Below are 62,934 nucleotides of genomic sequence, written 5' to 3'. Positions count from 1 at the left end.
AGGGCCTCCGCCAGCAAACCGCGATCCAGGCAGGGTCTCTGCATTTTAGTGGCAGGCAAACTTGATACCTGATTACAAACACCCCAAAGTAAACAAGTTAAATTTCTGTTCAGTTCACATGTTTTCCTTGGTGAAGGCCTCCGTCAGTTATGTTAGGAAACTCCCGTGGGTGCAGACCGACACCGTGACTCCAAACTGTAGCCCACACGGCACAAACCCACAGGGTCCCAAAACCATTCCTGTAAGCTCCGTTCTGTTTCCACATTTGCCTCTTCACGTGTGCTACCTTATGAAGGAAGTCTGTTAAATTAACACCTACTCAAGATTATTACTTTTCCTTAACACCTAAAAAAGGGCTACTGTATTCCGGTAGATTCTATTTTTAGTACTCATAAGAACAGTTTTCGGATAACAGGCTTTAAGTCATCTTATCCTGCTCCCATTTTTAGGAATGAATCCAGTAACATCTCAATTTTAAAGGCCCAGCTAGTGTTCTCAATTTGTTTTAACCTTTGGGGCAAATATAGAGAGGAAAACAATCCTTGGAATAAACACTGGTTTGAGGAAAATGTTCACCTACCTCAGCATTTTGTAGGCGAACGGAGAAAACTATCGACTGCCTGGACCCACCCCTTTCTGGGCTTATTCCTACCAGAAGCCAGACTGGCGGTCTCAGTGTGGGCCGGGCAGGGCAAACTAGGGCTACTCCCAAGGCTATGGCTCCACCCCAGGCCACCTCCCCTTCCCCAGAGGTACCTGCTTCCACCTTGGCTCTCGGATGCTAATGGCACTTCTGGGACAGCTTCTGAGAGAAGCGCGGTCAACACTCGGTGAGCACAGGGCTGGAAGAAGAGGGGTGGATGCACCATCCCTCCTGTTGCAAGGACTGTGCCAGCCTCACAGCTCAGCTCCAAGTCAGTTCATCTCCTGAGACACGGGACAGGGTCAAGGCCAGTAAGGCCTCAGTTTGGACAGGTGGAGAACACAGCAGAAAGAGACACTGAGCTCATTTCCAATCCTGGCTTTTCTATGAACTAGCTGTGTGAGTTCAGACCAGTTACTTAAGCTCTGAGCCCACCTTCCTGTCTATAAAATGAACTAAAACCAGCTCATCCTACTCTCAGGTCACGTATACCTAATTCTCATGCACCTCACTTGTGACTCAACATCCCAACTTTGGCTTCTGGATCTGAACTGAGTTGGCTGGGTATAATATTGTTTCTACCACCCTGGGCTGAGAGTTTCAATGACAGCCAGGCAAACCTGGGCACTGTGCAGCCCCAGGAAGAGAACCCACTCAGAGGCAGGTGGCTGGTAGGCAATCTTTAGCTGGATGGGCGAATAGTATGTAGTAGCTTTCATGCTGGGTAGCAAGTGCTCTGCCTGAGCAAGTACAAAGAAGCATCTTGAACCAAATAATCCAAACAGCTGAAAATAGGCCGAAGGAATCAGCTAGCTTCCTCATGAGGTCATAGGCCAAGGGCAGCTGTAGCTATAAAAAAAAAAAAATCAAGGGGAGTCTCCTCCTAAAGGAACTGGAAAAAAAGCCTAGCAGCACAAGACTGTGCTGGACATGTGCTGTGCATATTCATGCACCTGGCCCGTGCTCTCCCGCCCCAAAGCAGCAGTGATGCCCAGTGAACGACAACACGTGGGCCTCTGGGGCCTGGGGCCCACCCCTCCATCATCTGACTGAACAACAGTTAACAGAACCATCTGGATGAGATGACCCCAGGGGTGTTCAGCTGGAAAGGAACGGAGAAACCACTGGGGAGCCAGGGACAAGGACTCAGGGCTCCGGAACTCATCTCTGCTTTAACCAGAGTAGCTCTGCTCATCATGTGTTAGATTTGGGGCTCCTGCATAAACAAAGAAGTCTGATGAATGTTTCAGCTTCTGATTTAATCCAACCCTTCCAATGACTGGGAAAGAAGCGGGAGTTGCTGCCCATCTGGAAGAGGCTTGACGTTTTCAACTGCTCGGCCAGCACAACTGGATGGACACAGCACACACCGCTGCAACCTCTCTCAGTGAGTCAGCTTACCAGAAAATCTCCAGAACAACTAATAGAAGATATTTCTGCCCACATATTAACAGACAAAAAAATTTTTAAATGTATCCTACTTAAGGTTTCTTATTCACTTAGAAATTGGATTCACTTCTCATTTATTTATGGTTTTAAAACTACACACTATACTGTTACGCTCTTTGTTATAAGCAACGTCCAGAATCTGATACATTTGTAGACTCCATTTACACATTTCTCAAGTCCAGTCACCTTTATGTCTTGCTACCGAACATCTGGCACCTTCTCTCACTTGCCAACATCAACCTAAGGGAGAAAAGCCCCAACCCAAGTAACCTCTAACCCCAGAACACCAACGCATGTCGTGCAAGGCAGCACAGCTGACGGGCCCACGCCTGGATCCACCCTGGTTATCCTGTGACCTAGCGAACTGCCCCTTCAAAGTCCCGGTCCTTCCTCCCAAGTTTGCGTGAGAGGTCGGAGCAACTCTCAGGCTGCGCCTGGAGTCACAGTGAGGAGGAGGAACCATCAGGAGTCAGCTCTGCGCATCAGACTTCGCCCGAGGCTACAGCCCGCCCACGCGTCCCTCGTCAGAGCAGCAGTGGCAGCTGAACTCGGCTTCATAACCCCGGTTCCCCTCTCGCAGGATGGCAGGAACACAATAAAGCAACCTTGATACTTTTTTTTGTGAAATTTATTTTTTCCACATTAAAAGATTTTTTTTGAGGGGAAATATTTTCTTCTTTTTTTTTTTAACCACATGATGATCCTATACAGCTGCCCAGAGTAGGACACCATCGTAAGTCATTAACATGCCATATGAGTTCTGAATAAATAAAAGCTACAAAGCCCAAGTTATATACAAATATCTTAGGCAATAATGTTTACAAACCTATGTACAATAAAACAAATGTAAACAGTAAACGCAGCATGAGAGCAATCAAAGGACGCACAGGGACAGCCACCCCATCTGCCCCCCGGAGCCAGCACCAGCCAGCCCCTGGAATCAGGCCACTCACTCCTTCCTACCCACACTAGAGAGGCCCTCAGAAGACAAAACAAAAAAGCTGTGAAGCCGTCACTTAACTGAAGGACCGGAAATGCCACCACCTCCACCCCTGGTCTGAGGCACCCAGAGGAGGAGACAGCACAGAGGCCCAGCCCTGTTTGTGCCCAGGCCCCGGACGCCCCTGCTCTGGGGGGCAGGTCTACAGCATGACAACTGCTGAAGTCAAATCAGAAGGTGCAGCAAATGTTCCCTAACTCAATGACCTTCCTGACTCTGCCAGCAACAGGCCCAAATTGTGTGGGGCGGGGCTGGGGGACACATGATTGTGAGCACTGCAGACGCTCGGGTGGGAGCTCAGGAGGGCGCATGTTGACCTGATTTGGGAGAGAACTTCTAGAAGATTTGCAGTGTCCTAAATACAACTAAACCCTATCAGTACTGCAGGGTGGAGGCTGAGGCAGGTGTGATGAACGGGTACTTCTGTATCCGGAGACCAAGTAATACACGCATGTATCACTGTGTGACCCACAAAGTGCAATCATGTGAAACCAACGGCACTACGGCGAGAAGAGAAAATAGCCAGTATTGATATCGCGCAGAGTCCTGGGGCCGGGCAGGGCCCAGCAGCCGCCACCGCATGCAGCCCGCCCTCTGCCGGCCCTGGGGAGGCAGACAGAGGGGCGCAGGCCGGGCCCAGGCGCCGAAGGGTGAGGCGTGGGTGTCCTGGGTTGATGGAGGAGGGCAGGAGCCCCCCGGAGGCTGGGCACTCACACACTGAGAGGCAGCATACCCGGTGCCGAGGAGGGGCGTGAGGAGCCCAGACCAGGAGGAGGAGGAGCTGGGTCAAAGCCGTTTACTGCCCTGTGGGGGTGACCAGAGCAGAGAAGGGAAGGGGGAAGAGAGAGAGAGACTGTCATTTAAAAATCACTTGACACGCAGCAAGAAATTCATTTGCTCTCTAACACTGTTTCTCTCCCTGGCCCACAGGAGAATCCTGACGGCCTGAGGGAAGAGTGGCTGCCAAGGAAGCCTCAGTGGGTCAGAGACTTGAGGACTCAGTGGCTGTCCTCGGGGAACAACGCGACTATGGGCTCCGTTCTCGGCAACTCCTCGCCGCCCACTGCAGCCACAACCCTGGCTGTCCCCGCAGAACGGGTCTAAATGTCTGCCGGTGGGGAACTAGCTCAATCAATAATGGTACGACTACATGATTAAATAGGATACAACCATTAAAAACACATTCCAGAGTTCTTCAATAGCATGGAAAAATATTCAGAATGTAATTAATGGTAGGTAGAAAAAGGTTACCAAACTGTCTGTGTTCAATGATGTGAAGAAAAAAATGTAAGTAGCATATATTCCAGATTCCAGACTACGGACAGGCACTGCTATCTATGTAGCTGGGTCTAGAATGTGTGGGGACCCTCACATATACATACACACACACATATATGTACATAAAATCACATATATTGTAGAAGGAAAATTTAACAACGGTTACTTTTCCTCCCTCTGAGGTTGGGGGTAAATTTTGTTTACTACTTTATACTTTTTTATCATCTTCTAAATCTCCTATAACATATATAAATATCTTAATGAAGGGGGAAAGGTAACTTTTTTATGTTGTTAAGCAAGAAAAGCCAGATGGTAGGCTTCTCTGGTGACTGGTGAGCAGCCAGCCCAAGGAGGACCCAGCCACCCAGCCCCGCGAGGCAGAGCGCCCCAGCCCCAGCCCCAGCCCCAGCCCCAGCCCCAGCCGCCTGGCAGCGCAGCCATGGAAGCAGGGAGGGAGTGAGGGCAAGGCCTGGATCCTCTCTCAGGAAGCCACTCCTGCCTTCCCATCCTGAAAAACTTCCTAGGAAATGCTGTCCCACCAGCAGCTGGGGCAACGCACACAACTGCAAAGGGCCACACTGCACCACACCTGCTCACCACTGTCCCCCAGCCACTCCTCAAAGGGGTCTAGAGAGTTGAATACAGACTCATGGAGAGAGTTTCTCTTACCAAAAATGCACACACTTTTCCCCACAAAGGCTAACTTCTGTACACTGAGAGGTGAGTGTAATCTCACGGAGAAACAGGCATGCAAGGAGTTCGACTACTCTGAAGAAACTAACCTCAGAGGATGGACTCTGAGTTTGAAACAAGCCTCCCACACACAGGCCAAGAGCCAACAGGAGGGACTCTGACAGGTAACTTCTCCCTGCCGTACACCGTCCCGCCCCAGTGATGCACAGCCAGGGTTTCCCCTTTTCTTCATGGGGCTGGGGAGGTCGGATACTTGATCCTCATTGCATTTGAAAACTTTAAAGCACCCCTCCCTACACTCCCAAGGCTTATATCTGTGCCTCCTCTGGCTCCTCATGCAGGTTTAGGACTGAGAGCATTTTCAAGTTACGCGGACATTCAGGGAATATGAAGTTCATCCCCATTGTTGTACTGCTAAGAAAACCAAATCAGGAGAAGATCCAGCCATTCACCTGAGTTTGCCTGTGAGTCCACCAATGGGGAATCAGGGCTCATGACCTGCCTCCAGATGTCCAGGCCATCATCCTTTCCCGGGACCCTCCTGGCCCGAGGACACCTGACAGCCCTCAGTGAGCAGGCACTCCGGTGCCCCCAGTGCAGGTCAGCGCCACTGGGAAAAAGAAGCAGTGCGATCGGAACACAGAGGGGAAACAAGAAACCAGGAAAGCCCTCTCTCTGTATGAGTGCAAATGGAAGTTCTGGTTTGCAGGCTGGGTAGAATAGAGAGAGAGAGTAACAATCTGCTAGGTCGCACCCAGCACTTCTTTTGAGTCAAGAAGTGGGAAGTAAGAGACTCAAGGGAGGAGAAAGCTGACCACAGAGGTAGGACTGTCAGTCTGGTGATGTACCTTCAGGGAACTAACTGCCAAGTTATGAAATGGGAGAGAAAACACCTCCATGCTGACCACACAGCAAGAGCGACGGGAGACGTCCCAGTGAACTACACAGGAATGGATGGAAAGAGAACAGGCAGGGATGGAGATAGAGATCTGGGAATCATCTATGCAAAAAAGGTTTCAGACGCTATGAAATTCTGTGGTCTTATCACTTAAATCTAGTTAAAGCATCTGAAAAATAGAGACTCCAGCTGAGAAAAGAAACTAAGGGCAGCTGGAAAATAGCAACAGAAGTAGTAAAAATGGGGAAAGAACCAAGGCTCATGTAGTAGCTAGTCAGGACAACACATCGAACACAACAGAGATAAAGTACGGACACGGAATCCACCAAAGAAGCAAGGTGGAGCACACCTGAGAAGGCAGTAGAGCTAAGCACGAGGGGGCGGGAGCCAACTCAGGAGAACAGGTGGACCACTCCGCGCCCTAGGCTCCCTCGTTAGATGGGTGAATGGAAGACAGCACGCTCCAGCCAGCTGCCGTGCCCACCCCAGACTCTACAAACTGAAATGCACCTTCCTGAAAACTGAAAAGGAAGGCATCTACCATTCCAATGCACTCTGGGAAACAAGAGTGACTGCAGAGGGGAGAGACCCCACACAGCAAGGCTCCATAACCATTAGCTCCTGCTTTGAAATAACAAGACACACCGAGTAACAGGAAGAGCCCCAGTTCCACGAAGACAGTCAAATGTGGTCCCAGGGCCTGCCAGTGAGCCCGACCCCCAGCCCTGACCCCCAGCCTCACCACCACAGCACCTAACCACACACCAAGAGCGCTATCGGGCCTGCTGCACACGAGTGCCCCAGAACCGCCACGACTGACGAGTTTGTTTTGCGCAGCTGAACCAATAGTAACTATATACAGTCAAGTCAAACAGGAACTTGAAAGCTCACATATGGGCTGTAAGTTGGTTACAGCAGAGTCAGCCCCATGCAGTTAGTAAAACCGGTCTGTTAACGTGTCTTCCACCGCACACCATGATTGAAAAAGAACGAAAAAGAACACAGCAAACAAATTCAGTTACCCATGAACAATGTGGGAAATATGACTTTTTCTTGCCTAATAAAAAAAAGGAAAAAAACATTAAATAGCAATACAAATACTATTTTCACAACATGTCCTAAAATTAGTGTATGCCCACCTACCCTCACACAGCCCCCCAAAAATCTAACTGGTTTACAAAATTAGGGTAAGTGATACATAAGGAACTAAATACAAGCTATGGAGAAAAAAAGAATGTTTTGGAGAAAAATAAAGTGCCCACACCACACAAGAATTTGTGTCCTGCCAGGTGAGTGACATTAAGGGCTGTGAGTGGCTGGAAGAAACAGCAACACCTGGGAGGGAGGCCCAGCCAGTCGCATTTTAGGAACTCACAGAGGTGACCACACACTAGATAAAATCCTGATTCCAAGAAGCCTTCACATAACCAGAGCTCACAGATATTTTCAAATCCCATAAAAATATGTAATAATAAGGTTTTTAATTCAGTAAGGTGTCATTGCACCTGCAGATCTGGAGGAAGGTGGGAAGGCGGGGTATGTATGTCTATTCCCACGCATGCACACGCACACAAACTGGCTTTGAGTCACCTTGCCCCAAACGTCGCCCCTGAGTCTCCAGGGGGCTAGGAAAACTAGTGGCATGCCACAGACACACTCCTTGGAAGTGAGAGGGCGGGCAGGCGCGTTCTAGAGCCACGGACTTTAAAATGAAGGGTTTTTCCTCATACTGAAACTAGAGGCCACACATAGTCTAAGAACTGGCATTTCTTCTTTTAAACTGACAGATTTAATAATGGAGCTGGGAGTTGGAATGTTCCCTCTTCCTTTTGAGGCTGGCTGGTAAAAGCCACCATGGTTTTTATCTAGTCAATAGGTCTGTAGGAAGAAGGGCCCGAGGTAAAAAGCCAGGCAGGCCAGAAAGCAAGCAGAATCAAAGTAAAGCAGTGAGGAAGTAAGAACACAGCGAAACCTATAAAAGAGAGTTATCCTCAGGAATATGGCAATTAGACAAATGCAGCTAGAGCAATAGGTTAATATTTGAGTGTGCATATACAATCCATTTATCATGTAAACTAAACACCTGAGCAAAGACCAGCCCACAAAAGCATATTTAATTCTTAATAGAAATAATAGTTAAAAATCTGTACTATTTAAACCAAAACTAAATATCATCTATAACTTTCCATCAGGAAGTATATTTCCAGGTGCAGTTTAGGCAATAAAGCCCACGCCCGCATCTAGGCGCTTCTCAGGGGACGGAAGCGCTCCGCGACAGTGCCCAAGGCTCACGCCTGGTTCCAGGTTACTCTGAATCCCACCGAAAACTGGGCTCACCTCTGGGCAGTCACTGCTCTGGTGCCCTACATCAGGGGTCAAGCAGAAGCCAGTCTCTCATGAAGACAGGAGCAGTGAGCCTGACTGACAATATTATCCCTCCTTCATCAGGACTATTCTAAGGACTTGCTACATGCAAAGCCATCTGCCCAACCAATCCATTTCTGGTCCATACCTATTCTCACATCATAAGGTGCCCAAGGCAAGAAATTGGATTCCAGATAGAAACTAGTAACTACTCTATTGGAGGTCATTACAGGTTGCAGGAAAAAAGAATTAGGTACTGTTTCTAACACTCAGGAAGACTACCCTTAAACTTTCCTTTCCGTATTGTTTGCGGTAAATGGTAGTTTTAGTGCCAAATACCTGTTTATTCCCTTTACTATTATAGTATAAAAATGAGGATCCCTCAAGGTTGCCTAAAACTCCTAAATCTAAATCTGAGCAAAATTAATTTTATACTTACTCCCCCTGGGGGATCCCAATGGTCAGAATAAAGTTCTGATTTATATATTGATGTTTTAAAATGTACTCCTTAATGAAATATGTATACTTCAAGGTTGAATTATCTAAAGGAAGAGAAGCCAGAACACTCCACTCCACAAAAACAGACACAGGAAGCTTTTGAAAGTGGACTGGGTACCAAATCAGGTCCTCCATAAATATGCCACAGTTTTTTGAGGAAAGCAGAACACACAAGCTCCTTTAAGAAACTGTGACAATTTCTAGCGTTGTGTCTGTATTGCTTTCACAGAACAAGAATGAGCAACTTCTATGACTCTAAACAGAGACAAGGGCCCGAAGTCCCAGTGCCTCAGACGCTATTCTAGTAACAGCCACCTTCGGTAACGTGGTCAGCATCCCCAGGTCACAGGTCTAACCAGTTACCTGAGTTAAGGCACATCCATAAAGGAGTATAACCATGCAATGTTTTGTTTTGTTTTTAATTGAGGTAGGATGATATCTACTGACATAAAAAGATACTGGCAATATAAATCATGATAGGCATGTTGTGGAACAATATCTGAAGTATAATCCCATAAATTTTTAAAAGAGTAAAGAAGATTCCTAAAAATATGATTTTACATGCTTAGAAATAACCATAAGGATACAAAAAGTGTGAAAACAAAAAACATTTGTTATTTCATATATTCCTGCTAAAACCAACTAAAATTTGTTTGTATTAAGAATATATCACTGCTAGCCCTGGCTGGTGTAGCTCAGTAGATAGAGCGCAGGCCTGTGAACCAAAGCATCGCTGGTTTGATTCCCAGTCAGGGCACATGCCTGGGTTGCAGGCAATATTCCCAGTATGGGGTATGCTAGAGGCAACCACACACTGATGTTTCACTCCCTCTCTTTCTCCCTCCCTTCCCCATCTCTCTAAAATAAATAAATAAAATCTTTAAAAAAAAGAATGTATCAGTGCTTCAATCTTAGGACACATTTTTAACATCTCAATTCCTCAAAAACCACCTTTACATCATGTAAAAGTTGTATCTCCTACACTATATTTGATCCAGTGGTCTTATATTTTTCTAAAATCTTCAGACGGAAGGTTTGTTGCAGGTTTGCACATATACGTAACTACAGTGTTTTCTTCTACCCTTAACAAACACAGGGAGGCGAAAGTAGGTTTACAGTTGTAGGTGAAAAACAGTTTATTCTTGAATTACTTATTATTGTATTGTTTCCCACACACACAAACAACTATAAACCTACTTTTGCCCCACCCTGTATTTGCTAGGAACGTCTACTAAGCACCTTGAGAACAAGGACTGTGGCAAAGGCATCTGTAAGCCCCAGAGCCCACACTGCTACCTTTTAAGAGTCTGCTTCCTAGGACAGAAGTTTCCGAGTCAGGGTTACCAGGGCAACAGGCTCCATGGGGACTAGAGGACAACAGATTCCCTGTCCCCTGAGACTTGAATGATAACAGGCTTCAGGTAAATTTATCAAACTGTGTTTACCTTTTCAAAGATTGAACAAGCTCACTTAATAAATGTGTAACTTTACCACTCAAAAAAAAAAAAAAGATTTAAAATTCCCAAGACTTACCCTTTGTCGAAGAAAGACGTATGCCCTGATCTAGAGAACTTTGTGCCGTTGCTATTCATCACCCCACAGTTAACATTCCCTGACATATAGGATTTTCGTGATGCTTGGTCCTTTGCAAAATTCCTGCAAGCTGCTAATTTGGATTCTAAAGCCTACAGAGGGAACAAGGAATGATTTGGTTGTCAAAACAGTATCTGCATATAAAAATACGCATTTCAAACCATTTCTATTTCAAGACTCAAACCTTACTCTCTCAGTTGATAATGGTGGCTACTTAAGCCAGAATCAATCACCTTTCTAGTAGGAAAAGGAAATGTTTATGCTGACTCCCTTTCTAATGAGCTCAGAATAGTTTACTTATTCTGAGGGACACAAATATAACCCTCACTCATACAAGAAAACTGCGGCATAAGCAGGCAGAGATGGACCCCACGTCTCCTGACCCCATCCATGGTGCCTTTCCGAGTTGCACACTGTTCCGTTAGTTGGCTAGTTGGGGTAGGGTGCAGGGTGAGCGTGGGTGTGGAAGGAGGCTGTCTGGCGAGCAAACACTAAAAAGAATGCCAAAATATCATTTGAGAATTCTTTAAAGCAGGCAATTCTTCCTATAGCATTTCAGGTTAGTTATTTCTAATGCATTTGAATGGATAAGAGCATTTACAATACCTCATGTGAAGTTAAGAGTTATTCTATTTCTTAGAACACAGTGTAATGTCTAACTGATACCCATTGTCTACAATTAAATAATTCACCTGAAAATGATACCAGGCCTTTAGCACTTACCTCTAAATTGGGTGCCCTTCTTAGCACCTGTCACCACAACACCTGGCCAGTGCCAGGCTCTACACACAGATGACACGAAGAAGACAGGAGTACCTCATCTATTCCATCACACACAGATACCACCAACTTCCCCTTTCCCATAAACAAACTCAAGCTCCTCTCCCTGCCCAAAAAAAAAAAAAGGCAAAAAATAGCCCATTTCTATTATCTGTGACACCAAGGGATTAGGAATAAGATTTAAATAAGCATTATTTCAGCAACTTATTATATGAACACATACACAGTAAAAATTGAGAGCCATAAATTTCCTATGCTCTCAGGACACTCATTCATTCAAACACGTGCTGAGTATCGATTATGTAGCTGGCATATGCTGCATCTGAGACGTCTAAGCACAAGTACTGGGTCTGGCCCTCAAGAGAAAAAAGTGGTATAGAAATCAAGGTTTAGAAGATATCTGCACCAGGTAGTAGGCAAAATCACAGTTGCAAATAAGAAGATGAGGAAATCAAAGACAGAACTCGGAATAAAATCAATAATGAAAGGACAGGCAAATTAAGACCCAACGAGATGGCAGAGGAACGGGCAGGAAGCAGACATGACACAGCATCAGAGGAGCAGAGGAAAGAAAGCATGCCCCACCCCACCCCAAAAAACTGGTGTTGAGTATTTCAAATACAATCGGGACAAAACAGCATCCATTGTGTCTGACAGCACCGAGATCATCAATGAGCAACTTGAGTGGGGAGAGCAGGGACAGAGCCCAGACGAGGAGGTCTGGGGAAGAGCGCATGCTGTCACCAATGCTCACAATAAATGGAAATGCACTTTCAAAAAGCTTGGCTGACAAAGGAAGAAAGGAAACAGGATGATGGCTAAAGAGAGATGGAGGGTAAAAGGAAAGAAGAGCTGCTTTTACTTTTGCTAAGATAAAAAAGTACATAATATGTACTACAGAAATATCACACACAAATATTAACATACATGGAGTAAAAAGCTAAAGGTCCAGCAGACACAAAAATGAGAAGTCTGGAAGGAATGGGATCCAAAGCACAAAAGGAAAAAATTAGCCATGGGCAGGAATGATATTTTTACCACTGAATAAAAAGGAAGAATAGCTACAGAGGTAATAAATAATAGGAGAATAATAAAAAAAGGAAAAAAAACAAAACTTTAAATCAGATGGCCTTGATGCCTCATGGAAGACGGTGCAAAAGTAGGAAGGGGGCTTCTAGGTAGCTCTAGTCAGTGGACAAAGGAGTGCAAAGACGTAGGAAAGCAAATAGTCATAAAAGTACACAGGAGCTGGAGGGAAGCAGACCAAAGTTTTGATGACATCTTAAGACAGGCTGTCAGCTGAATAGGTAAACCATGCAAGGACTCCAAGTTCAACTTTCATGCACCATTTCGGAATAGTTCACTTATGGCACTAAAGCAAAATAAGTTAAGAACAAAGAAAGACAACTTGGAGTTCCAGTGTAGTCAGTACCAACCCAAGAATACATGATGAAGAGAAATTCAAAGATGACAGTGGTGCAACAGTCCTACAAGCATATCACAGTTTTCGGCATACAGTGTGAATAAGAAGCTGGAAGGTATGAGATATTGCAAAGAGTTTATTTTTTCTATCCACAAAAAAATTGAAACACTAGGAAAAAAAGAAAAAGACATACAAGTTAGCTCTGATACAATACAAAAAACCTGTCATGATTTTGAGTAAATGATAAAGAAGAAAATGATTGAACCATCTGCTGAACAGCACATATAAAATGACCCAAAAGGCCAGCTTCTCCTCTGTGATTATGCAGGAATACATACATGGGCATAATATTACAGATGCTACTGACTAATTTTCGGTCTTCAGAACCAACCAATGAAGAGTTCAAGAAGGTACGGAGAGAGACACACAGTAAGGAGCTGAGATATAATCTAACAAATTCAAAAACATGTTTTATATTTAAAATTACCAAAGAAAACCCTAATAAGACAAAAAATAAAAAATTGGGAGGATGTGAGTTAAATTCATCTTTTTGCTTAAAATTGGTAAGCCAAAATACAGAAAATAAACACATTATTTCAAGCTATAGAAATAAATACTGTGACTCTTACGACAAATGGGAGAAAAACTACTCTATGTACTCTATCAGTGACTTGTGCACATTACTCTTTACAGTAACTTTAAAATGTGGTTTCGAGTTAATCTGATGATTAAAAATAATTCTATAAGCCAGAAAAGGTAAACAAGGGACCTGTATCCTGGCCTCTCATTTCTTTTTCATAGAAAGTACAATGCAACTTTTTTCAAAAAGTATCTCACACAAAAAAATAAGTGAAAGGGTACTGGATGGCGGGAAGTTGCAGGGGTAGATTATTGAAGAGAGCTTAAAGTCATGAGGAAAATAAAAGGGGAAATGACTAATGCTAACTTTATAGTGGCTTAAATCCAAACAGTTATATTAACATTATTGTTTCCGGTGATCTGGATGAAGGAAAGGAGAAATCCAATTTCTTGACTGATCCAGAAGGCAGGTCTCCTCCACGGCCAGAAACACCGTGAGCAACACTAACAAAGCAAGCAATCTGCGGGATCACAGATGAACAGGAACAAAGTAAAAGCAAGAGATCAAGAAGAAAAACAGAGTACTACTCTCCCGATAAGGTCTAAGAGTATTACACAGACTAAAAAACTGAATAAGCAGAAAAACAAGTTTAATGTTTCAAAAGCCAAACTGCTCTGGAATACAAGTCAGAGTCAAGGAGATGACACTGAAGTTGAGGTGGCCAAGCAGCAGCCAGATGCCGCAAAGAGCAGCAAGTCATGCCATAGGCGGTGCTAAAGGCCTACAGAGAGAAAGGTCAGGGATAACCAGGAGGATGGGAGACAGCAGCAAAGGACAGGATTAGAAGGAGGTATAAGACCTATAGCAAGAAGTAAAAAAATGAAGGACTCGTGGCCTTATAGAAAGAGCCATGGGGAAACATGAAGAATTCCCAGTGGAAACTTAGGAACTCAGCACGCTGGGCCTTCTGCAGAGATACCTCAAGCCCGAGCCCTGGAAGAGTTTCTGGCCCCGCCTCAGCTGGTCACTGGATGCTTTTGCTTCTCAGCTTAATCACAGCCTTTATGACAGAAAGGAATCCTTTTTTCTTCCCTCCCTTCAAATTAAGAAATAATCCAATACCTTGGCAACTGAAACACCTAGTGATAAATAACTGAATGCTTACCCCTACTTTCCGTAAGAGATCCCCCACAATGTTTAGTGCTGATATCCTAGCTGAAGGAGTTAGTGGACTGGTACCAAAACCATTTGGTATAGCTAGAGAAAAATAAAACACAGGTGATTATTACACATGTAATTTGGGTTTCATTGTTATTAAAAGCAATATACACTCAATGTCAACACTTAATATAGTATTCCAAACTACAGATAAAATATAACGTGGAGATACCATGTTAAACTATTCTCCAATTGATGGATGTTTAGATTATATACAAATTTACATCATTATAATGCTAAAAGGATATATATCCTTAAAACATCCAGACAAGTATTTCTAAAGAGATCCCTAAAAATAGGACTGCAGGGTCAGAGGATACGATATGCCTGTTTTGTTCACCTGAACATACTGACCGCCAGAATGCTCTCTACAAAGGTTATGTCAGTTATCAGCAATTTGTATGGTGGTGTTCTCAGTAATACTGGACAATTTTTTTTTTTTTTTGCAAAATTTGAGTGTCATTTTGTTTACATTTTTATTTCCTTAATAACTAGTCATTTGAACCTTTTCTGGAAATCATCTGTTTTAACCTTTGCACTTGTTTCTACTGGGTTGTCTTTCCTTTAATCAATTTGCAAGGGCAAAATACATTCCAGATATTCACCCTTTCTCTCATGTATGTATGTATGTTGTATTCTGAGTGTGACGCTTATCTTTAAACTTTGTGTTTTGGGGAGGAAGCCTTTGGCTCCCTCATTTCAATATTATAAAAAATGTTCCAGCCCTGGCTGGCGTAGCTCAGTGGATTGAGCGCGGGCTGGGAACCAAAGTGTCCCAAGTTCGATTCCCAGCCAGGGTACATTCCTGGGTTGCAGGCCATAACCCCCAGCAACCGCACATTGATGTCTCTCTGTCTCTCTCTGTCTCTATCTCTGTCTCTCTCTCTCTCTCTCTCTCTCTCTCTCTCTCTCCCTCCCTTCCCTCCCTAAAAATAAATAAATAAAAAATCTTTAAAAAAAAAGAAAAAGAAAAAAAAATGTTCCTCATATTTTTCTCCTAATGGTTTCCTAAATTTTTTTTACACTTAGGTCACTTAACCCATCAAATATTTACATATTTTCCCTCCCAATGGATAGCCGATTGTCCAAATACTACTTACTGGAAAAAACTTATCTGAAATGGCACTAAAACCATATACTGAGTTCCCTATGTATTTCAAGTTCCATTAAATTATCAGTCTACCCCACTAGAGAGATGCTGCTTTAGTTATTAGTGTTAAAATAAATTTTGGCATGTTGAAGGGCAAAGCCTCTTCTCATTATTAACCTATTTTAAACTTTTCCTGGCTATTCTTACACATTTAATCTTCCAGATTAACTTCAAAATCAACCTGACAACTTGAAAAATCCTGTGGATATTTTTATTAAAAATTTAAATAATCAACTGATTTGGAGAGAATGGATACTGCAACAAAATTAAGTTTTCCTGTTCAGAACCATGGTTACATGGTTACATAGATCTTACATGAAAACTCTAATGAGCTATGAAAAAATGAATACCTCCCGCTGGAGTTATCTTAATTTAAGCTCCTGACTACTCTGATTAGTGCTCAAATAAAGCTCAAAGGCATTTATTCACGCTCTTTGTCCATGACCCTCGGCAAAGGTTTTCAACTGTGCACGTTTCTTCGATTTATTTTTGAGATAATATAGCATAATAGTTAAGAGTTCAAGTGAAACTGCTAGATACAAATCCATCACTGCCATTTAATAACTATGCGACCTTTGAGTAAGTTACCATATGTAAAAGAAGCTAATAACTAATTTACCTCATAAAGTTGTGAAGTTTAAATTAGTTAACCTACTTTTAAAATGTTTAGTATAATAAGTATTCAATAAATGTTAGCTATTATTTTTTTATGTTTTCTAGAGAATGCCAGGAGGCACATAAAATGCTTGTGTGGCTGCTGCTGTTGTTTACTGTCCTTGTCCTCTAGAATGTAAACTCATTGAAGGTAGGCGTCCTACTCACCGCTATACTCCCAGCATCTAGAACAACACACAGGCCCTGGCTGGTGTGGCTCAGCGGATTGAGCACTGGCCTGTGAACCAGAGTCACTGGTTCGATTCCCAGTCAGGGCACATGCCTGGGTTGCAGGCCAGGTCCCCAGTCGGGGGCCCATGAGAGGCAACCAGACATTGATGTTTCTCTCCCTCTCTTTCTCTCTCCCATCCCCTCTGTCTAAAAATAAATAAATAAAATCTTAAAAAAAAAATAGAACAACATACAGCATACGATAGCTGTACTCCCCTTGGCAGGGATTTCTGGATCTCAGTTCTCCCCATTCTCCTCAAATTTTGTACTCTAGGTATTAAATCTGTGTTTTACAGTAACCGTATTAATACAATGCCATTAAAGACAGACCATTCCACAGAGGTCAGCTCTTCCACTTTGCACACTGATTTCTCAGACCTGCTGCTCCGATGCCTGTGCTGGCCTCCTTGTCACAAAACTGCAGTGACCCAGCACACAGCAGCTCAGGTTAGTAAAAGTTTATGCTGTCAGTTCCAGTCCAAAACTGTCTATTTGGACAAATATTACTGCCGTAGGGTTGACCTATCTTAATTCTGTGTGGGATGGACTAGGCTCCATGTCCTACTGACATTCCCCACCCCAAGTTCTTACATGAAACCTCTAATGAGCTATGAAAAAATGAATACCTCCCGCTGGAGTTATCTTAATTTAAGCTCCTGACTACTCTGATTAGTGCTCAAATAAAGAATTTTCAGAAATTATCTGCAGAATTCTAATTAGTAACATAAAAGCAAAGCTTTGTTAATTCTCAAATGTTACTAATTCTGAGGGCCTCAAATACACAGGGACTGTTCCAAAAAATGAACAGTGAAAGCTTCTGACGACTGCTATAATCCACGCACTGCCTGCTTCCTATTGACTATTTGGCGTTTTCACACACCTTATCCAATTTTATTTCATAACAAGGAGAAAACAGGATGAATTCTTATTCAAGGGCTACTGAGCAAGTCAGATGTGACTAATGCAACCAAAAACTGATTTTTAAATTTTGATTCATAGTAAGTTAGTAAAAATTTCAATTTAAATAGTTGCATGAAGATAGTGGCTACCACAATGGTCAGCACAGATACAGAGAGCTTATGCACATACCACTCAGACAGGAAATCTTCTATCATTATGAAGGGAAGTCCTATATTTAAAAAGTAGTTGAAAGATGCTTCCATTTGGGGAGAAAAAAGTACAGGGGAGTGGGAATAGCTGAAATATGATCTGCAAGCTGCAAAAACTAAGTAAATCCAAACTGGGAGCTTCAGGGTTCCATTCTAAGGGTCTATTCTAGTGACTACTAAATGGTTTCCCGTTTATCAAGACTAAAACACACTGGCTGATAGCAAAAGGAATATTCTCTATGAACTACTCAATAGTAACCCTAAATGTCACTTACGAAAATAGCAGCTACGGAGACATGTGTTAGAATGCACATGTCTATCTAAGCCCATCTTACTCAAGTCTGGTAACTCGAGTCTCTGTACATCCCGTGTATAAAGGCTTCTAGTCTCCCCATGACATGTTAAGTGGCAAAAGCAATAAATAAAACTGTGTTTAAATATAATCCCAAAATATGTGTGTAACAAGGTGGGCACAAACACAAATAAGCACACACGATAGAAAAAACTCCAGTGTTAGGAGTAGTTAACTTTAAGATTACAGATGGCTTTTATCTTTTATTTTCTGTTTTCAAATTTTTCTACATGAATATACCTTACTACTGTAATTAAAAAATAATCTTTAAAACCTTCAACTTCTCAAAATCTCAACTTATTAAGTTGCTCATGTCTTAAATGTAGCATCATTCTCGTTTCCTATATCTGAGTGGCCTAGGAAAATAATTCCTTCTTCTATACACAGTGCTAGATTCAACCAACTTTTAAACTGAAATTATTGCTTAAATCTTAGCAACCCCTGCTTCATTAGCAAACCCTCTTAAGGTGATAATCTACCACAGGGTCAAAAAGTCAAGACATTACAAACCTTTTGGCGAAGGAAAACTGTTCTCTGTTCCTTTGCCAACAGGAGTAGCTGGTAACGAAAGCGAGGCCTGGACAGCAGAATCTGTCTTTTCACAGTCTAGAGTTGGAGAACTGGGGGCCGATTTTCTGGTTACTTCCTGTTGCCTTTCCCGAACGGCTAGTTCTTGTCTTAAATCTGTAAAATGTTGCAAAGGAAGTAATACTCACTAGAGGAAGCAAATACGTAAAGCAAAGTCACATCTAATGCCATAGAGACATTCTCCCTAAATGGTTATTTCTCAAGTATAAATTTTTACTTCTAGACATGATAACCCTATTGTCTAGATGATCTTTTAGAATTTAAAAATGCTATAACCAAAAAAAGCTGTGACCTAAGAGAACAGTTATCTATGCCCATATGCAAAAGGAAACAGAGCAGAGTCTAGAGTGAACATGTATGACACAAAAATGAATGTTCTTTAACAACTCACTTGCTTTTACTTTGAAATGATGTAGTACGGGGATCATTGCAAAAATCAATAAAGTGCATTTTTACCATTTTAAATGGGTTGGTACTTTTTATTAATTGTCACCATAAACTATTTTGTTTTAGAAAAGAAGTCAGAATAGTTGCAATTTTTTTCTTGCTTTCAAGGTTAAATTGCAACCCAAAATTGATGTCTTCTTTTCAGTTATGCAACTAACCCACAGAATAATTGCTTATGATAAAAAAAAAGGGATACAAAGTTATCCCATTTTGGGGTACATATCCAAAAGAATTCAAAACAAGATCTCCAGCCCTGGCTGATGTGGCTCAGTGGATCGAGCGCTGGCCTACAAACCAAAGGGTCACTGGTTCGATTCCCAGTCAGGGCGTGTGAGAAGCAACTACACATTGATGTTTCTCTCACTCTCTTTCTCTCTCCCTTCCCCTCTCTCTAAAAATAAATTAGCATTATTTTTTTTTAAAAAAAAAAGCTCTCCAAGAGATATTTGCACATCATTGTTCGATGTAGCATTATTCACAATAGCCAAGAGGTGGAAGCAACCAAGTGTCCACACACAGATAAATGGATCAAAAAATGTGCTGTACACACACACACACACACACACAAGGGAATATTACTCAGCCTTATAACAACAGGAAATTTTGACACATGCCACAATGTGGATGAACCTTGATGAACCTTTAGGATATTATGCTAAGTAAAATAAGCCAGTCACAAAAAGACAAGCACTTCAAAAGCATGACTTCACTTATATAAGGTATTTAAAACATGGCAACAAAAAGCAGAATTGTAGTTGCCAGGGGTTGGAGAAAAAGGAAAAATGGGGAGTTGCTCCTCAATGGGCACAGTTTCAATTTTGCAACAACAAAAAAATCCTAGAGAGCTGTTACATAACAATGTAATATAGTGAACACTGATGAATTGTATACTTAAAAATGGTCAAGATGGTAAATTTTATGTTTTTGACAACTGTAAATAAATAAATAAAATACAGTTAATATTTTACACATTATACAAATTATAATAAGTTTTTCAGATAAAGTTCTCAAAAAAAAAGCATGAAAAAACTATTTTTAAACATTGGACCAAAAAATTTCATAAGGAATAATCAAATAAACACACATTTAAAAAAGAGATACCACTTTCAGCTTTCAAATGAATTTTCTAATGATTTTTTAAACTATTTTACTAGCCCTGGTTAGTGTAGCTCAGTGGATTGAGCATGGGCTGCAAACCAAAGGGTTGCCAGTTCTATTCCCAGTCAGGGCACATGCCTGGGTTGTAGTTCAGGTCCCCAGCGGGGGCCTCGTGAGAGGTAACCACACACTGATGTTTCTCTCCCTCTCTTTCTCCTTCCTTTCCCCTCTCTTTAAAAATGAATAAATAAAATCTTAAAAAAACCATTTTTATTATTCACAATGCTAATTACCAGTGTGAGAAGGACACTCTCAATCACTGCCACAGGGAGTATAAACATACCAACTTATCTAAAAAATAATTTAGCAGTGTCTTTTATATCATGTGCCACTTCTAAGAATTTATTTTAAAGAAATTATCAAAGCTACTCTTAAATATTAAGTACAAGAATCCTATTCACAGTAGTACTTATAGCAAAAAATTAACTACCAATAATAAAGATCCCATAAAATATATATAATAAATATCATGCAACATTTTTAAAAACTTGTTTTAAAAGATTTTTTAGCCCTGGCTGGTGTGGCTCAGTGGATTCAGTGCCATTCTGCAAACCAAAGGGTCACTGGTTCGATTCCCAGTCAGGGCACATGCCTGGGCTGCAGGCCAAATCCCCAGCAGAGCGCATGTGAGAGGCAACCACACATTGATGTTTCTCCTTCTGCCTCCCCGCCCCCTCTAAATAAATAAATAAAATCTTCAAACAGAAAAGGTGGACTATTTCTCAAAAAAAAGATTTTTAAAGGCATGGATTACTTTATTAAGTAGTAAAAAAAAATGTAACACAGAAAATATATGTGTATATATAGTGTGGTCCCAATTATATATATGGAAAGAAACACCAAACTGTTAGTGGGTTCTCCTAAGATAAATGGATAGGCACTGATTTTTTTTCTTCTTTGTAATATTTTGAATGATACCATGCATTTTTTAAAAAGAGGGAGGGAAGGAGAATTTCCAAGCAAAGTACACATTCACTATATATAATATGTAAATGGCAACATGTGTACATGTTATTATGTATATAACAAAATTCTTTAGGTAGAAGCAAAAAGGGGAAAAAAACCTCAAACTAAGCAAGCAGTATGTGCACAGCAGGAGTGGTTTGGGCTTTGGAAAACAGACCAGGATTTGAATCCCAGCTGACAGGCTATAGACTTTGGACAAAACGCAAACTCTCTGTGCCTCAGTTTTATGCCTATAAAATAGGGGTAATAATACCTACCTCCTAGAGATGATGATGCAGGCATTACGTAAGTTAACAGATTAAAAGTACTTAGCATAGTGTCTCACAAAATATATAGACACAGAGCTTTAACAAGTTGATCCTGAAGCTGGCTTAGAGCTCTGGCTGAGAGACAGTAAGGTTTAGTTTAGGTTATGAAGTTTACCTCTTGCTTCATCCTTTAACCTCTGTACAGAGACCAACAAAGATTCCTTCTCATCAAGTTCACTTTCTAAAAATGCATTTCGTTCAATGGCCTGATTTAGCCTTTGTTCAAAGTCTTCCAGTGAAACTATTGTTGCCCTGAAAAAAAATGTTTAAATCCATGAATTAATATTGTGCAAATAGGTAATAGAAAAGGAAACTGTAGGTTTATCTCATATTCCCTGACCTAGAAAGGCTGGCCAGTGAAAGAGAATGATCTCGCTCCCTCTAACCTCTGGTGGCATTCAGTGTCTCTAACATTTAGAGCCATTAAATATATTCATTTCTCCTAAAGTCCCATCTAAATTCCTTAAAGTTCCTTAAAGGAAAGCCATTTACTGTACTATTTGTATCTCCCCACTGGATTTTAAACAAGAAAATTTTCTTCAGAAAAATTTTTCAATAGTTTTTTAGAGTAGGTTAAAAATTAACTAAGGATGTGCTTAAAACACAAAGTGCCAGGTTCCACTCCATTTACTTTCTGCCTAACAACTCTTTTCTTCTCCTGCACTTCTCATCTTACTCCTTCATTCAACAAACATTAACATGTACCTACTATATGCCCACTTCATGCTACAGGTATATTGTAAAATTCCATAACCTCAAGTCAATTCTCATAACGCCATGTTGAAGTTTATCAAGTCCTGTCAACTGTCAAAATCTCTCTCAATTCCATTTGCTCTCCTTCAAACTTCTGCCCTGGCTTCCGTCTCCACCCATCACCTGGATTACTCCTAAATGGTCCTCGTCTCTTTCTCTCCATTCCAATTCCGAGGTATTATCTTCTCAAATCACAATTGGCTATTACTCTTTCGTTTAAAAAATCCTTACAGAGACCCTCATTGCCTAAAGAATAACTATCAAACATCACACACAAGGCTCTTCACAACCTTGCCTCAACCACCTTCCAGTCACATCTTGTTCAGCCACATCTCTGCACATTTCAATCAAAGTGAATCATTAACACATCACACACTTTCCTGCCTCTCTGCCTTTATATCTCCCTCCTTCACCTGGTTAATGTCTATTTCTCCTTCTAGGCGCTGCTTCCCCAGTTCCCCCAGTGTACTTTAGCCGCTCCCTGCTCTATGCCCCGGAGCAACCTGTACACTCTTTTTACTAGAGTATTTACCACATGGAGTGTCCATACCTGTTGCACCCAAGGGCAATAACTGGTTTATTTTTGTATCTTCAACTCTAACAGTATGTCAGTCATTTAAAAGTCACTCAAATGTTATGGAAAGAACTACCAGACAGTAAAGTAACTGGGATGAAGTGAGAGGAATTAATTTGGAATGGTTAAAAAATAACTAGTTTATGATATATGAAAGCTTGGCAACAGTAATGGCAAGCCACTAACAGTTATTCAGCAAAATCGTAATAAAAGCAATATTTTGAGAAGATTCATCAGTCAGTATTAAAACAGAGGAGAATAAAAAGGAGTAAAAATTTAAAGAGATTTGCTAGGAAATAACTGCAGAAATCAGGTGTAACACGGGAGGTCCTACAAAAAAGTGTGGTAGTATGGAGAACAGAGAGGGAAAGATAGAGGAATGAATGAGACACGTTTTAACGAAAAGCCAGCAGGAACAACAATGGTACATGAAAGAAGGAAAAAGAAAACCGGAAAGAAAAACTTAGAAGGGCACTCTCCCGGAGATAAAGGTTTCTGGTAAGTTTCAACTTGATGATTACCAACAGGAAGTGTTGTGGGACTAAGAATGGGTAATAGGTTGAACCTAAAGATATATATTTTATTCACTGATTGCCAACTTTGGTTACACTAAAAAAATGCCCATTGTTCACCTTTTTGCTCGCTCGAGGTCATCATTGGCCTGCTCCAGCTCTCTCACATACTTATGCAACTGCTCCTTAATGGCTCGAGTCTGACTTAAATCATCTTCTAACACTGAAACTTGCTTGTAGCTTTGTGCGTACTGATGTTCTAGTTTCTCCTAAAGAGATGAGTATACAAAAAGGTATGTGTCATTAAAATACAGTTTTCTTTAATAAAGGATGCAACCAAAGTTAAAGGGGCGGAAAAATCCAAGGAGTTCACCCACAATCCAAGTTGATAATACCTCTTCTTTTCACAATATTTAAAAACAATTATACATTCATTCCAATTGCCTTAACTCATATAAAATTTAAATGGTCAACCATTCTCCTTTCAGAATCTGATAGTAATCTCTCTGAAAAGAAGTAAAATAATAAAACCATTGCCTCAAAAACCCCAAACACGGTAGGGGAACTTCTGGGTCCTCAGGCTGCATGCAGCTCGGGGTGAGCACAAAGAAGTAAACTGACAGAGTTCAAATTCCCTGCCCCTTACCTACCCACTCCCTACCCCTTCCACAACCCCCCCACCCCTCCCCCGCCTTCCACAAAACCACCTACTTCCCAGACACCGAAAATCTCCATGTATTTGGCTAAGGCAGGTGGTTAAGAACAGCAAAAGGGGCTCATCCTTTCACTTCTGAAAATTCCTTTTTAGAAGGCAATCTTTAAATCCAAACTAAACTCTAAAACTAAAGGGACTATGAACAATAATGAAATAAATGTGTATACTTCATACAGACATAATTTTAAAGTGCCACAAAATAAAGCAATATGTCAAAACAAATAGTCAGCTTCTGAGAATTATGGGAATTACAAAATTAAGCTTCTTTTCATGTTTTTTTGTGCCCTGCTGCTCTTAAGCTCCCATTAAATAAACATATTTCTCATTTTTTTAAATCCTCACCCAAGGATGTGTTCATTGATTTCAGAGAGAGAGGAAGGGAGAGAGGGAAGTAGAGGGAGGGAGAGAGAGAGATGGGGGAAAGAAGGGAAAGAGGGGCAAGGGAGGGAGAGGTGGGGGGAGGGAGAGGTGGAGGGAGGGAGAGGTGGAGGGAGGGTGAGAGGTAAGGGCAGAAAGGGGAGGAGGGGAGGGAGGAAGAAGGGGGGATAAGGGGAGAGAGGAGAGAGAAACTGATGTGAGAAACATCAATGGCTTGTCTCCCATACATGTCCCAACCAGGGAGTGAACCCACAACCCAGACAGGTGCCCTAGCTGGGGATGGACCCTGCAATCTGTTGGCGCACGGGGCAATGCTCCAACCAACTAAGCCACCCAGCCAGGGCAACATTTCTCATTTTAATAAAACCCCACACATTAGACACCAGAGCTTCTACAACCACAATTACCTTTAATGCTTCCACTTCATATTTCAGTCTTTGGTTATCAGCTTGCAAGTCTCTATTTCTTTGTTCAGCCTGTACTAATTGTGCCTCCAACTCTGCTTCTAATTCTCTGCTTCCTTCCTGAAATTCAACCAGCTCATCCCGAGCTTCCTGGAAGCTAATCAAAAACAAAGTGGGAAAGATGAGTTGTAGTACACCATAAGAAACATGTTGAAGATGATTATATATCAATTCAAGAATTTTTGCCTAAATGCTATGCTCTAATAAAATATACTAAATAATAAAGACAATTTGTTTTACATCTCTTACCCTATATTTGAGACTCAGTGAAAATTATTTATAGGCCCTAAAAGGATTTTTATTTTATACACTCGCTAGCTCCTTATTTAATGTACTACTAAAGAAGGCAATTGCTATACCACAAATAAGTTTGATATTTAGATAAGTCTTTCAATATAATTGAGTTTTTCAATATAATTGGTTTCCTTTGCAATTCTGTTATTTGATTTTATGCATTTAAAGACATTATTCTTTTATTTTAAGATTGTGTTTACTTTTAGAGATAGGGGAAGGGAGGGTGGAAGAGGGAGAGAAACAAATTGATCAGGCTGATGAGTTGCCTCTCACAGGCCCTCAACTGGGGACCTGGCCTACAACCCAGGCATGTGCCCTCACTAGAAATTGAACCTGTAACCTTTCAGTTCACAGACCAGTACTCAGTCCACTGAGCGACACCAGCCAGGGCAAGACATTGTTCTGAGAACGGGTCTAGGCTTCCCCAGACTACTAAGTGTCTATGGCACAAAAAATGATTAAGTACTCCTGCCATAGACACCTTTTATATCCACTGTCACAATATAACTGGCTCCAGCAATAATAATAAAGTAACAGTAAAAGGTTTGATAAGGCTTAGAAAACTCCTTTAACTAAAGTAGAAAAAAATATATATATTTCTTTAGAAAAATTCCATTTTATAATGAAATTTAAGACAAGCTTTGGTTCTCAAAAAATTATGTAAAAGTTCTCCCAAATCATTAAAATAATTGAGATTTTAAAAAATTCCCCATATGTCTGAAGCTCTTCTCCCCTCCTTGAAAGCTTTTCTGGCTCCAGTCACTGATAATGCTTGCCTGCAGAGAACTCAAGTCTGCTGTGTGAAGCCCCAGACAGCCTATCAGAATCTCCAGAAGATCAAAATGATGAGGCAGAAACAGTATACATGAAACAGACCAAAGATGGTCAATGAGAGTAATAAACATAAAAGGAGGTAAACTACCAGAAAAAAAAAACACAAATGACACTAAGTTTTTTTACTATTTTAATAATTTAAGTAATACAGGACTTATGGCATTTTTATATTACTTAAATACAAGCAATGTTATGACTATTTCTAGAATCCCACTACCAAACCTGAAACTCTAATTTTAGCTTTATGTTTTATTTTAAAAATGCACATGCTAGAGACGGTGTATTCCAAATGCCCTCCTCTATTTTTTTGGGGGGGATATTTTTCAACATTACCTTTGCTTATACTTTAAGGACAGTTCCTTCCAATAAGCAGTTTCCTCCTTTAAACTTGAAAAATTTGGTATATCTTCACCATCCATGATCAAGAAAGCCTGTGAAATATTAAAAACAAGCTTACAAATTAATAGAGAACATGGGAACCTAAGTAAAAGTATAAAATCTGGCATAACACCAAGTCTGCAGCATTTTGGAGTTAAACAAACATGAAAAATACTAAGAGTAGTTGAATTTTTTTTAAGAGCGATTAACTCTTTACCGTAACCTAGGCACAAAAATCACTTCACTCCCCACTCTTGCGGACCACCGACTGAGCATCAGCTCATGACAGGTGAGGAGACCAACAAAGCTCTTTGGTGCAGAGCCTTTTCTGCCACAGCCCTGGGCTCCAGTGCACTGGCCCTACAGAATCAGCCTGCACACAGGACCCCAGCAGTGGGCTTAAAGCCAACTGCTCTTCTGGGAATCAGGTGACAGAAACAATTTTACTGTCAGAGTGGACGCTACTGCATGCCCTTCTCTGTTGTATAATTGCTTCAAAACACCTGCATGAAACATTTCATGTGAGGTGATCATACTAGGAGAGCAGATACCACATTCCCAATAATTTACTATTATTACATTTCTAAAACCTTCCTGTTAATTACCTTTTAAGATCAAAGCTCCCTCCATTAAATCCACTAATCCTCCAACTTCAATGTTCTTTCATCTTGGTTCTTCTCCCACGGAATTCAGAGAGGAGGGGGTAAAAAAACCTTCCTAACTACCTTTGCATTTGGACTGACTACCTAAAACTCCCAAATGATTGCCAAGGACAAATGGCATACCAAAGACATTGAGCTCCCCCTAGATTCATGCCAGTTCTGTTGGAGTCTTATCTCTTATAACCATCTCCTCCAAGCATTCCACTTTATATTCCAGCAATAATGTTCAAAATTGTCTTAACACACCACTTGTTTCACTTCTGAATGTTTTCTCTATCACGGGTGTCCAACCCGTGGCCTGTGGGCTTGCATGTGGCCCAGGATGGCTATGAATGCGGCCCTGTGCAAAATTGTAAATTTACTTAAAACTTTTTTTCAGCTCATCAGTTTTCATCAGTGTTTGTGTATTTAATGTGTGGCCTAAGATAACTCTTCTCCTTCCAGTGTGGTCCAGAGATGCCAAAAGGTTGGACACCCCTGCGAATGGCTCTCCCTTCCTTATATATTTGGAAAGCTCTCTTTATACTTTTAAAACCTAGTCTCATCTCTTCCAGAAAGCCCTTCCCACCCTCACCCAGATGGCACTAAAATCTCCCACACTCTTGGCTACCTCTACAGACACACGTGCCTTCGTGAATATATTTTCCACACAGCTTACCCTTGTATGCCCCTTCTTAGGCTGTGTATTATTCTTACTTATTTCTACCCCAGCATACTGCTTGCACATTAGCAGATACTCAATATACCTACTAAATTAAATCAGAATTGATTCAACCTAACCCATACCAGGCAGCAAGAATTCAAGACCAGGTTTAAAAGTAAATTAACAAAAACTTGAAGCACAGAATGCCACTTGTGAAGGTTTAGTAACAAGTCACAGACAAGAACAAACACAGAACTTCAATTTCAGGGTAGATACACACCAAAGAAGTACAAAAGTGGTTTCCAGTTGAATAAAATTAACACGTAGTTATATATACTTAGTGTCATTCCTTTGGGGCCTACTGCAATGTTTTCAGTTTTAGTCAAGTCTCTCCTAACCACACCATCTATTATTACTTTTGACATCTGTTAGTCAGTCTCCTGATTATTTTAAAATACCAACCAGCCTAAGAGTTCTTTGGAAAAAAAAAATGGATCCTTTCCATACTTTGTGTCTCTTCGTGGCACCAAGCACAACACCTTGCTTATAGAAAGTACTGAATGCTTGCGAATGTTTACTGAGCACTTACTATGTATCAAACATTGTTAAGTACTGAATAAATATTTAGTGCACCAAATGCACCCTCCTCTAATCTAATTACTCCTACACTGGCACATTTTTCTCTGTATTATTTTATTCTTGGAGATACCCTTAAAGCATGATAACACATTAAAATACAAACCCACACAAAGCTGAAGTGCTGTTGAGACTGAGTTCTAGGGCTTCAATTCTACCCTTAAATTCTCAGACAAACTGCTTAAGCTCTCAAAGTCTCAGTTTTTTTTCATCTAATGAGAGTTTGGACTAGACTTATGTTTCTTCAAATATGTTTCTGACTGTATCAAAATAAAAAAATTTTTGTACAGCAAAGGAAACCATCAGCAAAATGAAAAGACAACCCACAGAGTGGGAGAACATATTTAATGACACATCTGATAAGGGGTTAATATTCAAATTTTATAAAGAACTTACAAAACTCAACACGAAAAAAAAGACAAACAACCCAATTAAAAAATGGGCAAAGAACCTTGAATAGACACCTCCAAAGAGGACATACTGATGGCCAATAGACATATGAGAAGATACTCAACATCACTAATCTTCAGAGAAATGCAAATTAAAACCACAATGTAGTATTGCCTCATACCAGTCTGAAGGCTATCATCAATAAAACAGTAAACAAGAAGTGCTGGCAAGGATGTGGAGCACAGGGAACCCAGTTTGCACTGTTGGTGGGAATGCAGAATGGTGCACCCATTGTGGAAAGCAGTAAGGAGATACCTCAAAAAATTAAAAATGGAACTACCTTTTAACCCCACGATTCCACTTCTGGGAATCTAACCAAAGAAACCCGAAACATTAATTCAAAAGAAAAGAAGCACCCCTGTGTTCATTACATTATTTATAATCACCAAGATATGGAAGCAGCTCAAGGGTCCATCAGTAGATGAGCAGATAAAACAGCTATGGGACATGTACACAATGGACTACTACTCAGTCATAAAAATGAAGATAATGTTACCCTTTGCAACAGTAGGGATGGACCTGGAGAACATTTTGCTAAATGAAACAAGCCAGTCAGAGAAAGACAAATACCATATGATTTCACTCATATGTGGAATCTACTGAACAAACTGAACTAAGAAGCAAAATAAAGACAGACTCAGAGAGAGCAGGCTGACAGCTCTGGGGTTGGGGGTGAGTTTAGGAGGTAGAGGAAAAAACTCTGTTTCTGACTAGTAAATAGCACTGATTAATTTTAATACTATTCCTTCATCAAGGTTCCCAATTCCCACTCTATTTTCCCAGATGTAGGCATAATCTTTTTTTAAAAAAGATTTTATTTATTTTTATTTTAGAGAGAAGGAAAAGGAGGGAGAAAGAGAAGGAGATAAACATCAATCTGTTGCCTCTCGCACTCCTCCAACCAGGGACCTGGCCCACAACCCAGACATGTGCCCTGACTGGGAATCTAACCAGCAACCTTTCACTTTGTGGGACATCACCCAACCCACTGAGCCATGCTGGTCAGGGTGGAATAATTGTATTTGTAACTGTAATAACTTGTAGTAAGGTATGAATGAAAATAAGGCAAATCCAGCAGCAAGATATATTTGTATTTCAAAACAAAATCCAAAGCACTTAAAGGCATCACCATATGATATCAATAACTCCTGAGATTTATTGCTTAAGTATCCTTGAGGAGATGGACATATTTCGTATTAACAACCCAAATGAAGACATAATGACAGGACATGAGAAGTTATCTAGGGGTGAGGCAAAAACCACTGAGTCACCTGAATGCTCTACACAAGGTCTTTCACCCAAATGCCCCCAAAATAATGATTACATTTAAAACCTATGAATCCAGCCCCAAAGAAACTATAGGCACTGAGGTCCTCAAATCTGGGCAGATCCACTTGCCATTCGAACACTGCCAACAATGTATCAATGTGCAGCTCAAATATTCAGTTTCTGATACACAATCCAATAAATTATGGTTTTGCAAAAGGTTATGAAGATCAAAATGACGAAAGAAGCGAAGTTCATCTTAAACAAAAAACATATTTTAAAATGTGAAAATTACGTCTCTCTGTTACCACCACAGACATCCAGTTGGAGCACCAGGGAGTCTGTCCCACTGGCCAAGATGGTGCAGGGGGAGGTTATGCTGAGCATGCCAAAAACTAGAAAGATGAATGCATAGAGCCCCAAGCATGCCAAATGCTAGCAAGATAATTGGATAGAAGAAAAGTCCTTCCTATCCCTGTAAGAACTGACAGCTTAAGCAAGAAGGGGAGATGGTAACCCTGGCCAGTGTGGCTTGGCTGGTGTGGTTCAGTTAGTTGGAGCTTCACCCCACACACAGAAAGGTTGCAGGTTCCACCCCAGTAAGTGCACATACCAGACATGGTCACCTGATGTTTCTCTCTCACATCAATGCTTCTCTGTCTCTCTCTTTGTGTCTCTCTCTGTCTCCCCCTTCTATCTCTAAAAGCAAACAAAAAAAATGTCTTCAGGTGAGGATTTAAAAAAAGAAGAAGGGGAGATGGTCTTTGAGACAAGAGTCCACCATGCTCCCAAGTCACATGGCACCTGAATAAAACCTCCTTCCTTCTGCACCAGCACCTGCCTCATAAGTCTGGCTTCCGTTGTGGCAGGCAGTCAAACCACCATTTGTTCAGTTACATCTCCAGCTAGTTCCTTGAGGGCAAGACCTGTGTCTTATTTATAAGCACCTCCGCATCACCAAAAACATGAAATACACAGAAATCCAACAAATGTTTGAATTGACTTATAATCTTTTATTATTCCCTCTTTACTTTCAAAGTACCACTTTACTAACAACTAAATTCCTATTTCAGGATAAAGTAAGCAAAAAGATTTGTGGCTAATTTATTTCTACCTCATACTGTACCAACATGTATTAAGTCAGGATTATAAAACCTATCATTCTCAGCTAGACAAAATTATTAGTCTGATGTGTGCCAAGCCACATTCTCAGTCACTTATAAAGCTCAGTATAGGCTCCGCATCAAAGAATAGGGAGCTGATGGGACTTGCTGAAGAAAGCCTTAAGAGATACCACTGCACAATTGCTACCTAAAATAATCATTGCCTAAGCTTCAGCCTTAAATATGAATGGACAACCAAAAACAATCATACAAGTGAGAAAACCCAGTAGCATGAATAAGAAAATTCTAAGAACTACTGAACTGAGAGGAAACAGATAATTCAGGAAATGAGAGAACTTTTTTCTTATATAAGAACTCAGAAGGGTTACCTCCCACACACTTCCAGAGACAGTTACCACAGAAGGGAGAAAGTCAAGACCTGGACAGCACAGGGTACAAGAGATAATGACTCCAATCCAGGACTGCAAAGAAAGAAGGTCCCAGAGAGTAACTTAGCCAGATGGAGGGCTCCTGGAAAAATGAAGAATCCCACATAAGAGATAGCATGACTGGGAAACAGATAAATCTGAGGTTGTGGTGAAAGCACATCGCTCATATGTCAATAAGAGAAAAAGCAGTAGAAACTTCAGAGAAATCAAATCAAAATCCAGTACAAGCCCTGACCCTTATGTTAAATAAGACAAGGGTCTCAAGGTCTGAGCAGTTCTAAATGTTATTTCTTGCTAAAAGTTAAAATGTAATATAGTACTGTGCAGATGTAGCACCAGGATAAAACTGATGGGAACCCAACCTGATAACTGAAGCCAAATGCAAAGAAATTAACATGTAATTGAGCTAACAGTGTATATGCACAATGGCTAAGCCTCCTTCAGGGAGACAACTTTAGGTAGGACTCCCTGTCTAAACATTCTCCAAGCAAATGTTTAGACCAACATTGTGTGGGTCTACACTTAGACCAACTACTTTGAAACAATCATATCTCATTCTTGACTAGAGTACCCCAGGAGCAAACACTTATATAAAACATTGTTTCATTAATGATTTTAAGTCAAATTTTTTAACTTACTGATTTTATATTATTGTATGGAATTGAGGTAAATTCCATAATTTTATAGCCATCAGTGAATTTCCCACTTTGGTTTAACTTTACCATATGTTTCGTGTGTTGTTGCCTTGTAAGGATCTAGAATTTTTTTTGAACAAGCTTACATTCTTTTTTTACACCCTTTCCAATTTTGTAGACTTTGGTAATAATACTCTTAGCCTTCATCTTCTCAAAGTGAGTATTTGTCTTTTTAGTTTATATTCACTTAGCCATCTCAGGCCCTTAAATATTTTCATGGCCTGCTCTAGATTGCATATACACTTTTCTGGAGTTGAGTGGTGATACTTCAGTATTTCATTATTTAATTCATAGGTAAAGTACTTTTTCTCTTAAGTTTTCAGTAGCCCTTCTAATTACTGCCAGTGATTGCATGGTCTGAGGCCAGTGTCCTTATGGAAGATCATAATGGGTATGACTTTAACATTTATTTGAACAAATTTAACATTTAACATTTATTTGAATGTATTTGGATATGGAGCCAATGCTTCTACAAATAAGGTTACGGCTGTTTTTATCTATGAATGATATGCTCATGCCCATTTTGAAACTTTTGTGTGTGAGGCTGACTTTTGCTGTTGTCACTGACCCATTATTACAAAAGGAGTGGGCCTACTAGCAGTTACCACTCTGAAGAAAGTTTAGCTAAGTATTGTTCCCTGAGAAATCGCACTGTTCACAACTCTGGGTGTACTATAAAGTATCCATTTTCCCCTGATTTTTGATTCTTGAATAAGGCCATATTCTTAATACAACAACCAATTTTTCCATCATTATCCCCTGGTGACTCAGGTTTTAAATAGCCTTTCATGGGAAACTTCCTTAGAACCGAGTTCTACTTCTTATATCCTACTTAACTATTAACTACTTAGTTCAGTCAAATTATAGCAAAATTATTTTGATTTTTTTTTCACACATGCTTCTCTATTTTCTTGCTGAATTTTATGTGGACTAAAAGTTGATCATTTTTCTAATTAACAGACTATTTTTACAACTTGCTTCTTGGCCCCTCAAACAGTATTATAATCCATGCCAGAAACCTTTTACTAAAATAACCATCATCTTTTCCAAAATAAACCAATTAAAAATATTTAACCAAGGAACACTTAACCAGTGGTAGGAGCATCACAGCTTAGTGGTTAAGAACCTAGACCCTGAAGCCAAACTGCCTGGCTTTGAATCAAACTCCTCTGCTCACTAGTTCACCTTGGGCAAGTTACTTAACCACTCAGTGCCCCATTTCCTCACCTGTAAAATGAGGATAATAATTTAAGTAGGCTTGTTATGAAGACTGAGTTAATATTTGTAAAATACTCAGTACAGAGCTTGGTAGATAGTAAATGCAGCATAAATTTATTAAATTATATAAAACTGGTTAGTTCAATAGTGGGCCTTTCAAGTCTGACCACAAAACAAATGTGCTTCAGGCTCTCCGGGCACGGGCATCACCAGGCCAAGCTGCTTCCCTTGGTCCCTGTTGGCCACCTGGCTGCTCTGGCCCACACTGAACTGCTACCTCCACCATCATCCCTTCTTCCACCTCTCAGAAGTTCAAAATGAAGCTGCTGTCATTTTAGGAAGGAAACTTGCCAAGCAGATCAAGCAGGAAGTGCAGCTGGAGATGAAAGAGTAGATAGCACCAGGCAACAAACAGCCACACCTGACAGTGGTTCTGTTTGGTGAGAATCCTGCAAGTCATTCATTCCTATGTCCTCAACAAAACCAGGGCTCCTGCAGAAGTGGGAATCAACAGTGAGAATACTGTGAAACCAGCTTTAATATTAGAGTAAGAACTGTTGAATTTAATTAATAAACGATAATGATGATAATGTAGGTGGCCTCCTTGTTCAGCTGCCTCTCCCAGAGCACACTGGTAAAAGACCTGCAATTCTGTTTTCTCCAGACAAAGATGTTGACAGTTTTCATGTAATTAAGGAAGGGCTAATGTGTTTGGCCCAGTATTCCATGTTACCACCTACCCCATGGGGTATAAGGCAATAATTAAGCAAACTACTATTCCCACCCTAGGAAAGAATGCGGTTGTAGCGGGAAGGTCAAAAAATGTTGGAATGGCCATTGCAATGTTACTACACACAAATGCAGTAGACAAATGTCCTGCAGGTAATGTCGCTGTTACAGTATCTTGATACGATACACTCCCAAAAAGCAGCTGAAGAAATACATAATTCTTGCAGATACTGTGGTCTCTACTGCAGGCATTCCAAATCTGATCACTGCATACTCATATACGATCAAAGAAGCAGCAGCCATTGTTGATGAGGGAATAAATAAAAATTCAAGATCCCATCACTATGAACTCAACTTGGTCAGAGACGTGGATTTTGAAGGAGTCTGGAAAAAGCCAGTTACATCACTCCAGTCCCTGGGGATGTTGATGCCATAGCAGCGGTGACACTAAAAAAGAATCCCTTTATTGCTGAAAAAATAGTGCCAAGGCCTGAAGATCAGGAAGTACTGAATTCTAAGGAACTCATAGTGGCAACTAATTAACAATTCTGTCTTCTGTGTCATAAACAGTACAGCCAAGCCAGTTCAAGAAGCACAAGAGGCCAATAAAAATGCAGTATTTTTAATTGATGCTACTGACAATTTTAAATGATGCGTTGTATTTATTGAAAGCTTAAATGGTGGGTGTTTGCACACAGTTTTGCAGTACCTTACCAGGGAGCACCCATTACCATGCTGGGTCATGTGACCTAGCCATAGAAGAAGCCATTAACCTAGTTATTAACATGGGAGATATTATCACAATGAGAATGGCTGCCTAATTTTATCAGAACACTTCAGTTACACTTTGCCTTTTCTAGGATTTTCCCAAGTACTATTCCAATAAGGGTTGATACTCACTTTAGGTTCCAAACCTTTCTAGTGCAACTGGTCAAACCAAGGGAAAAAGTTGCTAGAGAAAATTAAGAAAAAGTTAAAAAGGAAGAAATGATGGTAATTGAGTAGAAACAATTTACCCTAATTGTAGACATATAAACTGATAACCAGAAGAAAAGCTACATGTTAACAGTATCCTGAGCTATTTTATAGCTCAGTCATTGGGGAAAATGTCTGGGTTTGTTCCATGTGCTACTAGCCTTGTTTTGTGTGTGTTACCACTCATGAGGCCTCGCCACTAGGATTAAAAGGCTTATTTTATAAATAATTCATGTGTACTGTCATATTTGGTTTTCCCTCTATCCTTAAACTTCATTGATAAATTTTTGTACTGTTGGGGGTCTATATAGTTTCTTTGGTAAATCTTGAAACCTGTTTTCGAAAACCAAAACTTTGGCAGCTTTTCCACCAAAATATTGTCAGCAACATCAGTTAATATTGAATTTAATCAGACTTTCTGATTAAAGGATACACTCTGACTGGGGGGAAAATATGTTTTAGAACTTAAAACATACCAAAATGATCCCTTAAAATTAATCACTTCCATAAGTTATATACATATACCAGTAATACCATCATTACTGAAAACACTTCTAAAACCATTTTGAGAACAGTCTTTAAGAGCCAGATTAAAAACTAAGCAGCCCTGGCTGGTGTGGCTCAGTTGGTTGAAGCATCATTCTGTAAACTGGAAGTTCACAGGTTCGATTCTGGTCAGGACACCTATGTGCCTGTAGATTCGGTCCCTGGGCGCGTACTAAAGGCAACCGACCACATCGATGTTTATCTTTCTCTCTCTCTCTTGCCCTCCCTTACCCTGTCCCCAAAATCAATAAGCATGTCCTCCACTGAGAATTAAAAAAAAACTAAGAAAAATGTTCTCTGTGGTCCCACCTCACCCTCATTTTTGTTGCTTCCTTAACTGGTATTACCCAGCTTTATCACTCCAATTTTATTCACCAGACTCACCTTTTACAAAAATTGAGGTTTTTTACAAATGATGAAAGTTTGCTACTGCTGTGGAAATTCAAAAAACCTTCTCAGGGGCTGCCAAGTCTGTTCAGTTGGCTTCAAGTTACAGTGGGAGGATATGTTCACTGTGTTATTTGAAACTATGTAACTAGAGGTATTAAGGCTATAGAAAGTTAGCCAATATAGAAAACTACACTGCTAAAAGAGGTTTTAATAATACATCTACAATCTTCTGAAGATGAAATAAAGGTAGATAATTATGTTCTTTGCTACCCAAATCTTCCCTCAATACCATGTCTCATGTGCACAGAGTTAATGTATCTCTAAAGTATAACAACTATTACATGGGGTGTTATCATACTGCATATATCATTCAGGTATCTAGCAACTGACAAATCAACTTGTTTGGGTATAAAACAACTTGTCCAAAATGCTATATTTACAAAAAAAAAACTTCTCTTTGTGCAATGGTAACGATATTGTCTTCTTGTTAATAGTTGCAGAATGCGCTAATGAGGCTAGAAGTTCTTTTGGATTCACTGTGTGTCAGCGATTTTCAACCTTTTTTATCTCATGGCACACATAAACTAATTACTAAAATTCTACAGCACACCAAAAGATATAGTTTTTGCCAATCTGACAAAAAATAGGTATACTTTTGATTCATTCACACTGAATGGCTATGCTGTGTGAGCTGTTGTCATTTTTTTATCTGATGACCTACAGGAAAAGAAGGCAGTGCCCCTGACTGAATAGTCAGGTATTACATGTTTTAAGAATTTTTGCAGCACACTACTTGAAAATCACTGCTGTAGGTAATACCTGTCTTTCTACCAAAATTCTTCTATTTCTCCCAAAAGTGACATTTACAGAATGTTTAACTTTTCAAAGTTGATCATAAATATGGTCTCCATTTTGGTCCTACCAAACTTTTTTCTACCTTATGAAGTGCTTGGAAACTTATGCCAGAAATAATTTTAAGCTTTAAGTAACCAAATTTATCTCAGCATGGTTTAAAATGAAAATAAAAGTAAGTTTTGTGGATGTCATGAAAGCAAGAGCTAAGTTTTTACTGAAGTTTCTCCATATTTTAAGTATTCCTTCTCTAACTTCAATTTACTTAATTAAGAGTCAAAACAGAACTAAAATAGAACAGCTTCATTAGATTTAGCAACTTTTATCTGAACCAGGGCTAGCCAAAGGTTTTCTCTGTTCCTTGTGATCTCCAATTTCAAAAAATTTTAATAAAAATTCAGAAGAAATATCTTACTCATTTCCCCTTCTCTTCAACCCATGACTTAATGCTATGCCAACAAGTTCATGATTTAGCAAAGCCATTACCTCCCTATTTGTCAAGTGGGTTAAGAACAAAATAACAGGGACAGACAACAGTATGGTGATCCCCAGAGGGAAAGAGGGGTGGGGAAGGTAGAAGAGGATAATAGGGGGATAAATGATGATGGAAAGAGACATGACCTGGGGTGGTCTCTTACAATATACTGATGATGTATTATAGAAGAGTACTTCTGAAACCTATATAATTTTATTAACCGATGTAACCCAAATAAATTCAATTTAAAACAAAGGACACAATTTATCAGACAAGATAATTAGCTAGCAACCCGTGAACACGTTTCGGAGTAGGATTTTTCTTGTAACTGAGTAGCAGTTCTTATCCTGAGTCTGCTCAAAAACATTTAAATGTTTTCTACTAGCTTCTGGTATACAAGTATTTTTGGCAAATCAAATGTATTGCTTTGCTTTATACCTGAGAAGGGTATAAAAATCTCACACACACACCCCAAAAAACCCTGTAACTCCGAGTCCAGATATGTAAATTCTGAGACAAGCGAACCCACTCACAAGTTGGTAGAATCCACAGTATAAATCACTTAATACCTCCCACCCCACCCGGGCTCAATTTCCCCATCCGTCAAACGGTGATAACACAATCAGGCACAACCACAGGACGATGAGGGTCAAGAGCCATAGCAAGAGTGTTCTAAAATATGTGAAGGCGCTGTAGTGAAAGGACCTTCACTTCCTTCGCAAAACTTACAGGTTTACTTCGTCGCTTACCAGCAAAAAGGAGGCGAGCACAAGCAAAGCAAACCCGCTCGGTGACACTTCTCTGAACTCCAAGAGGGGCGACTGGCCGTTCGGGGCGGACAGTCACGGGAATGCTGTCGGAGCCCAACGTGGGCAGCTTCCGCTCTCGCCCCCAGATGGGAGAAGCGAAGAGAGCTCAAATTCAACCCGGCTCCAAACAACCCTTGCAGCTGAAGGCACTTATGGGGGAAGGGGCGGGGAGAAGGCTGGGCACGACGCTGCCACTCCAGCTGAGCCACTCCTTGCGCCACCAGCGCCCAGGCCCACGGTGCCACGTCCCGGCCTCCGTCCACGCACCCCTCACCCACCCCCGGACACCGGCACAGCCTCCGGAGGCCACCGAGCTCGCTCCTTTGCAGGAGCCTCCACTACACCACACCTCGGACCAGGGTGGCTAGAGAGCAGTTAGAGCAGCTGGAACAGTTGCCCCCCGGCTGGCTACCCCAGAACCCTGCTCCGTCCGGCCCGGCCGGTCCTCAGACAGCCCCAGGGCCCGGGAGGCTCCCCAGGGAGAGGCCTTGGCGTTGCCCGCCCGGCCAGTCACCCTCTGAGCCGCCCCGCACCGCAGACTCACCTCCAAGGTATCAAACGCGCATGTTCGCCGCTACCCGACCGACGTCTCCGCTCCGTTTGCCTGACCAGGCCAGCCCAGCAGCTCAACTCCGCTCCCCTGCGCAGCCCCGAGCTCCACTCCACGTCCCTCCGCGAGCGGCTCCTCCCGACACGTCAGGGACTGCTTGGGTGTCCGAGGCCATTCTGTGACGCAAGGGGGCGGGGTTCGGAGCATGCGCGCGAGTCTGCGGGCGTCGGGGCGGGGGCTGTGGGAAGGATGGCGTCACAGGGGGTGGGGGGTGCCCCACACCGCCCTCGTCGGGCTGGAGGCGGCCAATGCGCAAGCGCCCCCGGCGCCGCGGTGTGTGAATATTGGGCCCACGGAGGTCCGCGGAACGCTCAGCTGCTCAAGAAGGCGCCACGGTGGGTGAGAGTTGGCCTCCAGTTTTTAAACCACCAAGATCTCTCACATGTATATATCATCCGCGTTCATAAAATGAATCTCGGATCAGATTTCATCTACGAGTCCGCCCCGAGCACCCAATAGAATATCAGGAGTATACAGTACCCTTCATCACAGAGACCCGTGTTGTTTTTAGAGCACTTGCTATAGCTGAAATTTTATATTTCTTCAGTGTTTCTCAGTAGAATGTAAGTTCCGTGACAGCTAGAAACTCTACGCTTTCCTTCTAACAGATAGTTGGTGCGGACACAAAGTGGGCGCTAACTATTTGTTGAATGAATGGATTCCTTGAGGACACAAAGGGAATATAAATATACCCATTCATATACTTTATATAAAATAAATGTATATTTATTTATGTAAATGTGTGTCTTCATCCCCCTGGGTCCCCCAAGAAATGGAATCCATTTTATATTCTATACATATTCCCCCTAGGGCACTTGGAGAAGAGGGCTGGTGGAAATGAGCAACGTCTTAGGGAGTGGAAACTGGAAGAAATAGAGCTGTTTTTAAAACAATTCTAAGAACTTTTGCTGTGTATTGCGCAATGCAGTTCTCTGATGTCAGTGCTCTCAGGATTGGATGTGGCTTTTTTGGACCCAATAATGATGTGTAAGACAGGCCTAAAGGTGGGAGCAAGGTGAGCCTGAAAGGTTCAGTTATATTTTTGGAGGGCACAGTCACAAACAGAAACAGTACAAGATGGATTGTAAGAGGAATCCAAATCAATGAAGATCAGAAAAGTGATTAATGGGGTTTGTGGGAAGGATGGCACTTTGAGCTAGACTCTGAAAGATACAGGGTTGAAAAGATCACAATAAAAATGATAATACTAGTAGTGGTAGTATTAGTTCCCTTTTGTTGTACCTTTTGTATGTACCGGCAATTGTGCTAAATGTTTGGTTTGCATAATTCAATCCTCACAGTGACCCTGTGAGACAGGTAGTTATTATTCCCATTTTATAAATGAGGAAACTGAGTCTCAGCAAGATAAAGTTGCCTAAGGTCACTCAACAAGAAAAAAGAGGACTCAAGATTCAAACCCACCTAGTCCACACTGTCTAACTCCAGAAACTACACTACTAATCACTACTATACTGCTGCTCAAGAAGGTGTACTATTAATAATAACTACCACTTACTGGGCTAGAGCATAGTGCTAAGTGCTTTACATACATTATCCCCCTCAATCTTGAAAGTGGCTTGTGAAGCTAAAATTATTTCCTTCATTTTTTATGTTGAAAAACTGAGGAGCTGGGATTTTAAACCCCAAGCAGGTCTCAGTCCAAGCCTGGTGACCTAGGACATCATGGAAGCTCTTTTAGGCACAGGGGCTCTGCTTCCCTGACTGAAGCTGTGTTTTGGCTGATGAGATCACAGGAAGAGAGGTAATTAGTCAAGGAGGCCTTCTGTGGACCTAGTGCCAATGCCAAGAGGAAAAAGTAAATAAAAGCTGCAACCCTTGTCCCTGCCTTCTGGCTGAAGTCCTGGGGAACACACTGACTCACCTAATGGCAGGCCAGGCCCTGTGGAAACTGTTAGCCTCATTTCCCACCAGCCTGGACCCAGAACTGGTGTTTGTCAGGACTGATATGTTGGCCCTATCGTAATGAATGGGCTTTGCTTGGCAGAGCTCTCAGACACATCAAAGCCTTGAATCTCCTCCCTCTGTGTTGGTTGAACTTTCTCAGCAGCCTGTGCCCCACTCCCTGCTTCTGATATGACTGTCCAGGGAAAATAAAGTATAAGTGAAGATGGTAGGCGACCTCCAAGGGGAACAGAAGTTACAAAATCAGGTCTGTGAAGGTAGAAAAGGTGAGTGACGATTGCCCCACCTTCTGCTTTCATAACTCTCCATCAGGAAGGGGTTTGCTAAGGCATGAGTCCCAGCACAAGGTCTTTCTTGGATAGAGCCAAAGGGGTCAATGACACAATCACTGAGAGCACACACAAGCATTCCAACATCTTCCCTGTCAGACTCTGAGACTTGGGAAACAGGCCAGGTTCCACCACTGAGAGAGGTGGGGGCTGACCAGCTATCTTAGGAGAGGTCTACATACTACCTCATGAGAATGCTGGACTCCTGCCACATCACACACTCACAAAAGGTGACACAGTGCACACAGGCCTGCCATGAACACTCTGAGGAAATGGGGCATATGTAACTCTATTGAATCTGATGAGTATATACCTTGAAATCAAAAGTCTAATTCAGCCTAATCTTTCCATATTTTTTGGCCAGTATTTTCTGCTAAGCGTTAGGGGCATAGACCAGCAGGGCAAGGAACCCCAATGGCTGACTTGCTACTAATGGCTTGCTGGGTACATCCACCAGATGCCCCACCACCACCACTTCAGGCTCTTCATGTCTAAACCCCCACAAAGATCCTCATTTTTCCCCAGCTGAAATTTTCCAAATGGTCTTCACATTTCTGCCCATAGTGTCATCACTGCTCCAGTCCCTAAGGCATGAAAGCTTCATCAAGTCACCCTTAATGATCCCCTCCCTCAGCTTTTATTTCCACTCACATAGTCACCAGACCTGAAAGACTTTCCCTTCATAAACTCTAGCAAATAAATCCATTTCCCGATATCTTCCCCCTATGAGTCCCCAGTCCCAAATCTCCCGTTCATTTGTCTCTCCCTTTCCAAACATCTCTTCCTCCAATTTCTCCTTTTTCCAGCTCAACAGTCCACAGACCATCAGAATAATCTTTCTAAAACCCCACTATACAGAGCTTCACTGGCTCTAAAACTTGTTTTGGCTTCCTGTTGCCTTTGTGATAAAGTATAAACTACAAAGTCTGGCATTCAAGGGCCTCCCAGAGCAACTCCAACCCAATTCCACAGTCCACTTACAGTTCACCTATCTGGGCCTGAGCACAGCCTCTACTGCATGCCCCAAAGGGACAGTCCCCTTCCTCTCTGGGCCTTTCTGTGACTCCCACTACCATTAGCTGCTCCCTAAGTTTGGCCAGCCTGCCTTTCTGCCTTCCCCTCATATGCTACCTCCATCAAGAAGCCTTCCCTGATACCTAAAGCCCCAAAGTGAGTGCTCCTTCCTCTGAGCTCAAGTAGGGCTCCGCATGGTCCACAGGAGACTCACTGAACAGACAGCCTGTTTCGGTCATGGAGGTGTCTGAGTTCCCCCAAGGAACCAAAGCTCATTGAGCACAGAAACATGTTGATGGTCTTAACATCCCCCAGCAAGAGGGACTTAGCAAACACTTGTGTAATATGTTTCATCGAAATGAAAGAATGAACCAATGATTCAGTGGCTATAATCCAAATGCTAGAATGATTGCACTTTCTGGGAAGTGCCCAAAATCTGAGAAAAATTACCATATAGAGAGAGGACTCTCACTGGTGTGAAAGGCTGAATTTAGGTAAGGCAGGGCAACAAAGGAACTGGGATTCGGGTCCTGGGCAATTACAACTTTTCTCTAGCCCAAACCTTAAACCCAGTCTATAGCAGCTATGCTCCCTAAAGCGTCTTTTGTTTTTGTAATAAAAAATAGTACTAATAATAGTTTTTAATTTAAAAAGTATACACTTGGACCTAGAGGTGATAAGTGGTTTTATATAGAGAGGAGAGTCTTTCATTCATCAGTTATGAGTTTAGTGCTTGTTCCATTCTAGGCCTGAGGGATTCAACAGCATAACAGTAAAGGCACATCCCACCCCAACCCCACCCCCATGGAGCGTATATGCTAATGGAGAAAACAGACAATAAGCAGATAGACACATCAGGTCATAACAAGAGCTATAAAGAAATAAACCAGAGCACAAGAATAAGGCGTATAGGCGCTGCTCCCTTAGTAAAAATAGATCTTACATGTTTATGGGATTCTTTTTCTCCATAAAAAATTTAAGGCCCTTAAATATAGGTATACCTCATATTTTTAAATATCTTTTCTTTTTTTAAGATGTTATTTATTTTTAGCCCTGGCTGATGTGGCTTAGTGGTTGAGTGCTGGCCTGAGAATCTCAGTGTCACTGGTTCAATTCCCAGTCTAGGGCACATGCCTGAGTTTCAGGCTAGGTGCCCAGTGTGGGGCACATGAGAGGCAACCACACATTAATGTTTCTCTCCCTCTCTTTCTCTTTCCCTCCCACTCTCTACAAAAAAAAAATAAAATAATCTTTTTTAAAAAATACTTTATTTTTAGAGAGAGGGGGAAAGAAACATCAGTCACCTCTTGCACACCTCCAACCAGTGACCTGGCCCGAAACCCAGGCATGTGCCCTGACTAGGAATCGAACTAGCAATGTTTTAGTTTGTGGGATGATGCCCAACCCACTGAGCCACATTGGTCAGAGCAGTACACCTCATTTTATTGTGCTTTGCCTTATTGCACTTCACAGATGTCACATTATTTACAAATTGAAGGCAAGACCCTCCATCAGCAAAAAGATCATGCTTTATTGCTATGGTCTGAGACCGAACCCATGATATCCCTAAGTTGGCCTGTGAAGGGCTGCTATATAAAATGCAATAGATGCCTTAAATAGAGAAGTTTATCTTACTCTCTCTCACAGTGTCTGGCACAGAGTGGGCATTCAATAAATACTGGTTGGATGGATGACTTACTAGGTGGTTTAGTGAATGCTATAGCCTTCAAGCAGATGATCATTTTCCCCTCCAGGCTAAGGAATTATAACCAGTTCATGTTTGATACAAAAATGCCCACTTCTGCTTGGTCCCTGACTCTTGGCCCAGTCAGCCATAAACTGCCAAGCCTAGGGTATCCCTGTACCCCTCGAAGGGAAAAGAAAGTTCCATTTGTTGTCTTTATTGCCTCCTCAGTAGCTTCTTGAACAAACAATGCCCACCAACTACCCAAAGCAACTCAGGCTTCCAACCTCAGCCCTTCTATCACAGTTCATCCCCTAAAATCCAAACTCCAGGGGCTGTAAGTCAATGGAAAGGCAAGAATTGGGTGTGATGGATTTGCTGTGAGGTATTTTAGGTTCCAAGCCTCCTTACTGCTCCTTCCCATTCCCATTATGCCTGAGAATGCAGCCTGCTTCTGGCTCTAGGACCACTTGCCAGCAGGGTGCTTCACTCACTCCTGTTTCCAGGTGTAGCTTTCTGTAAAGTGGCTCTTTACAGAAAAATGAGGACAATTTAGGTTAAGGCTGTAACAGACCTTCCCGTTAGGGTCCTACCCTGATTGCTGGTACCTGGAAGGAAAGGGACCTCACCCTCATCTAGGGGAGTAAACTGAGGTATCAGGAGTCTCTGCTTAGTCTTTTTTTCCTTATTGATGGAACACGAAACCCTGCCTTACTCCCATGAAGCTCTTGGAGCTGCCTTGATCTCTTCCCCAGCACCTACCTGAGCTGTGGGCTTCCTCCTGTTCTGGGACTGTCTGCAGCCTCTTGGCGGTCTTTCTGGCTTCAGAGCCTCCACTCCCCAAAACTTCAGCCTTCACTGTCAGCCCTGGCCCCCAGCCCAGCCCCTTGGCAGTCACTGCCCACACCCCAGAATGACAGCTACCTCCACAGGAAAGGATGGCACGACACTGTTGATTGCTAATTTGGTTCACACCTGGCAACCCCAAGGGCTGTCGACATCACACCTATATAAACAGTGTGACTACCCCTGAACAAAAGCCATATCTTCTCACATAGCTTTTACACAGACAAGGCGGCACCAGTTTTACCTACTCCCAACCCACTCTAATTGAAATGACTGGGCTTAAAAGAAATGGCATGTCTCTTACCAACCTGATTGCATCAGGCAATTTCAGGCAAATTCCCATCACCAGGTAAGCTAATGAGTCAAAGTTACCAGGACTAAAAGATCACATATTCAACCACTCAGCAAATATAACTGAGTGCCTTGCACTGCTCTCGGCCCCAGAGATAGAGTTTTTAATGAAACAAGCTTATGGAAAAGAAGGAAAATAGAACAGAAACAAAATAAAGAAACAATATGTTGGGCAATAAGTACCGAGGAGGAAAATTAGCAAGAACTTTTCAATACTTTATATTTTTAGGGTGACATTTAGGGCAGCACCTAGCATGTAACAGACACTTAACATTTGTTGAATAAATAAAAAACATTGGGTACTTTTAAGTCTGAGATATTTTTATTGCTCTGCTGCAGCTGCTTTTTCTTTCTTGCATCAAATCTCTTACATCATTTAGAACTCTAATATAGAATTTTCCCATAAAACAATGAACAACAAGAAGCAACTAAAACAATTTTAAAAATATGGGTGGCTGCCCTGGCTGGGTTGCTCTGTTGGTTGGGGCATCGTCCGGATATGCCAAGGTTGTGGGCCATTCGATCCTTGCTCAGGGCATGTACAAGAATCAACCAACAAATGCATAAATAAATGGAACAAGTCGGAATTTCTCTCCCTTCCTCCTTCTCTAAAATCAATATAAAAAATTTTTTTAAATGCTAGTGGCTAATGATCACATCATATTCCACATTGCTCTAATCAAAAACATTCTAAGAACAACAGTAAAGAAGAGATTCCATATTTCATCAAACAAACATATGAGATTTTATTTTATTTTTTAAAAGACTTCATTTATGGGTGGGTGGGCTGGAATGGGAGTAAAAGGGAAGGGAGAAAAATGTACTTGAACAATGATTAAAATAAAATTTAAAAAAAGAAAGAATAAAAATAAAACAGATATCATATATAAAATAAATGTTATAATTTAAAAAAAGACTTCATTTATTTACTTTTAGTGAGAGGGGAAGGGAGGGAGAAAGAAAGGGAAAGAAACATCAATTGGTTGCCTCCCACAGGCCCCCAACCCAGGCACGTGCCCTGACTGGGAACTAAACTGGTAACCTTTATGTTTGCAGGCCAGCACTCAATCCACTGAGCCACACCATCCAGAGCCCAAGTATATGGGATTTTAAAATATTTAGACTACAAAGTGCAGACACAAGCACAAAGAAACCAGCACTGTTCTGTAATGATGACATGGGGGTGTCACTACGTGTGAGTTTTCCTGATAGACAGTTTAGCTGTGTGAACAAAAACTTGAACATGTGCAACCCCTGTGATCCAGCCTCTCCCAGGAATTTACCTGAAGAAAAACAAGAATGCATCTAGACTTAACAAAGCAAGATAATTTCCTCAACATTCTTTGCAAATTATTTTTCTTGGTATCTAAAATTCAGCCTTTCAGCCAAGTCACTTCAGCAGATGCAAGAGTGACATGGACACTCTGGTCACCACTGAACTTCAACAAGAAGATTCCCATTTCTGTGGCACAGATCATAGGAATTCATTCTTTTTGCTTTCACTCCCTAGTAAGCCCAATCTGATATTACTCCCTTTGTAAACATATACAGAGTGGAGCAAAAGTGGGTTTACAGGTGTTCATGTGGAAAAATAATGCAATAATGAATAAGTAATAATACAAGAATAAACTTGCATACTCACAACCATAAACCTACATTTGCCCACCCCTGTATATGCTGATTCTACAGATATACAGTTTCCATTTCATCTATTCTGAACACCTATTAACTGACAGTATAATGATATTTGGGACTTTGGTAGAACTACCTGGAATGTCAACTATAGGTGACCTAGAGTGTAAGGATTGCTTCTCCAGGGATGACTTGTCTGGTGACCATTATCTAAATAAGGGGAACAATACCCTGGCCATTTATAAATACAACCTAATGGGAGATCTTGGAGGAAATTTCACTCCAGTTTTCATCAATTCCTATATAACACAACACAGGTCTTGAGGTCTACTTTGAAAATTGCAACAAGGAGGTTTTGTGGCCTATATATGGAAAATAATTTCTGCTTAAAATTAGGAGATTGGGCTTTATTTACTCAGGAGTGTTCGTTACACAGAGGACAATTTTGATTCATAAATGCCGAAATGCAGAAATGAAACATCCAGGTTTCCTGATAATCACAGTAAAAATGTCCCTTCTGTAGAAAGAAAATATTCATCCCTTGGAGAGCAGGCCAGGCACAAAAGGAGACAATTTAAGGGCTGAAATCAGAATAAGAGGGTAGCAGGGAATCCCTTTCTCCAAGTATGGTGCTGTTTCAACAGTTTTCTGAAGTTGTACGTTAATGGGATGGTTATTAAAACCCTGATAAAAGATGTCAGAAGAAGCAGTGTGAAAGCAAGAGGTCCAGACACAGACAGAAGGTGATCAAAGGACAGTAAGATCCATCCTCCACCCCCAGCAGAGGTGCAGGCCCCACCCATCCTTGGGGCTCCCCACCCTGGTGTGAGAAGCCAGTCCTGCCTCCGCCTGCTGCCACTCCTCCCACCACCTTAGGAATTCAGCTGTTCATTCTTCTCGGCCAGATCAGCCCCATCACAGGTGCTTTTGCTCTTTCTGTCCCTTCTCTGAGCTTCAGTTTTTTCTGTAAAATGAGCAGGTTGAACCAGTTCCCACCAGTCAGGACCCATCCTGTCATCTAGCTGCTAAGCACCCTCCTGGGGGACTGAGAGCCCTGCCTCTCCTTGGCCAGTTTCCTCATGGCGGCAGGGTCAGCCCTCTCCTGGACAGGTGCAGGGTAGGTGACCAAGGACAGTCTTATTCATGCCAGTGTTCCTTTCCTTTATCCCAAGGAATTGCTGAACATGCAGAATGCACCAACTTCAAGTGCATCTAACTTCTGGTGTATTTATTTCCTATGGTTGTCATAAGAAATTACCACAAACTTAGTGACTTAAAACAACACATTCAAATTCTTGAGAGTTCCGGCCAAGATGCAAGTGTAGGTAGAAACCCTTTGCTTTCTCACACAACCAAACGGATGACAACAACCAATCTAAAATCAATAAACAACCAAAATTACCAGAAAATCAAACTGCATGAAACTCCGACATCCAAGGAATTAAAAAATCAGCCAGAACAACCAGACTGGTAAGGTGGACCAGGTGGCCCTGCCGGTTCAGAAAAACAGCTGCCAGGCAGCTGAAAGGCGGGGCTGACCGCCTGCTGGGCAGAGCTGCACAGGAGGGACTGACTTAAGGGGAAAACTGAGACTCAGAGCTGACTGTGGGCTACAGCTGGGGTTACCACGGTGGAAGACTTCCAGTCTGACCTGAGAGTCTGTTGGAAAGTGCACTAGAGAAGTGCAGGCAAGCTGCGTTGCTCCTTCTCTGGCCCCTCCCCCACAGGCAGCGTTGCAAGGAGGGTTGCCCTGCCCTGGGGAATACCTAAGGCCCTGACCCCTTACAACTTATCAGGTACACCAAGACAAAGAAATATGGCCCAAATGAAAGAACACAGCAGAACCTCAGAACTAAGCGATGAGGACATTGCCAACCTATCTGATGGAGAATTTAAAGCCCTGGTAATTAAAATGCTTACAGGACTGATCAAGCCTGGTCGAGAAATGAAAAAACAAATGAAAGATACCCAAAATGAAATAAAGCAAAATATTCAGGGAACCAACAGTGACAGGAAGGAAACCAGGACTCAAAGCAACAATTTGGAACAATAGGAAGAAATAAAGAAATAAAGATCCAACTGGATCAGAACGAAGAAACAAGAATCCAAAAAAATTAAGAGAGGCCGAGGATTCTCTGGGACAACCTGAAATGTTCCAATATCCAAATTATAGGGGTTCCAGAAGGAGAAGAACAGGAGCAAGAAATTGAAAACTGCCTTGGCTGGTGTAGATCAGTGGATTGAGCGTGGGCTGCAAACCAAAGGGTTGCTGGGTTCGATTCCCAGTTAGGGCACATACTTGGGTTGTGGGCCAGGTCCCCAATGGGGGCCATGTGAGACGCAACCACACATTGATGTTTTTCTCCCTCTCTTTCTCCCCCCCTTCCCCTCTCTTGAAAAAATAAATGAAAATTTAAAAAAAAAAACTTTCCCAATCTAGCAAAGGAAATAGGCTCCCAGGAAGTCCAGGAAGCCCAGAGAGTCCCAAAGATATTGGACCCAAAGAGGAACACACCAAGGCACATCATCATTAAGTTACCCAAGATTAAAGACAAAGAGAAAATCCTAAAAGCAGCACGAGATAAAGAGACAGTTACCTACAAAGGAGTTCCCATAAGGCTATCAGCTGATTTCTCAAAAGAAATCTTGCAGGCAAAAAGGGGCTAGAAAGAAGTATTTGAAGTCATGAAAGGCAAGGACCTACATCTAAGATCACTCTATCCAGCAAAGCTTTCATTTAAGTTGGAAGGGCAGATAAAGTGCTTCTCAGATAAGGTCAAGTTAAAGGAGTTCATCATCATCAAGCCCTTATTATATGAAACATTAAAGGGACTTATCTAAGAAAAAGAAGAAAAAATATGAACAGTAAAATAACAACAAACTCACGACTATCAACAAATGAACCTAAAAGAAAAGACAAACAATGAAAACAAAAACTAAGCAAACAACCAGAACAGGAACAGAATCAGAGAAATGGACATCACACAGAGGGAGTTCAGTGGGAAAGGGGAAGGGAGGAATAGGGGGGAAAGGTACAGGGAAGAAGAAGCATAATTAATAGGCATAAAATAGATGGGGAGAGGTAAAAAATGGTATAGGAAACAGAGGACTCAAAGAGCTTACATGAACAACCCATGGACATGAACGAATGGGGGGGGCAGGATGCTGGAGAGTTGGAGGGCAGGGTGAAGGTAAAGGGGGGAAACTGTAATAGCATAATCAATAAAAATACTTTAAAAAATAAATAAAACAACACATTCATTCTCTTACAGCTCTGGAGGTCAGATGTCCAAAATGAGACAGGGGTAAAATCAAGGTGTTGGCAGGACTGGCTCCTCCGGGAAGCTCCTAGGGGAAAATCAGTTCCTTGCCACTTCCAGCTTCTAGAGCTTGCAGCGTCCCTGGGCTCGTGGCTGCATCACTCCAAGAACTGCTCCTGTTATCACACTGCCTGCTCTGACTTTGGTCCTCCTGCCTCCCTCTTATGAAGACCCTTTTGATTACCTTGGGCCTGCACAGAAAACCCACCCCAACAGGCTGAAAGAAATAGGTTTATTTTCCGGAAAACTAAACCAGAGAAGCTCTAGACCTGGGGAGACTGTGCACAGCAGAGGACAAGGCTAAGTCACTACATTTTGAAGGGAAGCAGGACAGAGGGAGGAAAAATTCTTCAAAGGCTGTACACTAAATAAGGAGAGCCAGCTTCCTTCCCCCGTGGCCTCCCAGAGCACTGGCAGCCTGGCGTGTACCTTCCAGGCAGGAGATCAGAGTTTTTCTCTTCCATTGAGCGCAGCCCCAGGCGGGATGCACATGGATCAGGGAGAGAGGAAGGGGACACCCGCCTAGCCAGGCAGATTGCCCTCATAGCTGAGGGAGTTTCTCTCAACAGAATAACCTTCCCCATCTCAAAACCCTTAACTTAATCACACCTGCAAAGTCCTTTTTGCCATATGAGGAAACAAACACAGGTTCTGGGGATTAAGACAGGAACATCTTTGGGGGCTGTTACTCTGCCTACCATGTCTGACGCTCTAACTCACAGCCTTCCCAATAGTTGCCATTTCTGCATGTCATCTTTGATTTTTTCTTTGAATTGACTCACTTTTCAAAAAATGAACTAAATCGTACATTAGCCTTATTCTAAACAATCATATCTAAAATCATAAAAATCATTGGTAGCCATTTCCCCTAATATTCCATAAATTTAATAAATGACTATCAAAATGTCAAATGTTCATCTCTGTACCAGGTGACATCACTTTCCATTTCTTCAGGAGTACACAGACCATCCTCTGGGGGACAAAAATAGAATCCAGCCTCCTGGTTTTACAGAAAAGGGCAATCTGTCCAAGAATACACAGCAGCAAAGAGCAAAACTTCAGCTACCTCCACATTTTCTTCCTCCCCTCTCTGTGTTCATTAATCACAACTGCAAAGTATGTCAGCATTATTTTAACATCATCTCTACATTGGTGACTCACATCATTGAGGGCTCAGTTCCCCCTTCTGTTACATTCGTGGCTATTTTTCATTTGAAAGTGGGGTTTCCTATTGCTTCCCTTGTCGATCGACACTCATGCATCCTACTTATCTGTGTTAAGCAGTTCCCTGTTCACTGACTCACACCTGGACAGCTTCCAAGCCCTGGGGCAGAGTGAACTGAAATGGAAGGTCCATGGCTAGTGGTGACTTTGTACTCTGCCCCTGGGCTGCTTTTCCACGTGCAAAACAACCTTTGAAAACCACTTTTGAGGAGACAAAGTTCTTGCACAGAGTATGGGATGATGTAATTGTCCTCCTCTTACATAACCATCAGCATGCAATTAAAATGGCTTTCATTTACTGGACAATTTAGTTTGGGACAGGCCCTGTGACAAGTGCTCTACACACATCCAGGCACAACAACCTTACGAAGTAGCCATGAGTGTTCCCACTTCACAAATTGAAACAATGTCTGTGGGAGGTTAAGCAACTTGTCTGGGATCACACAGCTGGTGTTACAAAGTCTGTGTTCCCAGAACCTCAGAAGATACAAGAGAACTTAGAAATCCAGTTAAGATGACACATGACAATGACAACCGGAGAGGCTGAGCAATCTGCCCAAGGACACAGTGGCAGGCTCAGGGGCAGAATTCAGATCTTCAACTCAGACCAGTTCCTTCTTTCAGATTTCCTCTCTTTTAAGCTATTATTCTTGGATGATTTCTTCAGAAGCCTACTTGATCTTTTTCCTCATCATTCCATACACAACTCCTTGCTGGTGCTTTAAAAAATTTTTTTAATTGATTTTAAGAGAGAGAGGGGGAAGGAAAGCAAGAGAGAAAAACATCGATTTGTTATTTCACTTATTAATACATTTATGGCTTGCTTTTAGCATGTGCCCTGACTGGAGATCAAACCTGCACCCTTAGTGTATTGGGACAATGATCCCACCAATGGGGCTCCCCCACCAGGGCCTCACTGGTGCTTTTGCCCTGCACTGTGCTTGCTCACTCCAGCTGAAAGCTGTGGAGGAATCTAATGAGGATCTCAGAGTGACCCTTCTCCCTCTCTCCCTCTGACCTGAAAGACAAAGTGCTAGAAAATCTCCATGAGTCTGTATCCACTAATTTGGAATTGGTAGTAATTTAACCAAAAAAACATTAAAGTTGACCTTTATCCTTCCCTCCCCAAAAAAGAGATTGCTAAGCAGCTACATGGTGGAAACAAGGTTAAATCGGTTCATGATCAAAAGAAATTTGTTCATTAAAATTTTAACGCCATAAGAACCTAAATGTCTGTCAATAGGGTATTCAGTAAATAAATTATCCCATTTCCACACAATGAAATACCATGTAGCCACTAGTGATGGTGTCATAGAATAATGTATAATAATATGAGAACAGCCCTGACCAATGTGGCTCAGTTAGCTGGGCACTGTCCTGCAAAGCGAAAGGTTGCTGGTTCCACTCTGGGTCCGTGCATGTGCCTGGGCTGCAGTTCAGTCTCAGTCAGGGTGTGTACAAAAGGCAACCGATCAACGTTTCTCTCTCTCTCTTCTCCTCTTCCCTCCCTCTAAAAAGAAATAAATAAAATCTTAAAAAATAATATGAAAACAAATCATGATTTAGTAATTCAAAATCATAAATACAAAACAGAAGACTGCTTTTATTTTCATAAGTACACACCCACAGAAAAAGAAGACTGGAAGGATATATTTACAACCTGTGGCCATCTCTGGGTGATCTATGTTTTTTTTTGTATGTTGATCTGTTTTTTTCCAAATTTTCTACATAAAATTTATAAAGGTACTTTTTATAATCAAAATTTTAATCATCAAAAATTTTAGATGTAGCCCTGACTGTTGTGGCTCTGTGAATTGAACACTGACCTGCGAATCCAAAGTTTGCCGGTTTGATTCCCAGTCAGGGCACATGCCTGGGTTGCAGGCCAGGTCCCTAGTGAGGGGCGTGTGAAAGGCAACCACGCACTAATGTTTCTCTCCCTCTCTTTCTCCCTCCCTTCCTCTCTGTCTAAAAAAAATAAATAAAATCTTTAAAAAAATTTTTTTAGATGTAGTCATTAAGAACTGCTACTTTCTGAAGCCTGTGCTGAGACCACATATACAAGAAAATAAGGGATCAGCCCTAAACTTATTTACAGAGCTCGAAATAAGCTCTGTAACAATTGAACAGTTACTCCTACCCCAGTGGAAAAATGAGCAGTGGATATAAATAAGTGATTCATAGAAGACATACAAATGGCAAGTAAACACATAAGAAGATCTTCAATCATATCATTAATAACTTTTAAAAATATAAATTTAAATGACAGAGATATCAGTTTTGGCTTATCAAATTAGCAAAATTTAGAACAAATAATAATGCCTAGTGCTGGTAAGCGTGTGTGGAGAACAAAGCTCTGGGACAATGCTGGTTGGAGTGAAAATGCTACAGTCATCTCAGTTACTGTGATGGTTTGAATGTGTGTGTCTTTACTTCCTCCTGAAACTCCACAAAACAGACAGGACAAGAATTTTAAAACATAAGAATCCTCAAGAACAGAGTACGGGAGGGAAGGCAACAGCAGACAAGAAATGTCAATAGAATCTCGGAAAATGGAAAGAGAGTGGCAGCCGATGGGGTGGATCCCAGAAGGCTGGAGATTCAATGCCAACCAGAAGCAGTTTTGTGCCTCTGAACCACAGAAAGGCCCAGGAAATGGAATGGCCAGCTACGTCAGAAAGTGTCAGAAGTCAGGGCGTGGTAGGACCGAAAACAGGAAGTATGGTATGTTTACAAAGCACTTCAGACTTCACTATTCAGGCAACCCACAAGCCAAGGCATTTATCTCTCCCCTACACCAGTGGGAGGAGGAGGTTTATTTTCTGGAGAAACTACACCAGGGAATCTCCAGACCTGGGCACACTAGGCACAACAGAGGAAAAGGCTGTCACTATGCTATAAAAGGAAGGCAAGTAGGATAGAGAGAGGGGGGATTCTTCAAAGGCCACATATTGAATGATGAGACCCCAGCTCCCTTCCCCCGATGGCCTCCCAAGAATACTGGAGGCTGGCTAGTAGCTTCCAGGCCGGAGATCAGAGAGGATTGGCAAACCACATGGCATGGGCCACCCCACAGAGAGGCTTAAAGCCAACAAGCACCCCACCCCAAACACACACACACAACCTCCATCAGCATCCAGTTCCTTGATCATAAAAATGAACATTGAATTAGGAATCAACAAACATTTGAGAAAGTCTCCAATGCAAAAGACAAAACAAAATAAAACTCAGGAATAATGGATAAAATGCAGGGAGCAGAAATAAGCTGTAAAAAGAAGAACTTTAATATCTTCAGAGAAATAAAGATATCATATCCATGAAGCAGAACATATGGCTACAAAAGGAGCAAGAACAAGAATCCTTTTTTAAAGAGGTTTGAAATAGAGGGTATGACCATAAAATGGAGAAAACATCTCCAAAAGAAGAAAAAAATAAATTACCCAAATAGGATATTGAAAGAAAGAAAATGAAAAGATAAACCCAAAAGTCCAACATCCAAATGAAAGGAGTTCCAGAAAGACAGAACAGAAAACATGAAGAGGAAGAAATTAACCCTGGCCCGTGTGGCTCAACTGTTTGGAGCATTGTCCGGTGAACAGAAAGGTCACGGGTTGACTCTGGGTCAGGGCACATACCTAGGTTGCAGGTTCAGTCCCCAGTTGGGACGTGCAAGAGGCAACTGATCAACAGTTCTCTCTCATATTGATGTTCTTCTCCCACTCTCTTTCCCTCCCTTCCCCTCTCTCTAAAATAAATGATGTCCTTGGGACATCATTAAAAAAAGAGAGAAAAAAGAGAGAGAGAAATAAATTATTTTTAAGACAATAATTCAAGAAATTTTTTCAGAATTGAATAACATCAGTTCTCTGATGGAAATGGTCTCCTGAGCATACAGCACTATGAATGAAAACATACCCACCAATGAAATTTCAGAACCTCAAGGATGAAGAGAGAATCCTAAAACTTCCATAGACGTAAAACCAAGAATCAAGAATCAGGAGAGCATAGGACTTCTCAACAGTAGACTAGAAGCTTTAAGACAATGAAGCATTGCCTCTAAAATTCGGAGAAAATTATTTCCAACACAGCATCTCTATCTAGCCACACCCTTAAACAAGTATAAGGATTTTAAAAAGGCCTTTTTTTTCAAACAGTCAACGACTCAAAAAATTTACCTCCTATGTCTTAGAAAATGTATGTCAGCCCTGGCTGGAGTAGCTCAGTGGATTGAGCGCGGGCTGGGAACCAAAGTGTCCCAGGTTCGATTCCCAGCCAGGGTACATTCCTGGGTTGCAGGCCATAACCCCCAGCAACCGCACATTGATGTTTCTCTCTCTCTCTCTCTCTCTCTCTCTCTCTCTCTCTCTCTCTCTCTCCCCCCTCTCTCCCCCCGCAAAAATAAATAAATAAAATCTTAAAAAAAAAAAAAAAGAAAATGTATATCACCAAAATAAGGAAGTAAATAAAGAGGAAAGTGTGGAATCCACACAAAAGGACAAGTACTGTATGATTCAATTCAAAATCATAGAAACAGGAAGTAGAATGGTATTGCCAGGGGCTGGGGAGTTAGGGTTTAGTGCGCACAGAGATTCAGTCTGAGAAGATAAAAAAATTCTAGAGACAGGTGGTGGTCATGGTTGCATGATAGTGTGAATGTACTTCATGTTGCTGAGCTGCGCACTTAAAAAAGGTTAATATGATAAATTTTATGTTATGTACATTTTCCCACAATTCAAAAAAATGTAAAATAGCATTAAAAAAAAGTAGGATCCAAAAGAGAGAGAATCCACATAAGAGAACAAAAAGGATTTCCAGGGTGATGCTAGGGATGTCCCAAGACAATGCTCAGCGGTAGGTGGAGAGGGCAACCAGCGGCACACTGAGCAGAAGGATGAGGCTGCAGGGAGATGTGTTTGAGGAATTGAAGACAGACAGAAGATGAATACTGAGACATTATCTGATGTGTCTGATCGTATTGAGAGGAATTTAATAGCTCTGTTGGAGAGGAATCAGTGATATGTATATAAAATTAAGGAAACAGAGAACTGAGGCAACCATTAACTCTAGGGGGGAAACCAGACAAAAGAAAAGAAATAATCAGCAGCAGCAGCAGCCATGTAGCTCAGAGAACAATATTTAACGTAGTCATAGTGAAACTTACTTATATAACACAAACATGAACGTTAATTGAAACAAAACTTGTGATATAACCATGTTAGGAAGTTGGGGGAGCAGTAATGTGGATAGGGTGATATGAGTGCAATATCCTTACCTTTAATAAGAAGAAGTCAACAGATAATGATCAGAGTAGAAAAAATAGCCATATAGGCACTTTCTTTGGAAATAGAAACAACTAAGATAATTAAATGTATTTGTTTCTTGGTAAGGAGAACTTGGAAGTGGGGAAGTAGAATAGGGAGTTGCTATTTTTCACTGTAAGCTTATGTGTTTTAATAAAAGTGGATATGAAATTTAAAATAAAGTGGTATGGCATTTATTAGAGGAATCTGGAAAAATGAATTTATATATATATATATAACTTGTCAATGAGAAATCAACTTGTAAGGATTTATCCTAAGGAAATAATAGGACCTGTATGTAAAGATGTATGTTCAATGATGTTTACTGTAGCATTTTCTTTATTATTATGTCAATAAATTGAAAACAACCTGAACATCCATTGGTAGGATTATGGTTTAATAAATCCTGGTGCATCTATATATTGGAATACTATGCAGCTATTAATAAAAACAAAGCAGATATTTATAAACTAACATGAGATAATACTCAAGAGATGTTATTAAATGAAAAAGGTTATATAATAGTAAGTAAAGTTTCACATAAAAAAATATTCATTTTAGCCTTGGCTAGTGTGGTTCACTGGATTGAGTGCCAGCCTGCAAACCCAAAGGTCACTGGTTCCATTCCCAGTCAGGGCACAAGCCTGGGTTGCAGGCCAGGTCCCCAGTAGGGGACATGCAAGAGGCAACAACACATTGATGTTTCTCCCTCTTTCTTTCTCCCCGCCCTCCCCCACCTCTAAAAATAAATAAATAAAATATTTTAAAAAATAGAATCTTTTCTAAAAATTGTTTTAGAAGTCTATAAGTCTAGTTAATTTCCAGGATAAAAAACTCATACAAGTCAAAAAAAAAAGTAGGAAAGGACTAGAAGAGACATTTTGCCAAAAGAGATACACAAATGGCTAATAAGCACATGAAAAGATGCTCCACATCACTAATTATTAGAGAAATGCAAGTCAAAACTACAAGATACCACTGCATACCCATTAGGATGCAATTTTAAAAAACAACAACAGAAAATAACAAGCATTGGCGAGCGTGTGGAGAAATTGTGCACTGCTAATAAGAATGTAAAATGGTGCAGCCACTATGGAAAACAAATATTATTGATACAACAATGTATCAATAATAATCTTTGAGGATGGAACTATGTGAAAGCTTTCTCTGTATAATGAAGATTCCTTATAAAATTAAAAAATTTAATTACCATATAACCCAGCAAATCTAATTGTGAGTATATACCCAAAAGAATTCAAAAGACTCAAACAGATATTTGCACACCCATGTTCACAGCAGCATTATTTACAGTAGCCAAAAGGTAGAAACCACCCAAATGTCCATCAACATATGAGTGGATAAACAAAATATGGTATATACATACAATGGAATATTATTCAGCCGAAAAAAAGGAAGGAAATTCTGACACATGCTACAGCACAGAGGAACCTTGAGCACATTATGCTGAGTGAGTTCAGGCAGCCACAGTAAGACAGAGGCTGTATGACTCCACCAAAATGAGGTACCCAGAGGGGCCAAGTTCCTAGAGACAGAAGGTAGAGTGGTGAGGGGAGAGGGCAGCAGGGAGTTCGAGTTTATGGGCACAGAGTTTCCATGTGGGGAGATGAGAAGAGTTCTGAAGATGGATAGAACGGTGAACTGCACACTTAACAATGGTAAAGTTTTTAAAAAAATTTTTAAAGATTTTATTTATTTATTTATTTTTAGAGAGGGAAGGGAGGGAGAAAGAGAGAGAGAAACATCAATGTGCAGTTGCTGGGGGTCATGGCCTGCAACCCAGGCATGTGCCCTGGCTGGGAATCAAACTTTGGTTCATACCCCACGCTCAATCCACTGAGCTATGCCAGCCAGGGCAAAGTTTTTAAAGTTTTTATGTTAAGTATATTTTACCACAATCAAAAATGGTTTAATTGTTTTAATCTAGAAGCATATACACCGATGTATCAATAGTAATCTTTGGGAATGGAATTATGTGAAAGCTTTCTCTGTATTATTTGGATTTTTTCAACTATCATATTATCATCTTAAAAAGTCTAGTTTCATTTAGAAAATGAAATAAAAGGAACCTCAAACCCTGAAGCATACCATCTTGCAGTTTACAAAGCACTTTCACGATCATTATTCTGCTTAAGCATCACAAGAAACCCCACAAAATAGAGATGTGTTGTCATTTTGTAGATGAGGAAACAGGCTCAGAGGGGAGCGGAGTGACTGGTGCATAAGTGAAACCAGGCGCCTGGACTTAATCACGAGCCCCTGACTTGCTCAGCTCAGCAGAATTTCAAGCATCACACCAACTATGTCTCAGTCAGTCCCAGATAAACCTGTCTGAAGCCAAGAAACTCTCTGTGCCCCAGAACAATGCTACCTGGGCAGTCTGGGACATAGAAAACCACATCAAGGTGATGAGATCTGAGAAGAATGTGGGCAGACAACGTGTTTTAGGAAGCCACCTAAGCAAACCGTGGTGTCACCCCCACAGGAGCATTACCAACTTCACAAACTAACTTCAGCCTTTGACGGTCCCCCACCACATGGCCAGAGAGGGTCCTCAGACCACCAGGAGGAGCCCTACTCTGGTATGTCCCAGGTTAGCCCTCACCTGGCTCAGACCTTCTCCCGGAAGACCCCCCACTGTCCCAATGTACCTGGTCCCCTGTCCCAGTTGTCACTGATCAGATCAACAGCAGCACACCAGGACCAGCTGAAACAAAGCAGAAATCAACAGGAAGCATGAGAATCACCTTCTGACAAAAGAGGCACAAGGACAGGAAGTGGGTTTGGGCCAGGAAGGCTGGGGCTCGCCTTCTAGAAGTGAGGCAACAGTGTCCGCCTCACTGCTCAGCTGAAGTTGAGCAAGACTTCAGTGCTGGGAAAAGGAATAAAGAAATTTAAATCCTGTCTCTCTAGCCAGGCCTCCGAGACCCCTCATTTCCACTGCAGGTGTGTATGCTGCCATCCTGTGTTTGGAGGGAAAAGGGCTCTCACTCACCAAGGGGAGGAGGTTCATGGACCTTGGTGTAGCTCATGTGTGGTACTCAAGAGAATACACAAAGTCCCACAGACTCCACCTGCCACTTTCAGCTGCCAGACCTTGGATGAGTTGCTTGCCTCTCTGAGTCTCCTCATCTAGGAAATGGAGGTAAAACAGTACCGACTTCACAGCATTGTGTAGGCTTAAACGAGAACATGCATAACTGGCTTCACATGGTCCAATTTGTCTGGTTACCAATTGGTGGTATCCCTCCTCCTTTCTGTCGCTCCAAATCTGACCCACTCCTGCAGTCTTTACCAGATCAGTCCACCCTGGTCTGAAGCGTCACCCTGTCTCACCATATAGGAGAAGCACCATTGTGAAGAACCGCTCCTGAGACCCTTCGTTGATTACTTCTTTGCCATGGTGCTGTTCTATCTCCCCAGGTCACCCACGGAGGTAGGGGCTGCATGGATTTGTCTCTGTATGCCTAGGAGCATTCTGAAGAACACTGGAAGTTAGTCTATCAATGTTCAAGGATCTTCAAGATGCTGTGGAAACACCACCATCTTTAAAGCTCAGAGGTAAACGTAGGTACCCGGGCTAAGGACTCCCCAGCAGGGGGGCTCAGTTTGTGCAGGCTGCAGCAAAGCCTTGCATGAGGGCGGGGCCAGGGTGTCCTTGGCTCCTCTGAGCTCCTCTCACAAACCCCGACCGGCAGGAAGTGGGGGAGTGTGCAGAAAGCCAAAGCTTCCTCTGCCTGAAGTCCAGCTCCCACCCACACTACCATTTCCAGAAGGAAGCCTGCTTAGCCTGTGGCATCCTTAAATCTCCCCAAATAGCATCCCTTAGGTTTGCCACCTGCTCAAGAGACCTACCCTCCTCCTGGGTCTCTCTCTCTCCTCACCTCCTTAATCTCTGTCTTTTCAGACGATAGCACCTTCTTAAAGATTGCCCCTCAGCTCACCTCCCTGCAATTTCCCACCCCAGCAGAACCACCCACCTCACTGCATACTTTCTCAGTGTACCCCAAGCCTTGTTGAGGCTTATTATGTGCCAGGCACTGTGCCAAGTGCTCTACATACAACACCCTGTGTTAACCTTCAAATAACTTTTGAAGGTAGAGGCTGTTACTATTCCCATTTTTCAGATGAGGAAACTGAGACCCAAAAAAGTCATGCAACTTGCCCAAGGTCACACAGTAAGTAGATTCACACTCTAACTGGTATTACAGATACCATAATGAGATTTCACTCCAGGAAGATGTAACCATGGATATCCAACCTTTTAGCATCTCTGGGCCACACTGGAAGAAGAGTTGTCTTGGGCCACACTTTAAATACATTGTGACACGTAATCACAAAAAAATCTCATAATGTTTTAAGTAAGTTTACGATTTTGTGTTGGGTCAAATTCACAGCCATCCTGGGCCTCATGGGGGAGTTTCAGAAACTCTTAGAAGGCAGAACTCGCCTCCCATGTGGCACAGAGACAGTGTACCTTGCAGGCAGCGGGTTATGAATGTTAGAATGAGTATGAGTCATCACCAGAGAGCTTGTTAGAAATGCAGAACCCCAGGCACCCCAGGCCCCACCCCAGTTTTACTGAGTTATAATTTACATTTTCCCAAGAGAATGAGATGATTGATTTGCTCATCAAAGTTTGAGCCACACTGGTCTAAACTGAATTGATGTTTCTATACAGGCACCTATGATCAAGGTAAGCATAGGTAAATAAAAAACACAGAGTTCTGAATCTTTAGGATTTCACCTTTGGAGGAAGCACAGGGCAGAAAATGTAGGGCTCAGATTCCCCCCAACCTTCCATTATTTTCCACTTCCTCAGGGCTCAAGCTGGGCCCTGGCAGTCTGGGTGGCAATATGACATCGTTAGAGCGCCACCTTCTGGTCCTTACTAGGTGTGCATTACACATTTCTGCCTTTGGCATCCCCACCCAGAACGGCAGGCAGCTACAGGTTTCCTGGTGGCTACATTTGATCTCCAGGATTCCTGTAGTTTTTCGAAGCCCGGTTTATTTTTGCTCCCTTTTTGGCCTGATTCACCATTCACTACTCCTGTCACAGGTTTGGATAACTCCCTATTCTCTAAATGACAATAATGTAGCACCTCATGTTTGCATATTAGCCCCTGGACCTTCTCAATTGAGTTCAACTCATCAGGCATTTGTTGAGCTCCTACTGAGTGCAAAAGATAAGACTCGAGGGACCTCTCCTCACTAACATCACAGCAAATGGTCAGACCAGGCCTTGGTGTTCTAACCAAGACATAAAGATTTAAAACTGATTCCTGCAAGAAAGTATTTGCAACATTCACATGGACATATTTCTATTTACCTATATTTATATCCATCTGAAATCAATAGGAAGAGAAAAACATTCAAATACAAAACTGAGCAAAAGATACAGAGAAGTTCATAGCCAAAGAAATACAAATAGTCAAAGATATTTAAAAGAAATGTCCTCGTTTTAAATCTGTTTTAATTAGATTTTTAGAATTATTCTATTTCTCCCATTAACTCCTTAGTCATACATTATTTTATTATTCTCTCAATAGTTATCAATAAATTACAACATGCATACTTGAATTATTAGTCTACTATAGTTCATACATAGTAGAACTATGCCCCATGCCCCAGGTAATGCAAGAATCTTACAATTTAACTCCACTTATTTTCTTCCTGACTTTTGACTATTACTGTCAAATATTTTAATTTTTATATAAAAATACCTTATGATATTATTATTATTGTTCTGTGCAGTTAATATTTATATCTTTTTCCATACATTTACCTCTTATCATTCATTTATTTCTGCATTTCTTCACTTCCATTGCAATTATTTTCATTCTGATAAAGAATACCCAATTTTCTTTTAATGCAGCTATCTCGGCAATGAATTCTGTTTTTGTTAACCACTTCTTTCCAACTTCATTTTTGAAGAATATTTTTCTCTGTATAAAATTCTAAATTGGTAGCTATATCCTTTCAGTCCTTAAAAAAGTATAACATGTACCCTTGACTTCCACTATCTTCTGGATTCCACCAGCTTTCTGGAAAATGAACTCAGCATTCTTGTTCCTCTAAAGGTAATGTGTGTGCTTTTTTTCTCAGCCAATTTTTAAAAATTATTTTGTCTTTGTTTTTCAGAAGTTCTACTGTAATGTGCCTAGTTGAGTTTGTGTTTTTTTAAAATTTGGCTTAAGATTTATAGAGTTTCTTGAATTTGGGGTTTAAAGCACTTCATTAATATTGTACAATTTGTATTCATTAACTCTTCAACTGAACCAGTCACTCTCTTAAATAACTCCAGTTGAATGTATACCCCATCCCATATTATTATGCTCATTTCTGTATTTTCTATTCTATCCCCCCAATCCATGCTTCAGACAATATTTTCCACTGACCTATCTTTTCATTTTTAAATCCTCTCTTCTGTTATACCTAACCTGCTGTTAAACCATTTGCAGAGGTTTTTATTTCAGTAATCGTATTTTTTAATTCTAGAAT

The 62,934-nt window shown here is 41.4% G+C and overlaps 1 protein-coding gene and 1 pseudogene across 3 annotated transcripts; one reads left to right on the top strand and one right to left on the bottom strand.

Moving 5' to 3' along the window:
* Positions 1 to 2,702: 2,702 nt before the first annotated feature.
* Positions 2,703 to 38,905, bottom strand: NDEL1 (nudE neurodevelopment protein 1 like 1). Of its 3 annotated transcripts, XM_045824190.1 has the most exons (10): positions 38,725 to 38,905; positions 26,238 to 26,335; positions 24,720 to 24,873; positions 23,340 to 23,488; positions 21,496 to 21,632; positions 18,424 to 18,597; positions 14,365 to 14,456; positions 10,357 to 10,508; positions 6,984 to 7,018; positions 2,703 to 3,896 (listed from the first exon to the last, which is right to left on the bottom strand). In XM_045824190.1, the coding sequence occupies exons 2-10, from the start codon at positions 26,321 to 26,323 to the stop codon at positions 3,889 to 3,891; spliced, it is 987 nt and encodes a 328-aa protein (XP_045680146.1). In that variant the 5' UTR covers positions 26,324 to 26,335; positions 38,725 to 38,905; the 3' UTR covers positions 2,703 to 3,888. The 3 variants fall into 3 exon arrangements, with proteins under 3 accessions (XP_045680146.1, XP_045680145.1, XP_045680147.1); XM_045824189.1 differs by lacking the exon at positions 6,984 to 7,018; XM_045824191.1 differs by lacking the exons at positions 6,984 to 7,018; positions 10,357 to 10,508.
* Positions 32,574 to 34,676, top strand: LOC123809511 (annotated as a pseudogene).
* Positions 38,906 to 62,934: the final 24,029 nt, after the last annotated feature.

The sequence above is a fragment of the Phyllostomus hastatus genome, unplaced genomic scaffold (assembly GCF_019186645.2).
Source record: "Phyllostomus hastatus isolate PE091 unplaced genomic scaffold, TTU_PhHast_1.1 phas_scaffold_55, whole genome shotgun sequence".
NCBI classification, from domain to species: domain Eukaryota; kingdom Metazoa; phylum Chordata; class Mammalia; order Chiroptera; family Phyllostomidae; genus Phyllostomus; species Phyllostomus hastatus.
This window is presented reverse-complemented; position numbering and strand designations above follow the sequence as displayed.

Excerpts from the sequence above, each read along its gene's own strand:
- NDEL1 (XM_045824189.1), bottom strand. The coding sequence starts at position 26,323 with ATGGATGGTGAAGATATACCAAATTTTTCAAGTTTAAAGGAGGAAACT. Across the intron at positions 14,457-18,423 it reads CAGTTTTCCTTCGCCAAAAG|CTATACCAAATGGTTTTGGT; the intron begins GTTTGTAATGTC and ends ATTTTTCTCTAG. Across the intron at positions 10,509-14,364 it reads ATCTCTTACGGAAAGTAGGG|GCTTTAGAATCCAAATTAGC; the intron begins GTAAGCATTCAG and ends TTCCCTCTGTAG.